The sequence below is a fragment of the Triticum urartu genome, chromosome 3 (assembly GCF_003073215.2).
Source record: "Triticum urartu cultivar G1812 chromosome 3, Tu2.1, whole genome shotgun sequence".
Lineage (NCBI taxonomy): Eukaryota > Viridiplantae > Streptophyta > Magnoliopsida > Poales > Poaceae > Triticum > Triticum urartu.
Window position 1 is genome coordinate 649219836 of NC_053024.1, and position 72089 is coordinate 649291924.

A 72089-nucleotide genomic window follows, 5' to 3' on the forward strand; every position below is an offset into this window, starting at 1 on the left:
GTGTTGAACTGAATCATGAGATGGAGGATGTACAATCCATCCTTCTTGCTTGGTTTTGGGACTTGGATGCAGGAGAAGTTAGTTTTATGCGCGAAACCCATCTTCTTGTTCCTTTGTTTCCTGATCTGCATGTGGCCACCTCTAAAGCTGAAGCCTTGGAGAGCATCATCTAGAATATTCATTATGTGGGTGTAGTCTTTTTTCTCGTAGTCTCTGGAAGGGTCAAAATACACGACGTGGGAGACTTGCGGATAAAGAACGATAAGGACGGCGCGCTCATTGCTGCGGGGAAAAGACACCTCAAATTATTCCCCATAGAGAGAGAAGGAATGATTGAAATGTATGAAAGGGTTGTTCGAAACTGACTTACTTTGGATGATAAGGCACGAGGACAATTTCCCGGTCCTTATTCTGTACCATGAAGTTTTGGAGGTAGTCCCTAGCAGTTTCACGCTCAAAGTCGCCGAGACTCAAGAAAGACTCGTGCATGTAGTACGGATCCGCCACACAGATTTGCGAGACTTCTTCACTGTTCATGACAGAGCTCATATGTAGCGCAAAAAGGCGGACGATTGTAAAATCGAGCCGCCTTGTCAGAAACATCTCAAAGATATGGTCAAACCGCAGGAAGAACACCTCCGCGGGCCGTGTCTCGACGTAGCACTTCCCCTCAGGCACACGAGCCACGTATGTCGGATATCCTGGATCCTTTGAGGCTAGTAGGCTTTTCTCAGTCGACAGCACATGGTCGTGCAGTCTCCTGAGATCCCCTGATAGTGCCTCCAGCGGTTTTGGCGGTAGCATCGGCTCGCCCGTGAGATGGAACATGGCCGCACCTTTCACGGGTACACGCTCTTCAAAATGCATCGTTTGGTTGCTATGTGCTCTGGCTTGTTTGGAGGCAGCTATCTTCCCCGATCTCTTTCTCTCCTTTTTCTTGGGCACACCTTCTAGACCCTTCCTTAACCCCTGCCCCAGTGTTCCCGGGCTAAGTACTGTATAACCCTCGCGCTGGGATAGTTGAGCCTGTGTTGAGGCGGCATCTTCAGGCGTGTCCTGTGAGGATTTCATGAAGAGAGACTTTTGCAATCCCTGCTACGACCTTCCTGCCCGGGCATATCATCCATATCCTCATTAGCAAGCTGATAGCCCGATTCGTCATATGGTTGACTCATCAATTCTATGTCACAGTCATATGCGTTTGTATTGAGGAAATCCATAGGGTCGAACTCCGTCTCATCATCCATTCTCTGTTCTACATGACAAATTATATCAGCCAGCACTATTGCACCCCCTTCATCATGTCATCCGCCGCTCTCACCCGGCACTACAGGAGCTGGTAATTGCGTAGGCGGGGTGGTGGTCTCCGCACATGCTGGTTGATGTGTGGTTATTGGTGTGCTCTCGGCCGGCTCCAGACGAATAAGATTCTTCGGCCATAGCAGCACCCAACCCTTGCAGCTTCCAATCCGCGGCGGGGTCTCGTCGTCCGCTCCCACATGCTGTACTGGAGGAGGCAAATCCTCGTGCCCCGATTTCACACTGGACAAGCTAACCCTGAAGTGCCCAGCAGGGATCGGCTGGTTGTGGAACGTGGGTTGCAAGGGGTCCATTATCATCCCCTTTCCCACGTCCACCTTCTGGCCTTTGATCAAGTAGAGTATGGTGCACGGGGTTTCTTTCGCCTGCAAACACATATGTCTGTGGCGTAAAACATCCGAAAGGCAACAAAAATGGAATATTATATATATATATGTTGGTGCGACATGTAATTACCGTGACGGCGTCGAGCTCAACCAAAGACGAAGGCCCACCAAGCGCGCCAGAGACTGAGGACGGGCTGCTATGAGCGGGAGCGGCCGTGAGAGGAGGCCCAGTTGCGTGAGCAAGTGATGGTGCGATGGTGTTGTTGTTCATGGAGTTGCTCCCGACGAAACTGGGCAACGGGAAATCATGTACCGTCTTGTCTGGATTTTCCTTCGTCCAGTTGATGATAACTGGAACCAAGTTAGTAGCAAAATCATTTCTGCAGGCAGTTACAGCTGCATTGACTGCCTGTTGTAGCAACTCATATTTGTCCTCGGCTACTTTTTTTCCGTCCTCAGCTGCTTTTTTTTCGACCGCAAGCTTCACCTTCGCGTCGATGTCCGCCTGACTAAACTTCTTTTTCTGCTTCTTGGCCTCCGGGCCCTCGTTGTAAAACACCTTCCACGTGGCGCCATCTCCAGCGCCGTGCACACGATCATATTGCGGCCGCTGGCCCAAAGGGAGTCCCTTAAGTTCGTTCAAGGCCCGGTTGAGAGGGGTGTCCCACTTGGGCCTCATCGGAGAAGTAGGGTTTTCGGCTGCAAGCTGGTGTTGCTTCTCCAATAGTCTAATCAATTTCCTCGTGATCTTGTTCGTGTAAAACACCTTTTTCTCCTTGTCCCACTTGTAGCGGGCCCTGATGAAGTCATGCTCCAAGGGGTTGGTGAACTTCACGAAGGGGTCTGGGAGACCCGCGGCTTCATGTTCCGCGTCCTCCTTATCCCATATGGGCCTTTTACCGAGGTAGCCACAGCTTTCGAGGCGATGCTTCCCCGTGTTCCTTTGCTGAAGGCTCTTGAATTTCGCAGCCTTAGCCTTGGCGTCCTCGGTAGCGCAAGTGTCCTTGAACTTTTCGAACTCCTCTTCCGTAAGTGTTGGATTTTCCTCCAGAATCTTGGACAGGGGTTCCTCAGCCTCAATAGCTCGTTTCACCCTCGATTTCCAGGAGGCCAAATCATTGCTGAACATGCCCATGGCGTGATTGTTAATATTTTTCATCTTCAGATCATCCCACGGTTGTTCTATGTTATCATCCCGATCAGGGAACTTGAATCTCTTGTGCAACTTCGTTAGGAGCAACTGCGTCAAATGTTCTTTACTCCTTAAGTCATCGTCATTGATGCTCGCGCATTCCCATAGGATACATCCTACTTGGTTCCCATAGCACTTGCGAGGTTCTTCCGGCTCTAACGGCTCAAACTTGCCAGGTGCCATCTTTGTGATCACAAGTCGTCCAATCCCTAGTTTGTTAGGTTTTCGTATCCTCTACTTCTTATGCCTCTTTTCGGTACCGACATCGGCGCCGGTATCTTCCCCGGCGGTACCTTCCCCACCGGTCTCGGCGCCGCCATCGGTGCCGGCACCGTCGGTGTCGGTGTTGGCGTCAGTACTATCATCGAGGCGGACCTGCAAACCTTGTTTAGCAGTCAAAAAGTCGAGGTAGTCTTGTTCACCCTCATAATCCATCTCGTCTGCATCTTGGTCAGAAGGCCCAGTTTCTTCGTTGTTCGACATGTTTCCTATGATTAAGTGTCCTCATTTATTTCTAAAAGTATGAATAAATGAAAATGAGATAAAAAAGAAATCTATGTGCCAGCACTCGATATGCCAACTATGTAGCACAAATCATGCCTTTATTCACGGGAAATTTCGGCATGACCTTTGCTAAAAAATGGACATATCGAGCGCCTGAAATTCACCGGAATGGAAATGAATCAACATTCCAGCGTAACATAGGCAACTCGGATCATTTACCAAAACATGACATGTCCAAAACATGACATATCCACATATCACATGTCCAGTTCAAATTTGCATATAAATTCGGAAAATTTTGAAACCTATCTAAATTCATAACTAAATAGATAACCTAATTAACATAACTAAAACCTAAGTAAATTAACCCTAGCTAGCAGAGAGAGAGAGAGGGGGGGTGGTTTACAGAGGGTGCAGGGCGAGGAGGCAGGCCCGACGACGGCCGAGGTTGGGAGGGGAGGAAGTAGAGGAGGGAGGCGAGGGCCGACGGGTCGGGGGCGAGCGTGCCTGGGTCGGGGGCGGCGGGGTCGGGGGCGAGCGCGCCGGGGTCGGGGGCGAGCGTGCCGGGGTCGGGGGCGAGCGCGCCGAGGTCGGGGGCAGGCGCGGCGGTGCGACGGGGCCGGGGAAGAGAGAGTGGGGATTTGGGGGAAAAGAGGCGGGATGAAGCAGGGAGAGGGAGAATTTTGGGTTAAGTGGACGTAGCAGTAGCGCGTTTACACGAAACGCGCTACTACTATTACTAGCAGCTATAGCGATTTTCTGCAAAAACCGCTACTGCTACCTTGACTAGGTGTAGCTCTTTTTCACTAAAGCGCTACTGCTATAACCAGTTTCCCTTTTTTCTTTTCCTCAGCATAATAGGAACATATATATTACATCATTGGACCCTTGCATAATAATGGATAAGTGTGTATACAAAATAGGAACATATATATATTACATCATTGGACCCATGCATAATAATGGCTAATTAAGTGTGTATACAAAATAGGAACATATATTTCCATTTTGCAAAAGCATGAAATATTAATCACACCTCTATCTCGAGATCAAGCACACGGTGGAGATGATGATGTAGGGAGGTCAAAAGTGCACAAAGCTCTTCTTGACAAAGAAAGATCTAGTTAGGGGGCAAATAGGTCACTTAACTAAATGCTACATCTACCTAGCTAGCTAATTTGGGAGGAGACAACTTCAACTAGTGGAGGGGGGAGGAAAAAGAGAAAGGAGATGAATTAATGGAGGTGGTGTAGTTATAGCTAGGAGTAATGAAGAGAGAGAAAGGTAGGTAGAAGAGGGAGAGTAATGGGGGGAGAAGTATTGAGGAAGAAGAAGAGTGAGAGAGGGAGGATGTGGGAGGTAGGGGAAAGGGAGGAGAGGAGATGGGGAGGGGAGGTGGAAAAGGTGGTGGGTGCTGCGTCTTAGCAGTAGCGCGGGAGAGAAAGCGCGCTGCTGCTAAGAGCGTAGCAACAGCGCGCTTTCCTATCACGCGCTACTGCTAAACGGGCCAACCCTGTGCACAATTTCAAAATTAGCAGTAGCGAGGTGACAAAAAAGCGCGCTGCTACTATGGCATTAGCAGCAGCGCGCTCCATGGCGCCGTGCTACTGGTAAACTTATGTCGTTGTGTACTGTCGGTGGATTTTTGTAGCAGCGCGGTTTAAGCGTCACGCGCTACTGCTAAGTTTGCACCAGTAGCGAGCTTTCCGTAGCCACGCTGCTACTACTTAGCAGTAGCGCCTGTTTTTATGCCGCGCTGCTGCTAAGATTCTGTGTATAAGGTTTTCCCTAATAGTGAATATAAGTGATATGATATGGCCATCATCATCTTGTACTTATGATCTCCATCTCCGAAGTACCGTCATGATCACCATCGTCACCGGTGCGACACCTTGATCTCCATCGTAGCATCGTTGTCGTCTCGCCAATCTTATGCTTCCACGACTATCCCTACCGCTTAGTGATAAAGTAAAGCATTATAGCGTGATTGTATTGCATACAATAAAGCGACAACCATATGGCTCCTGCCAGTTGCCGATAACTCGGTTACAAAACATGATCATCTCATACAATAAAATTTAGCATCATGTCTTGACCATATCACATCACAACATGCCCAGCAAAAACAACTTAGACGTCCTCTACTTTGTTGTTGCAAGTTTTACGTGGCTGCTACGGGCTTAGCAAGAACTGTTCTTACCTACACATCAAAACCACAACGATAGTTTGTCAAGTTGGTGTTGTTTTAACCTTCGCAAGGACCGGGCGTAGCCACACTTGGTTCAACTAAAGTTGGAGAAACTGACACCCGCCAACCACCTATGTGCAAAGCACGTCGGGAGAACCAGTCTTGCGTAAGCGTACGCGTAATGTCGGTCCGAGCCGCTTCATCTAACAATACCGCCGAACCAAAGTATGACATGCTGGTAAGCAGTATGACTTATATCGCCCACAACTCACTTGTGTTCTACTCGTGCATAACATCAACGCATAAAACCTAGGCTCGGATGCCACTGTTGGGGAACGTAGTAATTTCGAAAAATTTCCTACGCACACGCAAGATCATGGTGATGCATAGCAACGAGAGGGGAGAGTGTTGTCTACGTACCCTCGTAGACCGGCAATGGAAGCGTTGACACAACATAGAGGAAGTAGTCATACGTCTTCCCGATCCGACCGATCCAAGTACCGAACGTACGACACCTCCGAGTTCTGCACACGTTCAACTCGGTGACGTCCCTCGAGCTCCGATCCAGCAAAGTGTTGAGGGAGAGTTTCGTCAGCACGACAGCGTGATGACGGTGATGATGTTCTACCGACGCAGGGCTTCGCCTAAGCACCGCTACGATATGACCGAGGTGGAATATGGTGGAAGGGGGCACCGCACACGGCTAAGGAACGATCACGAAGATCAATTTGTGTGTCATGGGGTGTCCCCTTGCCCCCGTATATATAGGAGGGAGAGGGGGAGGTGCGGCCGGCCCAAGGGGTGCGCCTGGAGGAGTCCTACTCCCACCGGGAGTAGGAGTCCCCCCTCTTGCCTTGTTGGAAAAAGGAAGGGAGAAGGGAGAAAGAGGAAAGGGGGGCGCCCCCCCTCCTTGTCCTATTCGGACTAGGGGGAGGGGGCACGCGGCCTGCCCTGGCCGGCCCTCCTCTTCTCCCTCAGGGCCCATGTAGGCCCAATAACCCCCGGGGGGGTTCCGGTAACCCCCCGGTACTCCAGTAAAATCCCGATTTCACCCGAAACATTTCCGATATCCAAATATAGGCTTCCAATATATCAATCTTTATGTCTTGACCATTTCGAGACTCCTCGTCATGTCCGTGATCACATCCGGGACACCGAACAACCTTCGATACATCAAAACACAAAAACCCTAATTACGATCGTCACCGAACTTTAAGCGTGCGAACCCTACGGGTTCGAGAACTATGTAGACATGACCGAGACACGTCTCCGGTCAATAACCAATAGCGGAACCTGGATGCTCATATTGGCTCCTACATATTCTACGAAGATCTTTATCGGTCAGACCGCATAACAATATACGTTGTTCCCTTTGTCATCGGTATGTTACTTGCCCGAGATTCGATCGTCGGTATCTCAATACCTAGTTCAATCTCGTTACCGACAAGTCTCTTTACTCGTTCCGTAATACATCATCCCGCAACTAACTTATTAGTTGTGATGCTTGCAAGGCTTGAGTGATGTGCATTACCGAGTGGGCCCATAGATACCTCTTCGACAATCGGAGTGACAAATCCTAATCTCGAAATACGCCAACCCAACAAATACCTTCGGAGACACCTGTAGAGCACCTTTATAATCACCCAGTTACGTTGTGACGTTTGGTAGCACACAAAGTGTTCCTCCGGTAAACGGGAGTTGCATAATCTCATAGTCATAGGAACATATATAAGTTATGAAGAAAGCAATAGCAACAAACTAAACGATCAAGTGCTAAGCTAATGGAATGTGTCAAGTCAATCACATCATTATCCTAATGATGTGATCCCGTTAACCAAATAACAACTCATGTCTATGGTTAGGAAACATAACCATCTTTGATCAACGAGCTAGTCAAGTAGAGGCATACTAGTGACACTCTGTTTGTCTATGTATTCACACATGTATTATGTTTCCGGTTAATACAATTCTAGCATGAATAATAAACATTTATCATGATATAAGGAAATAAATAATAACTTTATTATTGCCTCTAGGGCATATTTCCTTCACGCTGGTCCTAGGGGCATTAGCACGACGACTTCCACAGTCTACTACAACAAGGTTTGTCTGGCTCTAGAGAAGGAGGGGCGATGACGGCGGCGTGCCTTCGGCTTGCTCCAGTGCTTGTAGTCGTCGCTAGGTGGTCCACGAATCTGGGTGTGATTTTTATTACCTCTGGTGTTCTTTTGTACTACCATGATTGGAGACAAATAAATTTGAAGTTTCTCACGCAAAAGAAAAACATGAAGAAATTCTCATAAAAAAATAAAAACCCAAACAGGTAGCAAAGGGAAAAAAAGGAGCGAGGGACACACCCAAGGCACTGGCACGCCACGGTCTCCTCCCCGCACGAGCACATCCAGCGCCACGACCGCCGTCGCCCCTACGGGCTACGGCCCTACCGCCCTCGTCGTTCCTGGTGGCCGTCCGGTCCGGTTTGGATTCGGCAGCGACTTGATCTCAGCGTTTTCGGGAAGGTTCCGCGTAGCGGAAAATAAAATCCTCACCGCTCGCCGTTCTCGCCTCGCCCACCCCGCACTCCTAAGCCCTAGGCCGCCGCCGCCGCCGCCGCCGCCGCCGCCTATCGTGCCGACGGGCCACCCTCCACCTTCCTCTACGTCTCTCCCTAGGTCGCCGCCCTATTCTCTCCCCGGACGCAGCCCGATAAAATCTCTGCTCGACCCTAGGCGGCGGCCAGCGAGGCGACGGCGCCGCCCCTCCTTCCACGCGACTCTGCGCCCTCGCCAGCCTCGGTCCTAGTTAGAAACCAGGATACAACCGACGTGGGCGTATCCAACTCGACGTGCTTCCGTGCTCATTGGCGGCGAAACCCCGGAGGGGGGGGGGGGGGGAGCAAATCGCCGGCGGCGATGGCGGCGGCTGGGGAGGAGGCGGAGTGCTCCGCCGCCGCCGAAGAGCGGCCGCGCGAGCCCTTCGCCCGCGGCGGCCCGGTGTTCATCCCCTACATGGTGGGCCCTGTCTGCACCGTCCCCGAGTTCATCTCCTCCACGCTCCGCGAGGTTCAGGTGCCAGCCCCCCCTCTCCCCAAACCCTAGCTCTTCGATTCGCCCTAGAGTTTTGGTCTAATGGCATCTCGTTTCCGTTTTATGTCCAGTCCCTGCGTGACGAATTGGGCGACCCCGGGGACGAGTTCGATGACGAGCTATGGTAATCCCCAGATTTCATCATTCTGTGTCGGACACAAATCCTCCGCAGTCTGCTTAGTGTGTACTTCCATATTAATGATTTGACATTGCAATCTGTACTTTGTGTGTGTGTGTGTGTGTTTTGCAGCGTTGATGACCTGAGGGTGCTCTCTGAGGAGGAGCTTGTGGAGCGCGCTCTCCGGGAGGCTATGGAGGTGACCTCTCTACTGCTAATCCACTTGCTCTATTCCCTTTGGTGTCATTGGTATCTTGGTGATGCGAGTTTTTTACCCATGCATTTGTAGGAGGGCTGGGACTGTGGCGCTCCAGCACAATCAGCAGATCAGAGTTCTGGCGCTCCATCACAGCCATTGGATCAAAGGTTAGATGGGGGGTAAGCAGTCTGCTTTGGTTGATGCTTGGTTGCTGTATTTTTTGGTGTGGTTGATTTCTTATCTTGTATGATGGCTTAGGCAAGTTGGATTAAATTCAACATGAGCAGAGGATGCTTGGAAAATGTTGGCATGGTGGTTACTAGTTAGCTTCCATGCCAATCAAAAAAATTAGCAAGGTAGGCTTTCCCAAGGTGTCTGCTGTAGTATGTTTTACATGTCATGACATGCAAGTCAGAACTCGTAGCAAGAGCACCTGAGAATTAGTGTTGTAGTGACACTTTTGTGAACTTATGCTACCCCTAGCTGCATTTTTGACATTTGATAATTCGCTTTGTTTTGCCTTATATGGCTGATATGATCTGATGTGTTCTTTTGGTCTAGCACATGCAGAATGTCAGCGAGTTCCACCCCTGGAAATGAGACTGTCACCTCAAGCGCATCAGCTGAAACACAAAGTTCAGTATCAGCTCCCGGTGATATGGCAATTGGACTGCATGAACCACAAGGCAGCAATGGGAAAACAAGAGGTGGAAAGAGGAAAACCAGAGAGAGGAATGGAAACAATGGTGCCCTCACCTCAGATTCAACAGCTGAAAGAGAGACATCTGGATCACCTGTTGAGTTGGCGATTGTACCACATGAATCAGAAGGGAGCAAGGGGAAACCCAGAGGCAGAAAGGGTAAAAATGTAACCTCTTCAACTCCATCAATTGAAAGTGAAACACCTGTATTGCCTAGTGAGGATATGTCAGTTGTTCCTCATGATCCAGAAGGTACAGATGGTCAAACAGAACGTAAAAAGTGTAAAAAGAGAGGCAGGCATTTTGATCGGGAAGTTCGAGCGCATATTTTACAGGTATGACACCATTTGTTTCCTACGTGCTTTGTTAAATGCATTTTTTTTATAAATCTGTCTTGTGTAGTCAGTGTAGTTGCTTTATGCCTTTGTTGCATCATTTCAGTTGGAGCATGTCCTCCTAGATTACTTTAGGTTTCTGGCTAAGAACCAATGATATACAGGGTTTGGCCATTTTGACAATATGATCAGCTGGTTAATAGAGACTTCTGCTGGCGCTGCCAGTTGGTAAGTTTGAAGAATATAAAGCAAGTCTGCGATAGTTGAAAAAGAAACTAGTTCAATTATCCAAACATTTCATATTTACCTATTCTACTAGAATAGATTGAATTCTGCAAAATATATTATAGAACCAGGCTTTAATGAGGATTGCCCAGGTTTCAGTGATATACATGTACATTGTAAAACATTTCCTGAATATTAGTTAGTGGTAGCCTGTGTATTCTCTCGTCATTTAAGTGCATTTATAAATGCATCCGTTTTAGCACCTACAAATATTGATCGTTGTTTTGCATCATATTTTTTCATGGTATTATCATAATCAGGGGAGTTATCTTAGTAAAGCAGAGAAGATGTCAGAGATCATGGTAAAGCAAGAAGATGACAAACGTGCAGCAAGGCTGCACTCATTCAGGTAACGTGGTTAAACTTTGTTTGCCTATATTTAGGCACCATGGATTTTCTTTGTGGCTTTTATTGAATCTTGGTGGGGTGGTATTATTCAAGCCATCACATAGAGATTCTGCCTGCACAATGGTAGATGTAATAACAGTTTGATACTAACTTAACTTTCTGGCATCCTCAATCTCTTACTTATAGAAAGACTTTAGTTTCTAAGATATGTTTTTGTTCAAACATAGCTGCAGAATTTTACGAAGTAGTATTCAGAACCAGATGTACTCAGTTCATTTTTGTTCTGACTCAGATTGAACTCAGAATTCTCGAAGCCTTGGAAACTGCTAAAGAACCTCAATTAAACATAATTAACGGTCTATTATACTCCATATGATTCACATATTTCCTCACCGTGATGTGCGCGCAGACAAAAAACCATTTAATTGAGTTGAAAATAGACTATGCCAATCCTAATCAAAGCACTGAAAGAAACTAATCGCTCCACATCACGCTACCATGCTGCCCACACTTCCTCCACCAACATCAATCCAGGCATGCGTGCTTGGCGTTTACCAGTTCCCCAACCAGCTTGCTCCCTGAGAAAGCCTTCCTGAGATTAAAAGGAAAAGGTTTGAAGGTTGATCTCTGGGAGACAGCTTTGATAGCAAGCTTTCGGATCGAACCGATATGCTACTGGTTCCTGTTCCAGTTTCAAATAAGATGGTTTCTCCTCAGAAAACTTTTGACATTAGTTAAGAGTAGTGTCCCCTCACCGAGTGCTTCTTGAGCATTTTGGTTGCACTTCCGCTGGTTTATTTGTAGGTAAATTGTGGTGCTGTGTTCAGGCAAATTTGGAGGCAATATTTTTGTATAATACACCAAATAGATTTTTATAACCTCTAAACAAACATAAAAGCAGCATTGTCAGCTGCAGTTGCGTAAGGTTGGTTTCACTTCAGCCATTTTAGAATGCATAGATTCAACCGTTCGTATGCAAGTGTGCGGGAGTCGTACTAATAATAGAGCATATAGATGGAGTAGATGAAATGTGACTTCGTAACAGGAACTAGCATAGAGCCTCGTATGTGGAGACGTGGAATGCTAGGAGTGCATCAAATGTGAGTTTTGCCTGGAACAAGGTTTCTTTCAGTACCGTGAAGCTTGGGAAAACAGAAATCAGCATATATTATTTGGGTCACCAGGGAGAAAACGTCGCTAATGCATCATATATTGAAACAGGTGTCCTGAGGCTGGGGACATTGAAGCTTGCCCTTAGCCCCTTAGTCTTTGTGTCAAGTTGGACCTAGCTCCTTTGGATTTAGATCCTGATGGCCATGTCATCATTTACTATTACTCCCCCCGTTCCAGAATATAAGGTGTATTGGTTTCCATGCAAGTCAACCATTTAAAAGTTTGACCAAGATTATAGAACAAAATAGGAACATCTGCAATACCTTATAGATAAAATATGAAACTATCTTTCATGATCGATCAAATGATATAAATTTGATATTGATATATTTTTCTAAAAACTTGGTTAAACATGCACTCGTTTGACATTTAAAAAAACAAATACACCTTATATAAAGGAACAGAGGGAGTATTAATTAATTACTGAATAACTGCTCAAGAGAAACTAAATAATTTTGTCCTTAATTATCTTATGTTATCCAATTAAGACCATAATATAGATGCTTTTGTTTGATCTGCTCTGTTCTTTACAATATTATTATTTGAGTGCAGTGGTGATTCTGTGATGTCCAAAGGCTCTAAGGCATCGGCGGAGAAAATTGACTTGGCAAAATCTCTTAAATACAACAGTGCCCACAGTGCCCCCTGGAAGGTATGGTTTTATCACTTGCAACATGCAAACATTTCTTTATGGAAGTTCTTTTTGTTTTCAGAAATTTTCTCTTCTCACCGTTTTTTTTGTGTTCCAGAACAAAGCTTCGAAATCTGACGAACACATGCCTATAGTTTATCCAGAAGCAATTCTTTGTGTCGAAATTTATGAGTGCAGGCATGGCTCTGTGAAAGTAATTTCTTGGAACTTTCGTTACATGCTCTTATCTTTATGTTGAAATATGCGTAGATTAAGTTTTGTTCTGATCTCTTTGCCTCGTGCAGAATCAGGAATTTCTTGTGTTGGGGAGCCAGCTCCTCACAGATCTGAAGGACAATATTTACTGTTCGACTAATAAGTTGATGGAGTTGAACAAGCTACACAATCATTCTGGCTATTTTCTTATTGAGGTTTTGCTTTCTTTTAATTCTTTTGCAAATCTATGATGACACACTATTGCAGAAGTGCCACGGGTTCGCTAATCTCCACTCTTTTATCAGGACACGTTCTACAATGACACTAGACATTATTCTGCCGTTGATTACAGTAAGCCTATACTTGACTGGCTTGACAATTCCAGTGATGAGGTGGCGGAGAAGTGGGACGCCATTAGTTCTGGCGTGTTGAAGAAACGACAAAAGGACTTATTGAAGGGCTTGCATATTTCAAATGTGCCCGAGTTTAAATCTGCAAACATGCAAAGTACCTACTTTTCAGACCTGCACTTCCGGCTTGGTGCTGGGTACCTCTACTGCCACCAGGTTCCACTCTTATTCTCTTCATCGTATCTAACCAGTCCCTTAGTTGTTGAGAAAAAGATTTGGTGTCTAGAATCTAAGAACAGATAACTTAGAACTGCCATACTGTGTGACGCTTAATATTCAATTTGCGTGCGCAGAAAAAATTGTATATCATCTTGTTTTATATTAAAGAAAGAACCGATATCATTTCCCTCATGTCTCTGGCCTGCACATTTTCAGGGGAACTGCAAGCACACGTTTGTGATTAGAGACATGAGGCTGATCCACCCGGAGGACACGCAGAACCAAGCGGAGTACCCTCTCATGACGTTCCAAATGCAGAGGCGTTTCCAGAAGTGTTCAGTGTGCCAGATCTACCTCGCCACGAAGATGACGGTGGACGATAAATGGGCTCCCAATAATCCCTGCTATTTCTGCAAGCAGTGCTACTACCTCCTCCACTACAAGGAGGACGACTCGCTGTTATACCATCATACCGTGTATGATTACTTCCAAGACTAGAAGGTTTCTTTTCTTCTCCATACCAAAAGCCATGAAGGCCTGGCTTTTACCGCTGGTTCTCTCTTTGTGTACAGTATATTCAATTTTGAAGGTTTTATAGGGAATTTATTTTTGAAAGGTTTGATGTGTATTCTTTGGCTGCATACGTTTTTGAATTTTGAAAGTCACCGGGTGTGTAAATATATGAACCGCCTTTTCCAAATTATACTCTATATTGCTCATTGATTGCTAAGGCTGCGGGAGCTTGTGGCACTAGTGTCGATTCGACTAGGAAGAAACTATCTCATGCCAATTAGATATGTGTTTCTTGCTTATCATGGCTTCAAAATAACTAAAGACTAATCCACAAAAAACAACAACTTCAGGCTTACCAGGAAAAAATATAACTTCAATCTTGGGTAGAACTTAGAGCATAATTGGTTTGATGCCAAAAGTTGGCATGCCAAATTTTGGCAAGTGCCAAATATAGGCTAGAGATTGGTTGCTTGCCAATTTTCATTGCCAATCTCATAAAAAGTTATCAAATGTTGGCAACTTCTGATTTTGCCAAATGTTGGCTCCAAATATTGGCAATGCCAAATGTTGGTAGCAAACTAATCATGCTTTTAGAAAGCAAAGACTGGAGCAACAATAAATGGAAGTAGTTTGCAAAAAAAAAATGGTAATAGAGTAGTTTGTTTTCATCCTAGCAGGCAAGCCACCTTTTCTTTTTAAACGTGTGGGCGTTTGCATCTCGCTCACACACATGGATCAACGTCTGTATGTGTTTGCACGAATCTTGGCATGTTTTGCCAGATTTTTTATGCCAGGTAGGACTGGGCTGGTGTGTGGGCATCCATCCGGTCGCCTACACGTCTGTTTCATCACGGGGTGGGTGGGTGAGGAGGAGGGAGGCTAAAAACATGTAAAAGAATTACTACTATTGTTGCAAGATACTGGTGGGGAGGAGATGAAAATAAAAGGAGGATGTATTGAAAAAATGGCAAGATATAGCTATTCCAAAATGTGAAGGGGGAATGGGTTTTAGAGATTTTGGTCTCTTTAATCAAGCTATGCTGGCTAAGCAAGGATGGAGACTAGTGACTAATCCTGACTCGCTTTGTGCTAAGGTTCTCAAGGGACGATACTTTCACGACTGATTTTATGTCTGCAGCAAATAAGAGGAACTCCTCACATACATGGAAAGCCATATTACATGGCAGAGAGGTGTTGAAACTGGGCTAGTTAAACGCATCGGAGACGGAGCAAGTATAAAAATTTGAGAGGATCCATGGATTGTTTCTAATCATGGCTACCGGTCTATCCTTCGGCTATCAGGCTCTACTGCTACTAAGGTGGAAGAGCTCATCGATCAGGAGAATGGCACCTGGAATATGGAAGTATTGGAGTCAAACTTCGTGACGCCGGATATTCAGGCAATATGTGCAATGCCGATCGGCAACTTGGGAAATGATGTATGGGCTTGGGAGAAGGAGAAACATGGCAGTTTCATTGTTCGTTCGGCCTATAAAACGCTAAGCAATTGGGTACGACAGTCAGACGCTCCATCTACGTCAGTAGCTGCCGGAAGTTCTTTCTGGAAAAAAGTTGTGGAAAATAGCTGTACCGCCTAAAGTAAAGAATCTCTGGTGGCGAGTCAGAAAGGAATTTGTTCCCTGTAGGTTTGTTCTGTTGAGAAGGCACATAGAGAAATTGCCTTTTTGTGAATTGTGTGGGGACGAGGAGACTATCATCCATGCTCTATTTTCAGTGTACCTGGGCAAGGCTCTTTGGAAAGAAATGAAAGAGTTCGCGCACATTAAAATTCTAGAGCTACACCCGCAAAGATATTGAAGGTATTGCTAGGCTCTGATCAATTCACATGTAATGTCCTTTGTGGTTGCTGGGCGGTTTGGTCGGAGAGAAATGATAGGACCCATGGGAAGAAGGAAAGATCAGTGCAAGCTTCTGTTTGTTGGGCACTGGATAATGTTGTTGATCTAACAACCATAGGCAAAGAAGTTAAACCTTCGGAAAAGTTGAAGACATTTCAATGGGTACCTCCAGATAGGGGAATCCTTAAGATCAATGTTGATGCCGTGTTCTTTGACTATACTGGTGGCGGTAGCACAGGTCTGGTGATCAGAGATGCGAATGGCATGCTTATAAGAGCTCAGGCTCAATGGTATCGTGTTGCATCCGGTGCTCAAATGATGGAATTGTTGGCTATCCGGGATGGAATCCAAATATCAAAAGATCTAGGTCACACCAGGATCTGTATAGAGAGTGATGCTAAGGAGATGGTGAAAATGTGCAATTCTGATTTCTCATAGAGATCGGCCTTTACTGCCGTTTGCCATGAGACCAAAGAGCTAATTGGAGGTTTTATTAGATGTGAGCTTACTTTTGTACATAGGGAAGCCAATGAAGCGGCTCACCGATGCGCAAATCAGGCCACAGAGGAGAGAAGGAGATGTCTATGGATTAATTATATGCCAACTTTCCTAGCTGATTGTATCCGGTTTGATGTAGTTCCCTTTTTTGAGTAATATAAGCTCTTGATTGGAAAAAAAACTCTCTCTTTACCCGAACATGTTATTTTGTCATGTCTTTTTGTAGTGCTACATGGCAACTGCCTAGTGTTAGTAGGTAGCAACTCCTAAAGTTTTCAAATCATGGCAACTTTAGTAGACCAGACCATACATGGCAACATCTGCAGTTGTCCAAAAATGGCATCTGGCACTTGACCTGAGATGACAACTTCAATTGAGCAACCATGGCAACTGTAGTTGTCAGACATGGCAACTGTAGTTCAACAACATGACAACTTCAGTTAAACGAACATGGAAGAGAGTCCAGACCATGGCAACTGCGAGGACGCATGGTGACTGTCACGCAGGGCGTACGGGACCGTGAGGTAGGAGGCCGGACGCACGGGCGTGTGGGCGTTATCTATTTTTCCCACACGTAGGCGTGTGGAAGGGACCGCGAGGCAAAAGACCGGACGTGTGGGCATTACTTATTTTACGCACATGTAGACATGTGGACTGGTTTGAAGGAAATATAACCTAGAGGCAATAATAAATTTGTTATTTATATTTTCTTATATCATGATAAATGTTTATTATTCATGCTAGAATTGTATTAACCGGGAACTTAGTACATGTGTGAATACATAGACAAACAGAGTGTCCCTAGTATGCCTCTACTTGACTAGCTCGTTAATCAAAGATGGTTAAGTTTCCTAGCCATGGACATGTGTTGTCATTTGATGAACGGGATCACATCATTAGAGAATGATGTGATGGACAAGACCCATCCGTTAGCTTAGCATAATGATCGTTCAGTTTTATTGCTACTGTTTTCTTCATGACTTATACATGTTCCTCGGACTATGCGATTATGCAACTCCCGAATACCGAAGAAACACTTTGTGTGCTATCAAACGTCACAAGGTAACTGGGTGATTATAAAGATGCTCTACAGGTGTCTCCGATGGTGTTTGTTGAGTCGACATAGATCGAGATTAGGATTTGTCACTCCGTCTATCGGAGAGGTATCTCTGGGCCCTCTCGGTAATGTACATCACTATGAGCCTTGCAAGAAATGTGACTAATGGGTTAGTTGTGGGATGATTCATTACGGAACGAGTAAAGAGACTTGCCGGTAACGAGATTGAACTAGGTATCATGATACCGACGATCGAATCTCGGGCAAGTAACATACCGATGACAAAGGGAACAACGTATGTTGTTATGCGGTTTGACCGATAAAGATCATCGTAGAATATGTAGGAACCAATATGAGCATCCAGGTTTCGCTATTGGTTATTCACCGGAGACGAGTCTCGGTCATGTCTACATAGTTCTCGAACGCGTAGGGTACGCACGCTTAACATTTTGTGACGATTTGTATTATGAGCTATGTGATTTGATGACCGAAGTTTGTTCGGAGTCCCGGATGAGATTGGGTACATGACGAGGAGTCTCGAAATGGTCGAGATGTAAAGATTGATATATTGAAAGGATATATTCGGACATCGGAAAGGTTCCGAGTGATTCGGGTATTTTTTGGAGTACCGGAGAGTTACGAGAATTCGTATTGGGCCTTAATGGGCCATACGGGAAAGGAGAGAAAGGCCTCAAGGGTGGCCGCGCCCCTTCCCCATGGACTCGTCCGAATTGGACTAGGGAAAGGGGGCGTCCCCTTCATTCCTTCTCCTTCTCCCTTCCCTTTTTCCTATTCCATGTGGGAGGTGGAATCCTACTAGGACTAGGGAGTCCTAGTAGGACTCCGCACTTTGGGCGCGCCCTATGAGGGCCGGCCTCCTCCTCCCTCCGTCCTTTATATACGTGGCCAGGGGGCACCCCATAGACACACAAGTTGATCATTGATCTCTTAGCCGTGTGCGGTGCCCCCCTCCACCATAATCCACCTCGGTCATATCGTAGCGGTGCTTAGGCGAAGCCCTGTTCCGGTAGCATCATCATCACCGTCATCACACCGTCGTGCTGACGAAGCTCTCCCTCGACACTCTGCTGGATCGTGAGTTCATGGGACGTCACCGAGCCGAATGTGTGCAGATCGCGGAGGTGCCGTACTTTCGGTACTAGGATCGGTATCGTGAAGACGTACGACTACATCAACCGCATTGTCATAACGCTTCTGCTTATGGTCTACGAGGGTACGTGGACAACACTCTCCCCTCTCGTTGCTATGCATCACCATGATCTTGTGTGTGCGTAGGATTTTTTTGAAATTACTGCGTTCCCCAATAGTGGCATCCGAGCCAGGTCTATGCATAGATGTTATATGCACGAGTAGAACACAAAGGAGTTGTGGGCGTGGGTATATACATATTGCTTGCCATCACTAGTTGATTCTTGATTCGGCGGTATTGTTGGATGAAGTGGCCCAGACCGACATTACGCGTACGCTTACGCGAGACTGGTTCTACCGACGTGCTTCGCACGCAGGTGGCTGGTGGGTGTCAGTTTCTCCAACTTTAGTTGAATCGGATTCAATGAACAAGGTTCTTTCTGAAGATCAAAAAGCAATCACTATACCGCGTTGTGGTTTTTGATGCGTAGGTAAGAACAGTCCATGCTCAGCCCGTAGCAGCCACGTAAAACTTGCAACAACAAAGTAGAGGACGTCTAACTTGTTTTTGCAGGGCATGTCATGATGTGATATGGCCAAGACGTGATGAGATATAAATTGTTTTATGAGATGATCATGTTTTGTTAAAGTTATCGGCAACTGGCATGAGCCTCATGGCTGTCTCTTTGTTGCATAAGATGCAAGCGCCATATAATTGCTTTACTTTATCACTATGCGATAGCAATAGTTGCAAAATCAATAGTTGGTGAGACAACCATGTGATGACACGTTAATAAAGATCAAGATGATGGAGATCATGGTGTCATGCCGGTAACGATGGTGATCATGACGGTGCTTTGGAGATGGAGATCAAAGGCACAAGATGATGATGGCCATATCATATCACTTATATTGATTGCATGTGATGCTTATCCTTTATGCATCTTATTTTTCTTAGTTCGGCGGTAGCATTATAAGATGATCTCTCACTAAATTTCAAGGTATAAGTGTTTTCCCTGAGTATGCACCGTTGCTACAGTTCGTCGTGCCGAGACAACACGTGATGATCGGGTGTGATAAGCTCTACGTTCACATACAACGGGTGCAAGCCAGTTTTGCACACACAAAATACTTGGGTTAAACTTGACGAGCCTAGTATATGCAGATATGGCCTCGGAACACTGAGACCGAAAGGTCGAGAGTGAATCATATAGTAGATATGATCAACATAGTGATGTTCACCATTGAAACCTACTCCATCTCACGTGATGATCGGACATGGTTTAGTTGATATGGATCATGTGATCACTTAGATGATTAGAGGGATGTCTATCTAAGTGGGAGTTCTTAAGTAATATGATTAATTGAACTTTAATTTATCGTGAACTTAGTCCTGATAGTATTTGCATATCTATGTTGTAGATCAATTGCTCACATATAGCTTCCCTGTTTTATTTATGATATGTTTCTAGAGAAAACTATGTTGAAAGATGTCAGTAGCAATGATGCGGACTAGCTCCGTGATCTGAGGATTATCCTCATTGCTGCACAGAAGAATTATGTCGTTGATGCACCTCTAGGTGACGGACCTATTGCAGGAGCAGATGCAGACGTTATGAACGTTTGGCAAAGCTCGGTATGATGACTACTTGCTAGTTTAGTGCACCATGCTTTATGGCTTAGAACCGGGACTTCAAAAATGTTTTGAACGTCATGGAGCATATAAGATGTTCCAAGAGTTGAAATTGGTATTTCATACTCATGCCCATGTCAAGAGGTATAAGACCTCTGACAGTACTTTGCCTTGCAAGATGGAGGAGAATAGCTCAACCAGTGAGAATGTGCTCAGATTGTCTGGGTACTACAATTGCTTGAATCATGTGGGAGTTAATCTTCCAGATAAGATAGTAATTGACAAAATTTCTCTAGTCACTATCACCAAGTTACTAGAACTTCGTGATGAACTATAATATGCAAGGGATGACGAAAAATAGTTCCCGAGCTCTTCGCGATGCTAAAATCGGCGAAGGTAGAAATTAAGAAAAGCATCAAGTGTTGATGGTTGACAAGACCACTAGTTTCAAGTAAAAGGGCAAGGGAAAGAAAGCAAACCTCAAGAAGAATGGCAAGCAAAAGTTGCCACTCCCATGAAGAAGCCCAAAACTAGACCCAAGCCTGAAACTAAGTGCTTCTACTGCAAAGGAAATGGTCACTGAAAGCAGAACTGCCCTAAATACTTGGCGGATAAGAAGGATGACAAAGTGAACAAAAGTATATATGATATACATGTTATTGATGTGTACTTTACTAGTGTTCATAGTAACCCCTAGGTATTTGATACCGATTCAGTTGCTATGATTAGTAACTCGAAACAGGAGTTACAAAATGAACAGAGACTAGTTGAGGGAAAAGTGACGATGTGTGTTGGAAGAGATTCTAAGGTTGATAAGATCACCATCGCACACTCCCTTTACCTTCGGGATTAGTGTTGAACCAAAAATAAATGTTAGTTGATGTTTGCGTTGAGCATAAATATGATTGGATCATGTTTATTGCAATACAATTATTCATTTAAGTCAAAGAATAATTGTTGTTCTATTTACATGAATAAAACCTTCTATGGTCATACACTCAATATAAATGGTTTATTGAATCTCGATCGTAGTGATACACATATTCATAATATTGAATCCAAAAGATGCAAAGTTAATAATGATAGTGCAACTTAAATGTGGCACTGCCGTTTAGGTCTTATTGGTGTAAAGCGCATGAAGAAACTCCATGCTGATGGACTTTTGGAATCACTTGATTATGAATCACTTGATGCTTGCGAACCATTCCTCATGGGCAAGATGACTAAGACTCAGTTCTTCGGAACAATGGAGTGAGCAAACAAACTTGTTGGAAATAATACATACTGATGTGTGCGGTCTAATGAGTGTTGAGCCTCGCGGCGGGTATCGTTATTTTCCGACCTTCACATATGATTTGAGCAGATATGTGTATATCTACTTGATGAAACATAAGTCTGAAACATTTGAAAAGTTCAAAGAATTTCAGAGTGAAGTGGAAAATCATCGTAACAAGAAAATAAAGTTTCTATGATCTGATCGCGGAAACAAATATTTGAGTTACGAGTTTGGTCTTCATTTGAAACAATGTGGAATAGTTTCGCAACTCACGCCACCTGGAACACCACAATGTAATGGTGTGTCCGAACGTCATAACCGTACTTTATTAGATATGGTGCAATCTATGATGTCTCTTACCGAATTACCACTATCGTTTTGGGGTTATGCATTAGAGACAGCTGCATTCACGTTAAATAGGGCACTATCTAAAAATCCGTTGAGACGACACCGTATGAACTGTGGTTTAGCAAGAAACCTAAGTTGTCGTTTTTTAAAGTTTGGGTTGCGATGCTTACGTGCAAAAGTTTCAAACCGATATGCTCGAACCCAAATCGGAGTAGTGCGTCTTCATAGGATACCCCAAAGAAACTATTGGGTACACCTTCTATCACAGATCCGAAGGCAAGATATTTTGTTGCTAAGAATGGATCCTTTCTAGAGAAGGAGTTTCTCTCGAAGGAAGTGAGTGGGAGGAAAGTAGAACTTGATGAGGTAATTGTACCTTCTCCCTTATTGGAAAGTAGTTCATCACTGAAATCAGTTCCAGTGATTCCTACACCAGTAAGTGAGGAAGCTAATGATGATGATCATGAAACTTCTGATCAAGTTACTACCGAACCTCGTAGGTCAACTAGAGTAAGATCCGCACCTGAGTGGTACGGTAATCCTGTTTTGGAAGTCATGTTACTTGACCATGACGAACCTACGAACTATGAGGAAGCGATGATGAGCCCAGATTCCGCAAAATGGCTTGAGGCCATGAAATCTGAGATGGGATCCATGTATGAAAACAAAGTGTGGACTTTGGTTGACTTGCCCGATGATTGGCAAGCCATAGAGAATAAAAGGATCTTCAAGAAGAAGACTGACGCTAACGGTAATATTACTGTCTACAAAGCTCGAATTGCCGCAAAACGTTTTCGACAAGATCAAGGTGTTGACTACGATGAGATTTTCTCACTCGTATCGATGCTTAAAAGTCTATCCGAATCATGTTAGCAGTTGCCGCATTTTATGAAATCTGGCAAATGGATGTCAAAACTACATTCCTTAATGGATTTCTTAAAGAAGAGTTGTATATGATGCAACCAGAAGGTTTTGTCGATCCTAAAGGTGCTACCAAAGTGAGCAAGCTCCATCGATCTATCTATGGACTGGTGCAAGCATCTCGGAGTTGGAATATATGCTTTGATAAAGTGATCAAAGCATATGGTTTTATACAGACTTGCGGTGAAGCCTGTATTTACAAGAAAGTGAGTGGGAGCACTACATCATTTCTGATAAGTATATGTGAATGACATATTGTTGATCGGAAATAATGTATAATTTTTTGGAAGGCATAAAGGAGTGTTTGAAAGGAGTTTTTCAAAGAAATACCTCGGTGAAGCTACTCACATATTGAGCATCAAGATCTATAGAGATAGATCAAGACGCTTGATATATTTTCAATGAGTACATGCCTTGACAAGATTTTGAAGTAGTTTAAAATGGAACAGTCAAAGAAGGAGTTCTTGCATGTGTTGCAAGGTGTGACGTTGAGTAAAGACTCAAAACCCGACCACAGCCGAAAATAGAAAGAGAATGAAAAGTCATTCCCTATGCCTCAGTCATAGGTTCTATAAAGTATGCTATGCTGTGTACCAGACCTATTGTGTACCTCACCATAAGTTTGGCAAGAGGGTACAATAGTGATCCAGGAGTGGATCACTGGTCAGCGGTCAAAAATATCCTTAGTGGAATAAGGAAATGTTTCTCAGTTATGGAGGTGACAAAGAGTTCATCATAAAGAGTTACGTCGATGCAAGCATTGACACCGATCTGGATGACTCTAAGTCTCGATCTAGATACATATTGAAAGTGGGAACAATTAGTTAGAGTACCTCCCTGCAAAGCATTGTAGACATAGAAAATTTGCAAAATACATACAGCTCTGAATGTGGCAGACCCGTTGACTAAATTTCTCTCACAAGCAAAACATGATCACTCTTTGGGTGTTAATCACATAGTGATGTGAACTAGATTATTGACTCTAGTAAACCCCTTGGGTGTTAGTCACATGGAGATGTGAACTAATCACATAAAGATGTGAACTATTGGTGTTAAATCACATGACAATGTGAACTAGATTATTGACTCTAGTGCAAGTGGGAGACTAAAGGAAATATTCCCTAGAGGCAATAATAAAGTTGTTATTTATATTTCCTTATATCATGATAAATGTTTATTATTCATGCTAGAATTGTATTAACCGGAAACTTAGTACATGTGTGAATACATAGACAAACAGAGTGTCCCTAGTATGCCTCTACTTGACTAGCTCATTAATCAAAGATGGTTAAGTTTCCTAGCCATGGACATGTGTTGTCATTTGATGAACGGGATCACATCATTAGAGAATGATGTGATGGACAAGACCCATCCGTTAGCTTAGCATAATGATCGTTCAGTTTTATTGCTACTGCTTTCTTCATGACTTATACATGTTCCTCTGACTATGAGATTATGCAACTCCCGAATACCAGAGGAACACCTTGTGTGCTATCAAACGTCACAACGTAACTGGGTGATTATAAAGATGCTCTATAGGTGTCTCCGATGGTGTTTGTTGAGTTGGCATAGATCGAGATTAGGATTTGTCACTCCGTCTATCGGAGAGGTATCTCTAGGCCCTCTCGGTAATGTACATCACTATGAGCCTTGCAAGCAGTGTGACTAATGAGTTAGTTGCGGGATGATGCATTACGGAACGAGTAAAGAGACTTGCCGGTAACGAGATTGAACTAGGTATGATGATACCGATGATCGAATCTCGGGCAAGTAACGTACCGATGACAAAGGGAACAACGTATGTTGTTATGCGGTTTGACCGATAAAGATCTTCGTAGAATATGTCGGAACCAATATGAGCATCCAGGTTCCGCTATTGGTTATTGACCGTAGATGAGTCTCGGTCATGTCTACATAGTTCTCGAACCCGTAGGGTCCGCACGCTTAACGTTCTGTGACGATTTGTATTATGAGTTATGTGATTTGATGACCAAAGTTTGTTCGGAGTCCTGGATGAGATCGGGGACATGACGAGGAGTCTCGAAATGGTCGAGACGTAAAGATCGATTTATTGGAAGGCTATATTCGGACATCGGAAAGGTTCCGAGTGATTCGGGTAATTTTGGGAGTACCGGAGAGTTACGGGAATTCGTATTGGGCCTTAATGGGCCATACGGGAAAGGAGAGAAAGGCCTCAAGGGTGGCCGCGCCCCTTCCCCATGGACTCGTCCGAATTGGACTAGGGAAAGGGGGTGCCCCCTTCCTTCCTTCTCCTTCTCCCTTCCCTTTTTCCTATTCCATGTGGGAGGTGGAATCCTACTAGGACTAGGGAGTCCTAGTAGGACTCCACACTTTGGGCGCGCCCTATGAGGGCCGGCCTCCTCCTCCCTCCATCCTTTATATACGTGGCCAGGGGACACCCCATAGACACACAAGTTGATCATTGATGTCTTAGCCGTGTGCGGTGCCCCTCTCCACCATTATCCACCTCGGTAATATCATAGCGGTGCTTAGACGAAGCCTTGTTCTGGTAGCATCATCATCACCGTCATCACGCCGTCGTGCTGACGAAGCTATCCCTCGACACTCTGCTGGATCGTGAGTTCGTGGGACGTCACCAAGCCGAACGTGTGTAACTCGCGGAGATGCCGTACTTTCGGTACTAGGATCGGTCGATCGTGAAGATGTACGACTACATCAACCGCGTTGTCATAACGCTTCCGCTTACGGTCTACGAGGGTACATGGACAACACTCTCCCCTCTCATTTCTATGCATCACCATGATCTTGCGTGTGCGTAGGAATTTTTTTGAAATTACTGCGTTCCCCAACATGGTTCTCTTAAATACCACACGAAACGTGTGGCCAGACCCCTTAACGCCCACATGTGGGCGTTATCGGGACCCTTTCTTTTTTGAGGGGCAGATCTTTTTTTAGAATCACATCGTGCTTTATTGCATAAGATGAGATCAACGTTTACAGAAATACATAAATGTTCCAGAGGGGAATCTAACTTTTTTTAGGGGGCTGATCTACGCCGGCGCGCCGGGCCAATGATTTAGCCGGCCGCGCTCAAGCCATCAGATCTAATTACGTTGGACCGTCAGATCTAGGTAAAAACGGTTCGTCCCAGCCCCCTTCTTCCTCTCGCAGCACCCTTGTCTTCCTCCCCCGCATCTCGCGCATGCACCCTCCTGCATCTCGCGCAGCTCGGCGGGGCGGGGGCCGCACTCTCCTCCTACCCGCCTCCCTCCAGGTCGCAGCACCGCTCCTCCCCTCCGCTCCTTGCTAGTTCTTGTCGTCGGGATTCGCGGGAACCCCACACTAGCATCTTGTTTTCGTGCTCGCTGTTCGCGCTTGAAAATGGATGTAGCAAAAACTTTGCCGGTAGTAGAAAAATCCAACTATGGTTGCAGCAAAATCATCATCGCCGCCGTCGCGAGGTCATAGCTCTGACTTGATGGAGGTAGGAAAAAACTTCGCCGGTAGTACCAAAAAAACAACTACGGTTACAGCAAAACTTGTCATCGCTGGTGCCCCATGACCATCCTCTGTTTGTATAAAAAATGAAGCCGGTTGTAGCAAACAACGGAGCCGGTTGCAGCTTTCGGCGTCGTCCATGGCTTCACGAAACCCTATTTCCACCGCCACAACCTTGTGTACCCGTGAGATCCCATCTTGTGGCCTTTTCCGGTGCTCCGCTGGAGGAGGAATCGATCACGGAGGGCTTCTACATCAACACCATAGCCTCTCTGATGATGTGTGAGTAGTTTACCACAGACCTTCGGGTCCATATTTATTAGCTAGATGGCTTCTTCTCTCTCTTTGGATCTCAATACAAAGTTCTCCTCGATCTTCTTGGAGATCTATTCGATGTAATTCTTTTTGCGGTGTGTTTGTCGAGATCCGATGAATTGTGGGTTTATGATCAAGATTATCTATGAACAATATTTGATTCTTCTTTGAATTCTTTTATGCATGATTTAATATCTTTGTAAGTCTCTTCGAATTATCAGTTTGGTTTGGTCTACTAGATTGATCTTTCTTGCAATGGGAGAAGTGCTTAGCTTTGGGTTCAATCTTGCGGTGTCCTTTCCCAGTGACAGCAGGGGCAGCAAGGCACGTATTGTATTGTTGCCATCGAGGATAAAAAGATGGGGTTTATATCATATTGCTTGAGTTTATCCCTCTACATCATGTCATCTTGCCTAATGCGTTACTCTGTTCTTATGAACTTAATACTCTAGATGCATGCTGGATAGCGGTCGATGTGTGGAGTAATAATAGTAGATGCATAATCGTTTCGGTCTACTTGTCGCAGACGTGATTCCTATATACACGATCATGCCTAGATATTCTCATAACTATGCGCTTTTCTATCAATTGCTCGACAGTAATTTGTTTACCCACCGTAGAATTTGTTATCTTGAGAGAAACCACTAGTGAAACCTATGCCCCCCGGGTCTATCTTCTATCATATTATTTTCATATCAACTTGCTATTTCTATCGTTGTTTATTTTGCAATCTTTATTTTCCAATTTATACCATAAAATACCAAAAAAATTTATCTTATTATCTCTATCAGATCTCACTTTCGTAAGTGACCGTGAAGGGATTGACAACCCCTTTATCGCGTTGGTTGCGAGGTTCTTGTTTGTTTATGCAGGTACTAGGCGACTTGCGTGTTATCTCCTACTGGATTGATACCTTGGTTCTCAAAAACTGAGGGAAATACTTACGCTGCTTTGCTGCATCACCCTTTCCTCTTAAAAAAAAACCAACGCATGGTCAAGAGGTAGCACCAATCCAGCCGCTTTCAGCAAAAAAAACTAAGCAGAGTAGCGTGCTCCCTGAAAAGGAGATGGAGGTGTGGAGGAGGAACATGGAGAGGGAAGGGGGAGGCTTGCCGCGGTGGATCTCATCGGGGGCACGCGCATGGCGAAGGGTGTCGCGAGCGCGGCCGAAGACATGTGTGCTGGTGCGGGCGGGGGCTGGCGCCTGTGATGCGGGTGCCTCGACGTCCTCGTTGCGGGGAAGAAGAAGATGGGGAAAATAACGATGGAAGCAGTGCTCTCGTCGCCTTGTTTTTTTTCTAAGAGGTGCTCCCATCGCGAGTCGCACGATCAATACCGATCGCAGGGCCCGCGCGCGTCCGGCGGAACGTTTCCGCCGGCGCGCCGTCTGGAAACGTTTTCCCTTTTTTTAGGGAAGGAGCGGAATCTAACTAAACTTTTTTTTTGAGGATGGGAATCTAACCAAACATATGTTTTTCTTTTGAGGCAAACCAAACATACGTTAGTCTATGTGTAAGGCATAGAAGCCCATGGTTCAGCCCACCATGACGTGCCTATCGAAGATCCAACTGAAGCGGGCCGGCCTGAGCTCGCTACGGGCCGCCCTCTGGTGTGCCAGCTCCTCCATCCTCCGGATCTTGGGCGGCAGCCCGCACACGTATTCCTGCGCGCGGCGGCCTTCTCCAGAGAGTCCGGCGAGCTCTGCCACCCGCCACCTGCGCACGAAGTGCTCCACCAGATCGCCGTAGTCCCTCGCCGTGTACACGCCGGCACTCTGCGCCACGGCGGAGAACCGCTCGAACAGGCTGTTCTCGCCACTGGCGGCGTCGTGGCCGTCGGACATGAGCAGCCCCGGCATGGTGACCTTGCCGCGCATGACGTGCGCCAGCGCGCGCACCATGCCGTCGGGGTCCACCTCGAAGAGCTTGGCGCAGACCCTGGTGTAGCCCGCCTCGTGCCTCTTCTCGTCGGCGGCAATCACGCCGCAGATCTTGGCGAGCGCCTGGTCGCCGTGCTGCCCGGCGAGCCTCGCCGTGTGCACGTGGGAGACGAAGGTCGCGCGCTCCTGGAACGCGCCGTAGATCACGCTGTGGTACGGGCTCTTGGGCACCAGCATCTCCTTCATAGCAAAACAACATATATAATGTTTTAATTAACCAGTGCACAAGTTTGTAGTGCACTGAGTACGTACGGTGCAACTGTGTTTATGCGCGTACGTACCATGCCGTTGCGGAGGAGGTGGTGGACGGTGGTCTCGACCTGGCGCATGTCGACGCGGCCGGAGAGGTAGAGTTAGCGGTTGAGGTCGCCGTGGTGGTTCTCCTCGGCCGTCCAGCCGCGGATCCACTGCGCCCAGGGGAGGCTGCTGGCGCCGGTGTCGTCCGCGATGCCCTCCGTGCGGTTCCCCATGCTCTGGTACGACGGCAGCGCCTCCTCCGTCACCATGTTGCCCACCAGGCAGACCAGGACCTCGTCGGGCACGCCGGCGGCTCCCGCGCGCAGCGTGGCAACGCCGTCCATGAAGGCGGACAGAGCCTCCTCCTCCGACGCGCCGGGTGTCGCGGCGGAGAACGGTAGGAAGTCGTGCGGCTGCCACGAGGACTCCACCGGGTTGAGCAGCGGGAGCATGTTCGCCGCCACCCAGCCGTTCAGCGACCGCACGATCTCCATGTCGATGCTTCTCGGCGGAGCCTCCACCGCCGCGGCCCATCTCGTCGCCAAACTGGCCGCAGCAAAGCTAATTAGTTAGCGGAGCTGCATGCATATAGCTCGGAAGTTGCACACTTGCATTGCGTATACCTGCTGCACCTAGGATTTGCAGGACAGAGGATCCATCCGAGGCGCGTGGCTCTCCCCGAGCCCGCGTCGCTCTTGTTGGAGAAGAAGCAGAGGTTGGCCGACGTGCCCACTGCTAGCCCCAGCTTCGCCATCGATCACCAAACACTCGTGTTGTTGCTGAATGTAGGAATGAATCTCAGCTTGCACACACGGTGCACATCTATATAGGCGAGTCGGAAGGATAGAATGCACCGGCAAAACTACGATGGGAACCAACCAGGAAGGGGAGGGGAGCCATATGGAACAGCCAACGGAATGAATGCGCCGCAGAGCGACGACATTAATGGCGCACATGCACGTTTGACAGAGTGACAGTACGTACTGGAGTAGATTCGGTGCAAGTGTTGATCCCGGAGAAACGTTTCCAACGGACCCCTGCCATGTCTGTGAGTCCATGCTCACGTTTAAGTCTTGATTGACATGCAAAAGAAATGAACAGCCACACTCTGAGAGCATTAAACGTTTCCAACCCACCCCTGCCATGTCTGCGAGTCCATGCTCACGTTTAGCTCCTTGACTGACATGCAAAAGAAAGGGATAGACTAGGGGTCGGTCGACCGAAAACTGATTTTGAGTCGGGCCATTCGGTTTCAGCCATCGGATGCAGAACCAACGGTCAGATGGCTTTCTTCAACCTCCATTCTCCCCTTCTTCCCTAGAACACCACCAGTGGCAGGCCTAGAATCTCAGCACTGGGGGTGCCACAATTCAAGTTTTTCTAAAATTTACACTACATATAGTATAATTTGGTCTAAACATCCTTGTAACCTCTACAAACAGTCTTAAAATAACATTAGTCTTACATAGATAAAATTATTTTGCAGATTGGTACAGGGTGCCATGACACCCGTGGCACGCCCCTAGATCCGCCACTGAACATCACACGTACCATCAGTTGAACCGCCAGTCCCTGTCACCCGTTCCCGACGATGTTCCCACGTGAGCCTTGCCACCCCCCCTCTCCTCATCGCCACACATCGCCGTGCTGGCACCAGCCCCATGCAATCCCTTTAAACTGGCGAAGCACCGGATTTTTTAGGCGAGCCCTGCACTCCCCACCCTGAACCGTCAAGCTTCATACTCGCCTCCACAGGCAGCCACCCGCTCCCGCTTATTCTGGCCGAGGCCTTGCCGTCGTCTTGAGCCTTGCTTCACTTACCCCGCCGCCACCGTCGGCGGCCTCAGTAATCCGCGCGACTGTTGCTTCCCTCCTGAAAGAATCGACTAACCTAAATTTCCAATTTAGGTGACTGAAGTTCCGCTAAACTGCAAAAGAGATGAACAACCACACTCTACCAGCAATTAATGTTTTTTTGCGGAACTCAAACTTGAATTACTCAATAATAGTGTTCGTACACTCGCTGGTTGCAATCTCCAGCAATTCCGGAGGCCCTGACCGTAGCCATGTCATGGTCCTATTTTATAGTCTTGCAAAACTCGCTAAACAATCACTAGCTCCATTCTAGGAACAAGGTACATGAGTAATACTACATAATCTAAGTCCTGAAGGTACTTTATTTCCTTAACGATGGAAGCATAAACTGATATGTCCTCCTCCTTGCTTTGTACCATTGAAATCGCAACTGAAGAACGTTGGGGAACGCAGTATTTAAAAAAAATTCCTACGATCACGCAAGATCTATCTAGGAGATGCATAGCAATGAGAGGGGTGAGTGTGTCTACATACCCTTGTAGATTGAAAGTGGAAGCGTTTAGTAACGCGGTTGATGTAGTCGAACGTCTTCGCGATCCAAGTACCAAACACACGGCACCTCCGCGATCAGCATACGTTCAGCTCGATGATGTCCCTTGAACTCTTGATCCAGTTGAGGCCGAGGGAGAGTTCCGTTAGCACGACAGTGTGATGACGGTGATGATGAAGTTACCGGCGCAGGGCTTCACCTAAGCACTACGACGATATGACCGAGGTGTATAACTGTGGAGGGGGGCACCGCACACGGCTAAGAGAAGACTTGGTGTGCCTTTGGGGTGCCCCCTCCCACGTATATAAGGGGGGAGGAGAGGTGGCCCGCCCTAGGGGGGACGCCATGGGGGGGAGTCCTACTTGGACTCCCGGTCCAAGTAGGATTCGCCCCCCCTTTCCTAGTCCAAGTAGGAGTAGAAGGGAAGGAGGAAGAGAAGAGAAGGAAGGAGGGAGGCGCCACCCCCTCTCCTTGTCCAATTCGGACTGGGCAAGGGGGGGGGGTGGCGCCACCTCTGGCCGGCCCTCTCTCTTCTCCACTAAGGCCCATGGTGGCCCATTAACCTCCGGGGGGGGGGGGGTCCGGTAACCCCCGGTACTCTGAAATTTATCTGAAACGACCCGAACCATTCCAGTGTCCGAATGTAGCCTTCCAATATATGAATCTTTATGTCTCGACCATTTCGAGACTCCTCGTCATGTCCGTGATCTCATCCGGGACTCCGAACAAACTTCGGTTCATCAAAACACGAAACTCATAATACAAATCGTCATCAAACGTTAAGCGTGCGGACCCTACGCGTTCGAGAACTATGTAGACATGACCGAGACATATCTCCGGTCAATAACCAATAGCGAAACCTGGATGCTCATATTGTCTCCTACATATTCTATGAAGATCTTTATCGGTCAAACCGCATAACAACATACGTTATTCCCTTTGTCATCGGTATGTTACTGGCCCGAGATTCGATCGTCGGTATCATCATACCTAGTTCAATATCATCACTGGCAAGTCTCTTTACTCGTTCTGTAATGCATCATACCGTGACTAACTCATTAGTCACATTGCTTGCAAGGCTCATAGTGATGTGCATTACCGAGAGGGCCCAGAGATACCTCTCCGATACACGGAGCGACAAATCCTAATCTCGATCTATGCCAACTCAACAAACACCATCAGAGACACCTGTAGAGCATCTTTATAATCACCCAGTTACGTTGTGACGTTTGATAGCACACAAGGTGTTCCTCCGGTATTCGGGAGTTGCATAATCTCATAGTCTGAGGAACATGTATAAGTCATGAAGAAAGCAATAGCAGAAAAACTAAACAATCATTATGCTAAGCTAACAGTTGGGTCTTGTCAATCGCATCATGCTCTAATGATGTGATCCCATTCATCAAATGACAACACATGTCTATGGCCAGGAAACTTAACCATCTTTGATTAACAAGCTAGTCAAGTAGAGGCATACTAGGGACACTCTGTTTGTCTGTGTATTCACACATGCACTAAGTTTCCGGTTAATACAATTCTAGAATGAATAATAAACATTTATCATGATATAAGGAAATATAAATAACAACTTTATTATTGCCTCTAGGGCATATTTCCTTCAGTCTCCCACTTGCACTAGAGTCAATAATCTAGATTACATAGTAATGATTCTAACACCCATGGAGTCTTGGTGCTGATTATGTTTTGCTCGTGAGAGAGGCTTAGTCAACGGGTCACAACATTTAGATCCGTATGTATCTTGCAAATCTCTATGTCTCCCTCCTTGACTTGATCGCGGATGGAATTGAAGCGTCTCTTGATGTGCTTGGTTCTCTTGTGAAATCTGGATTCTTTTGCCAAGGCAATTGCACCAGTATTGTCACAAAAGATTTTCATTGGACCCGATGCACTAGGTATTACACCTAGATTGGATATGAACTCCTTCATCCAGACTCCTTCATTTGCTGCTTCCGAAGCAGCTATGTACTCCGCTTCACACGTAGATCCCGCCACGATGTTTTGCTTGGAACTGCACCAACTGGCAGCTCCACCATTTAATATAAGTATGTGTCCGGTTTGCGACTTAGAGTCATCCGGATCAGTGTCAAAGCTTGCATCGACGTAACCGTTTACGATGAGCTCTTTATCACCTCCATGAATGAGAAACATATCCTTAGTCCTTTTCAGGTATTTCAGGATGTTTCTTGACCGATGTCCAGTGATCCACTCATGGATTACTTTGGTACCTCCCTGCTAAACTAATAGAAATGCACACATCAGGTCTTTTACACAACATTTCATACATGATAGAACCTATGGTTGAGGCATAGGGAATGACTTTCATTTTCACTCTATCTTCTGCAGTGGTCGGGCATTGAGTCTGACTCAACTTCACACCTTGTAACACAGGCAAGAACCCTTTCTTTGACTGATCCATTTTGAACTTCTTCAAAACTTTATCAAGGAATGTGCTTTGTGAAAGTCCAATTAAGCTACTTGATCTATCTCTATAGATCTTGATGCCCAATATATAAGCAGCTTCACCGAGGTCTTTCATTGAAAAATTCTTATTCAATTATCCTTTATGCCATTCAGAAATTCAGTATCATTTTGGATCAACAATATGTCATCCACATATAATATCAGAAATGCTACAGAGCTCCCACTCACTTTCTTGTAAATACATGCTTCTCCAAAAGTCTGTATAAAACCATATGCTTTGATCACACTATCAAAGCGTATATTCCAACTCTGAGAGGTTTGCACCAGTCCATAAATGGATCGCTGGAGCTTGCACACTTTGCTAGCACCTTTTGGATTGACAAAACCTTCTGGTTGCATCATATACAACTCTTCTTTAAGATATCCATTAAGGAATGCAGTTTTGACATCCATTTTCCAAATTTCATAACCATAAAAAGCGGCAATTGCTAACATGATTTGGACAGACCTAAGCATTGCTACGGGCGAGAAGGTCTCATCGTAGTCAACTCCTTGAACTTGTCGAAAACCTTTTGCAACAAGTCGAGCTTTGTAGACAGTAACATTACCATCATCATTAGTCTTCTTCTTGAAGATCCATTTATTCTCTATTGCTTGCCGATCAACGGGCAAGTCAACCAAAGTCCATACTTTGTTCTCATACATGGATCCCATCTCAGATTTCATGGCCTCAAGCCATTTTGCGGAATCTGGGCTCATCATCCCTTCCTCATAGTTCGTAGGTTCGTCATGGTCAAGTAACATGACCACCAGAACAGGATTACCGTACCACTCTGGTGCGGATCTTACTCTGGTTGACCTACTTATAACCCACAAGTATAGGGGATCGCAACAGTTTTCGAGGGTTGAATATTGAACCCAAATTTATTGATTCGACACAAGGGGAGCCGAAGAATATTCTCAAGTATTAGCAGTTGAGTTGTCAATTCAACCACACCTGGAAACTTAATATCTGCAGCAAAGTATTTAGTAGCAAACTAATATGATAGTAGTGGTAACGGTGGCAAAAGGTAACGGTAGCAAAGGTAATATTTTTGGGTTTTATAGTGATGGTAACAGTAGCAACGGGAAAGTAAATAAGCGAAGAACAATATATGGAAAGCTCGTAGGCATTGGATCGATGATGGAGAATTATGCCGGATGCGATCGATCACGTAACAGGCATAACCTAGGGTGACACAGAACTAGCTCCAGTTCATCAATGTAATGTAGGCATGTATTCCGAATATAGTCATACATGCTTATGGAAAGAACTTGCATGACATCTTTTGTCCTACCCTCCCGTAGCAGCAAGGTCCTAATGGAAACTAAGGGATATTAAGGCCTCGTTTTAATAGAGTACCGGACCAAAGCATTAACACATAGTGAATACATGAACTCCTCAAACTACGGTCATCACCGGGAGTGGTCCCGATTATTGTCACTTCGGGGTTGCCGGATCATAACACATAGTAGGTGACTATAGATTTGCAAGATAGGATCAAGAACTCACATATATTCATGAAATCATAATAGTTTGAGATCTTAAATCATGGCACTTGGGCCCTAGTGACAAGCATTAAGCATAGCAAAGTCATAGCAACATCAATCTCAGAACATAGTGGATACTAGGGATCAAACCCTAACAAAACTAACTCAATTACATGATAAATCTCATCCAACCCATCATCGTCCAGCAAGCCTACGATGGAATTACTCACACAGGCGGTGAGCATCATGAAATTGGCGATGGAGGAAGGTTGATGATGACGATGGCGACGGATTCCCCTCTCTGGAGCCCCGAACGGACTCCAGATCAGCCCTCCCGAGAGAGTTTAGGGCTTGGCGGCGGCTCCGTATCGTAAAACGTGATGAATCCTTCTCCCTGGTTTTTTCTCACCAAAAGTTTGAGGTCGATGGAGCGTCAGGGGGCCCACGACGCAGGGGGCGCGCCCAAGGGTAGGGCGCGCCCCCACCCTCGTGGACATGTGGAGGCCCCCAGACGTGGATTCTTCTTGCAGTATTTTGTATATATTCCAAAATAATTCTCCTTTGATTTTCAGGTCATTCCGAGAACTTTTATTTCTGCACAAAAATAACACCATGGCAATTCTGTTGAAAACAGCGTCAGCCGGGTTAGTTCCATTCAAATCATGCAAGTTAGAGTCCAAAACAAGGGCAAAAGTGTTTGGAAAAGTAGATACGACAGAGACGTATCTACTCCCCCAAGATTAAACCTTTGCTTGTCCTCAAGCAATTCAGTTGATAAACTAAAGTGATAAAGAAAAACTTTTACAAACTCTGTTTGCTCTTGTTGTTGTAAATATGTAAAGCCAGCATTCAAGTTTTCAGCAAAGGTTATGAACTAACCATATTCACAATAACATTTAGGTCTAATGTTTACTCATATCAATGACATAATCAACTAGCGAGAAATAATAATAAATCTCAGATGACAACACTTTCTCAAAATAATCATGATATGATATGACAAGAAGGTATCTCGCTAGCCCTTTCGGAGACCGCAAATCATAAATGCAGAGCACCTTTAAAGATCAAGGACTGACTAGACATTGTAATTCATGGTAAAAGAGATCCAGTCAAGTCATACTCAATGTAAACTAACAGTAATGAATGCAAATGACAGCGGTACTCTCCAACTGGTGCTTTTTAATAAGAGGATGATGACTCAACATAAAAGTAAATAGATAGGCCCTTCGCAGAGGGAAGCAGGGATTTGTAGAGGTGCCAGAGTTCGGTTTTGAAATAGATATGAATAATATTTTGAGCGGTATACTTTCATTGTCAACATAACAACCGAGAGATCTCGATATCTTCCATGCTAGACACATTATAGGCGGTTCCCAAACAGAATGGTAAAGTTTATACTCCCCCTCCACCAACAAGCATCAATCAATGGCTTGCTCGAAACAACGAGTGCCTCCAACTAACAAGAGTCCCGGGGGAGTTTTGTTTGTAGTTATTTTGATTTGATTTGCATAAAGCATGGGACTGGGCATCCCGATGACCAACCATGTTCTCGTGAGTGAGTGGAGTCCACTCCTCTTGAGAATAACCCGCCTAGCATGGAAGATACAGACAACCCTAGTTGATACATGAGCTATTCGAGTATACAAACAAGATGTTTATTTGAAGGTTTAGAGTTTGGCACATACAAATTTACTTGGAACGACAGGTAGATACCGTATATAGGTAGGTATGGTGGACTCATATGGAAAAACTTTGGGGTTTATGGAGTTGGATGCACAAGCAGAATTCCCGCTTAGTACAGGTGAAGGCTAGAAAAAGACTGGGGAGCGACCAGCTAGAGAGCAACAATAGTCATGAACATGCATTAAAATTAATCAACACCGAATGCAAGCATGAGTAGGATATAATGCACCATGAACATAAATATCGTAGAGGCTATGTTGATTTTGTTTCAACTACATGCGTGAACATGTGCCAAGTCAAGCCACTCGCATCGTTCAAAAGAAGATACCACCCTATCATACCACATCACAACCATTTTAATAGCATGTTGGCACGCAAGGTAAACCATTATAAGCTCCTAGCTAATTAAGCATGGCATAAGCAACTACAATATCTAATTGTCATTGCAAACATGTTTATTCATAATAGGCTGAATCAGGAACGATGAACTAATCATGTTTACAAAAACAAGAGAGGTCGAGTTCATACCAGCTTTTGTCATCTCAATAAGTTCATCATATATCGTCATTATTGCCTTTCACTTGCACGACCGAATAGTGTGGATAATAATAATAATAGTGCACATGCATTGGACTAAGTTGGAATCAGCAAGCATTCAATTCAAGAGAGAAGACAAGGCAATATAGGGCTCTTTGTTAAATCAACAATAATGCATATAAGAGTCACTCAACATTTTCATTATGGTCTTCTCCTCTCGACCCCCAAAGAACAAGAAAAGAAATAAAACTATTTACACGAGAAAGCTCCCAGCAAGAAAAAGAAGAACGAGAAATCTTTTTGGGTTTTCTTTTTAATTACCACTACTACAGGCATGGAAAGTAAACTAGCTAAAAAGCTACAACTAATTTTTTTTCTTAAGGTTTATGAAACACACAATAAGAAAGCATTAAAAAGGGAAAATAACCTAGCATGGATGATACAATGAAAAAGTATGAGCACCGACAACTAGCATGAGTGTGTGAACATAAATGTAATGTCGGTGAGAAATACGTACTCCCCCAATCTTAGGCTTTTGGCCTAAGTTGGTCTATGGCCACGGCTGGCCTGGCGGATATCCAAAGTAATAGTTGGTGTCGGTGTCAAAACCGTCGGATCTCGGGTAGGGGGTCCCGAACTGTGCGTCAAGGCCGGATGGTAACAGGAGACAAGGGACACGATGTTTTTTACCCAGGTTCGGGCCCTCTCGATGGAGGTAATACCCTACTCCTGCTTGATTAATATTGATGATATGGGTAGTACAAGAGTAGATCTACCACGAGATCAAGGAGGCTAAACCCTAGAAGCTAGCCTATGGTATGATTGTTGTATATATTGTATCTTGTCTATCGACTAGCCCGGCCTCGGTTTATATAATGCACCAGAGGCCTAGGATAACAAGAGTCCTAGCCGAATACGCCGGTGGGGTGGATTCCTTGTCTTGATCGCCAAGTCTTGTGGAATCTTCCTTGTATGCGGCAGCTGTCCGAACTGGCCCATGAGTATGCGGCCATGGGGGTCCTCGGCCCAATCTAATAGATCGGGAGACGACGTGGTGAGTACCCCCTAGTCCAGGACACCGTCAGTAGCCCCCTGAACCGGTCTTCAAGTTAGGGACGCTCCTCGATTCTTCCGAACTGTTCTTCATCTTCGGTTGCCGGTCTTGAAAACTGGTTCAACAAATCTTCTTTATCTTCGATCTTGAGGATCGCCGAAATGCATTCGACGAGTTTACCCGTCGGGTATCCGAGGAGCCCCTTTAAGTTTCCGGCCTTTATCAATGCCTTGTTTATTTTTATGCCACACCTCGGGTTTGAAGTTGTTCCCGGGAGGCAGGGTCCTCTTGCGTCTGAGCTCTAACGCCGGATTGTATTCGAGGTATCTTTTGCAGCCGAGCACCAATGCCGGACCGCTTCCCAGCTCTAACGCCGGAATGTATCCGAGCTCCAATGCCGGACTATGTATCCGAGCTCCAACGCCAGACCATGTATCCGAGCTCCAACGCCGGACTATATCCGAGGTGTCATATCACCTTGGCTCAAAAAAGTTTGAAGGAGTTTAGCCGAGCTTAACGCCGGAAATGCCCTCTACGGAGCCAGCCACTAGCGCCCGAGCTTTATGCCGGACTGCTTCCGAGGTGGTGCACCACCCCGAATGTGGGCCGATTTTTGTGAATATTTTTTGTTGGTGCAATTTATTCTCTGCCGAGATATATAGCCAGTAGCCCTCAAGGTGTGTATCGGTCTAAAACCCGAGATGCACCTGAAGGATGACGTAAGACCGCTGATCCTAGTAGCCACTGAGACTCAGGTTGATTTGCAAAATCGGCCTGAGGATCAAGTCCAAGCTCGGCAGAATACTTTGGGTCACTAAAAGCGGCGTGCTCAGTCCTCGAGACTCAGGTTGGGTGCGGCCGACCAACCTGAGGATCAAAATCTCCTCGGAAACTATATTGCTCATAAAATTTTCTGCATTGGACAAGCAATGCAGTAGCCCCCGAGACTCTGGTCGGGTGGCAACACCAGATCAGGGGATCGATGTGCCCCTTTAATATTTGTAAATAATAAGCCCGAAGCCCAGTAGCCCCCGAGCCTTAATGCGGGCACGGGTGGCCGAATTAAGGATCAATATCCATAGTAAAATCAAAAATTATGTGTAATGACTCTATGTATCCAAGTACTTTACGTCATTAATGCTCGGATCCGCATTGTACAAAACTTTGTTGACCGACCATCGGCTTCCACCTCCTTGGCCAGTAGCCGAGGAGTGTTTGTTCTACTTTATAAAGCCTTTATGAGGGCAAAGATTTACAACAAACAAGGCAATCTGGCCATACAGTTTTATAAACAAAGGTACGTAGAGAGTTATATTACTGTTTAACAGAAGAAATGTCTTCCAAAGAAAATGGTCCCGCTATCGGTTCCTTTCTTTGGGTTGTCATGCTAAGCATGATCATTAAACCTCAGCTCTAATGTAAGAGCAAAATATCGAGGATTTAGTTTGGGAGGCCAGTTAATAGCCCCCGGTAGTGTTTGGCGACAGTCGGGGTCAAGCCGTAAACACTTCGGCCAATGTTATGAACGGCCCGTCATTTAACATAGTCATCGGATCGCTGACCAGTTTACGCTTATTGTGACAGTCAGTTTTCGGCTTTCTCCACTGAGGTGCTTAACCATGTGAGCTGGAAGCACAATCGCAGTGGTTCTCCCTTTGCATGCTTAGCCGAACAAAACGGAACGTAGGAAGCAAGTGCAGGAGCCAGGCAACCCAACTATTGACCGAAGACACAATTCGAAACCGATGCATATATAGCAATATCTGAGAATGTTTTTGCCGAATCCCTAAAAGGTGTCCGGCGTTGTACTGCGAGACTAATGCTGGAAAAGCACAAATAGTTTTAAAGTGCCAAAAAGCTTGGAAAACCAAGAAACGTCAGTAAAAACATGATGTCCGAACAATATCAAGTGTTCGGTGCCAATCCGAAAATTGGTCTTAGGAAAAGGAAGTGCTTCTGTCGTGCTTTAACATGATACATCCTATCTCAAGACTTCGAGCGGGTCAGCCTACGACTTCAACCTCCTATCCCGAGGGCAGAGTACTTCTCATCAGGCCAGTTTAGCAAACTAAACTCTAGCGGCTTTGAGAGAGAAATTAGGCTCTCCGGCTAGTGACCACACACTCGTGTCGAAAAAAGGAGTGATAAATAATAATAATGAAACTTTGCAACGACTAAGAAGAAGAACACTTATTATAAGACGGCTCAAATAAACTTAAGAGCCCCCAAGTGACTTGGGTAGGAGAATGATTGCATGTACCGAAGTACTTATATCATATCTATGTTCAACCGGACTTTAAACGCGTCTTAACCGACCGTCGGCTTCTCCCTCTTCGGTCAAGGACCGAAAAGTGTTATGTACTCCATCGGTCGAGAATATCAACGGTGTTTCCAATAACCAGGCAATCAGGCCATAAGGCTGTAACAGACAAAGCACGCTCAGGGAACTTATGCTATATTACCGTGAAGTGTAAGAAGCATCTTCGAAGAAAATAGTACCCCCACCGATACCTTTCTTCGGTGCTCATTGTTATTATGAGACTTGTGCAATAGATTTTTTGTACTCATGAGTTCTGTTGTGTGCCGACCGTCATTGAATAACTATAAGAGCGCTAGCTTTCGGCTTCACCCAGTCCAAGGTCCGGCTCGGGTGACCCGATCGTGACAATCGTAGAGGTGCTCCCTTTACTCCCTAGCCGAACAATCGGGAACGTAGGGGTAAACACAGGAGCGAGGCAACCCATCTTGCAAATCGCTTAAGTCAATGTGGTGCATATTGTGGCGTAATACACGAACAAGGAATGAAGCCGTACAAGTATAATCATATGCAACAGGAAAAGCTTCATAAAGGAAGCCCCCAAGTAAACGGGGTATTTGAATTTATGCGTCACAAACAAAGTTTGGACAAGGAAAGAATTTTACAAGCAACTTTTTTCCAAAAAAGTATAATGCTTGGTCGAGCCGAACACAAGTTAAAAATTTAAAACTTTGAGCATGAAGGCAACTTAGCTGGTTAATGTGTTCGGTATTGATGACGCGGTCCGAGCTTGATGCGGGACAAGGTGCCATCCCCCAAGCCGGTCCCGAGGTGGCGGAGCAAAGAGCTCGGCACTCCGAAGTGGTGACATAGCACGGTCAATGCAGGCCGGCAGAGTGGTGCCGAAGTCCCCGGCATGGGGTAATGAAGTGTTGACGAAGCCCCCCGTCCAGCCGAGGTGACGCCAAAGGATATAGTCCGGCTGGATCATTTTCCTGTGCCACATAAAATAGTGCAAACCGGAGATAATAGTAATAATGATAATTAAAAAAATGTTGCATAATAAATAATTTATGCAAAGTGAGTAATACAAGAAATATGGCCCGGCGCCGAAGTTAATGTCGATGCAGGGTGTCGGCGTGATGCGGTAAAGGCGTGGCAAAGCCTGAATTCACAGGTCGGTCCTAGTTCTGGATGCGGCATTCGCCGGACTATGTACGGAGACTGACCAGACCACCATGCGACCGTCGTTAATGCGGCCACCATTTGATAGACATGTGTACATATGATGGACAAACAAGAGTAATAATTCCTTGGAAAAAATTGAACCCAAACAAGCAAAAAATACTAGGATTAATAGCACCTGGTTTATTTGTTGTAGCAATCCGAAGGAAGGTGATTCCCAAAATTGGGACTCGATCCGCACACTCATTACCGGAGTAGGTTGATGAAAAGATGGCGAAGCCTCGATGTCAGCCGATGAGTCAAAGTAGGTCGGCGTGATGGACACCAGCTTGAAGAAGCAATAGTGCGGCCCTGCCGATGCAGGTCGTGACGTGGTCGATGCCGGCTTGATGAAGCGACCATGCGGTAATGCCGGTATGCCCGCTCCGTGTAATCCGTGGGGCGGCGATGTTGGTGATGATTTATCCTTCGCGATGCCGGGCTCTTGTTCGGCTTGCCGAGATGATGATCCGAAGAAGTTGAGCTCGGCTCAACAAAGTGACGCCGTGTCTAGCGCAGGTCGGCAGCCGTGGAGTAATATTGCCGGACTGGTTTGACACCAGCATGATGTTGAAGATCATGTTCAAAAGATCTTACAGTTAATGGGATGTGTTCGGGAAAACACAATACCCCATACAAAACTTCCTTCAAAAGGGATGTCCAAAATCCTGTTCATAAAAAAGATGAACTCGGGTCGGATTCGTTTTCGCGCAGAAAACAGATCCGAAAAGTGATGCGCTAATCGGAAGGTTCCCAGAGTTTGGACGGTCGGATCGAGCCGAAATTTTGAGAGGTGGTAGATATAGGAATTCCGCAGCGATCAACGGTTGGATCTTCCAAAGGACGTCCGAGCTAGAAGCTGGACACCATGACCTAAACTCATCCAAATTCCCGTCCAGATTTGACAGGGCTTCGGTATATCGTGGATTGCCTGAGATTCCTCCATCGGAACTCGATGAAATTTTCCAGGGTTGTTGTAGACTCAATTCCGCATAATTCCACCGAAGCGATCGTTAAAGCGATGCTCGAGCAGGCGGTGGCGGCGGATACGCGTTCGCTGTTTGGAAAAACAGCACGGTCGCTTGAGGGCAATGTTGACGTTGAGCCCCCGAGCTCCATAGATGATTCCTCCATGATCTTGATAGAGATCGGAGTTGATGTTTGATGAAGGCCCTCGTCCGGACATGGTGATCCGAACACGGGGCGCAATTCTTGGTCGAACCAAGGTGACCAGTCGAGCTGGTGACGAAGATGCCGAAGTCGCAGTTGATCTGCAGGAGAGCCATCGATCCTTTTGTCGATCACACAGTGGAACTCTCAATGAAAGCACCAATGTCGGTGTCAAAACCGGCGGATCTCGGATAGGGGGTCCCGAACTGTGCGTCAAGACCGGATGGTAACAGGAGACAAGGGACACGATGTTTGTTACCCAGGTTCGGGCCCTCTCGATGGAGGTAATACCCTACTCCTGCTTGATTAATATTGATGATATGGGTAGTACAAGAGTAGATCTACCACGAGATCAAGGAGGCTAAACCCTAGAAGCTAGCCTATGGTATGATTGTTGTATATATTGTATCTTGTCTATCGACTAGCCCGACCTCGGTTTATATAATGCACCAGAGGCCTAGGATAACAAGAGTCCTAGCCGAATACGCCGGTGGGGTGAAGTCCTTGTCTTGATCGCCAAGTCTTGTGGAATCTTCCTTGTATGCGGCAGCTGTCCGAACTGGCCCATGAGTATGCGGCCATGGGGGTCCTCGGCCCAATCTAATAGATCGAGAGACGACGTGGTGAGTACCCCCTAGTCCAGGACACCGTCAGTTGGGGTCGTACTGAGATGCAGCGGCAATTGCCTGATGAGCTGCAGCTTGGAGGCGATCTGTCTCCGCCCTCCTCTCGTACTCGGTCGCCTCCTCCCTGGTTATAACATATGTCCCTTTTGCCTGGAAGTCAAAGAAAGTAGGAGCAGGGAGACCGACGTGATAGGTGCGTCGTCTGTCAAAGATTAGTCGGTACTGGAGGAACTGACCATTCCTCTCAACAAACTGATGACGGACCATAGCATCATAATCTAGATAAGAAGGGGGCAACTCAATATCATCTCCACGTATGGGTATCTCAAGAAAGTTAGCTATACAAGCTGCATAAATTCCACCAAAGAAATCTCCATGAATACGATTATTATGCAACCTACGTGCAACTATAGCCCCCAAGTTATAATGTTTATCTCCTAATACAGCACTCCTGAGAACACTGAGATCAGGGACACACATGTGACATGCTTCATCCTGACCATTGATGCACCTACCTATGAAGAGAGCAAAATAATGTGTAGCAGGAAAATGAATGCTCCCTATGGTAGCTTGTGTTATATCTCTAGACTCTTCCACAATTATACTAGAAAGAAAATCTCTAAATTCAGATTTGTGAGGTTCACTAACATCACCCCACTGAGGGAGTTTACAAGCAGTGTTAAAATCTTCTAAGTCCATGGTATAAGATTTATCATAAAGATCAAATAGGAAAGTTTGAGAATTGCGTGATGATGAGAATTTAAACCTTCTCACAAATGAATCAGTTAAATAGAGGTATTGACAACACTTATCTGCCTCGAAGCTCTCCAGATTAGCATTACGCACATATGCATCAAATTCCTCTTTAATTCCTGCTTGGATCATGAAATCTTCTGACGGCCATTCACAAGGCCGCACTTGAGCGTCTCTTGGCGGTTCCTCGTCCGCATCGCGTATTGCGGGCCTGGGTCCTTGCTTCCTTGAAGAACCACCTTGGTACATTTTCCTAAACATATTTCTTCCTCTGAAAAATTTCTGAAATTTTTAGTGACTTCAAAATAAAAGTGAACCAAACTCAACAATATTGCTAGCAACTACTCCTACAAGTGCCTAGAGGCAATATCATGCATTAAAACTACTTTTGACCACATAAATTTGACATGCAAGCTCAAGAACATGGTCAGCTAAGCAGCAAAAATTTGCAATGAATAAAGCACTAGAATAAAAACTAATTGGACCATTGGAGGGGTCACATACCAAGGAACAATCCCCCAAAGTAGTTTTGTGAATGGAGCTTTGAGCAAGGAGATAAAAAATGGCAGCAGAATGAGCTTGGACTCGGGTTTGAGCTGGTTAGTGATTTTTTTGGTAGGAAGAAGGAGTGTGTGGTAGCTGGAATAAGTGGAGGGGGGCCACCATGGGCCCACGAGGCAGGGGGCGCGCCCAGGGGGTGGGCGCGCCCTGGACCCTCGTGGCTAGGTGCTTGCTCCCCCTACTGTGTTCTCAGTGCCAATATATTCTCAAATATTCTATAAAAGATCATATTCAAATTTTAGGACATTTGGAGAACTTTTATTTTTGGGGTATTTTTTATTGCATGGATAATTCAGAAAACAGACAGAATATACTATTTTTACTTTATTTAATATAAATAATAGAAAGTAAAATAAGGGTACAGAAAGTTGTGCCTTCTAACTTCATCCATCTCATGCTCATCAAAAGGAATCCACTAACAAGGTTGATCAAGTCTTGTTAACAAACTCATTCCCAGTAACATGGAACCGGAGAAATTTCGAATAACACTAGGTTACCTCAATGGGGATATGCATGGCCCCAACAATAAGAATATCATATTTCTTCTTGACAGTAGGAAGAGGAAATTCAAAACCTCCAATAGTAATTGTTGAAATTTTCCCAATAGAATTGATACTGTGGACCTGAGGTTGTTTCCTCTGAAAGTGTACTGTATGCTCATTACCATTAACATGAAAAGTGACATTGCCTTTGGTGCAATCAATAACAGCCCCTGCAGTATTCAAAAAGGGTCTTCCAAGAATAATAGACATACTATCGTCCTCGGGAATATCAAGAATAACAAAGTCCATTAAAATAGTAACGTTTGCAACCACAACAGGCACATCCTCACAAATACCGACAGGTATAGTAGTTGATTTATCAGCCATTTGCAAAGATATTTCAAGAGGTGTTAACTTATTCAAATCAAGTCTATGATAAAGAGAGAGGCATAACACTAACACCGGCTCCAAGATCACATAAAGCAGTTTTAACATAGTTTCTTTTAATGGAGCATGGTATAGTTGGTGCTAGTGGATCTCCAAGTTTCTTTGATATTCCACCCTTAAAAGTATAATTAGCAAGCATGGTGGAAATTTCAGCTTCCGGTATCTTTCTCTTATTAGTAAAAATTTCTTTCATATATTTAGCATAAGGATTCATTTTAAGCATATCAGTCAAACGCATACGCAAAAAGATAGGTCTAATCATTTCAGCAAAGCACTCAAAATCCTCATCATCCTTTTTCTTGGATGGTTTAGGAGGAAAAGGCATGGGTTTCTGAACCCATGGTTCTCTTTCTTTACCGTGCTTCCTAGCAACAAAGTCTCTCTTATCATAACATTGATTCTTTGATTGTGGGTTATCAAGATCAACAGCAGGTTCAATCTCTACATCATTGTCATTACTAGGTTGAGCATCAACATGAACATCATCCTTAACATTATCAATAGGTTCATGTTCATTACCAGATTGTGTTTCAGCATCAGAAATAGAAATATCATTGGGATTCTCAGGTGTGTCAATAATAGGTTCACTAGAAGCATGCAAAGTCCTATCATTTTTCTTTTTCTTCCTTTTAGAAGGACTAGGTGCATCTATAGTAGTTCTCTGAGAATCTTGCTCAATCCTCTTAGGGTGGCCCTCAGGATACAAAGGCTCCTGAGTCATTTTACCACCTCTAGTCATAACTCTAACAACATTATCATTCTTATTGTTTAATTCATTGAGCTAATCATTCTGAGGTTTAAGTACTTGTTCTACTTGAGTGGTAACCATAGAAGCATGTTTACTAATAAGTTTAAGTTCACCTTTAACATTAGCCATATAATCACTCAAGTGTTCAATCATATAAGAATTATGTTTCAATTGTCTACCAACATAAGCAATGAAATCTTCTTACTTAACCATAAAGTTATCAAATTCATCCAAACATTGGCTAGCAAACTTAGTAGGAGGGATTTCAACTTTATCATATCTATGAGAGAATTTACCTTTACTACCTGTGTCGGGTTATCAAGACCATGTGTTTATTCAACAGGGGGTAAATTAAGACCATGTATTTCTTCAACCGGAGGTAAATTCTTAACATCTTCAGCTTTAATACCTTTTTCTTTCATAGATTTCTTTGCCTCTTGCATATCTTCAGGACTGAGAAATAGAATACCCCTTTTCTTCGGAGTTGGCTTAGGAGTTGGTTCAGGAAGTGTCCAATTATTTTCATTAGTCAACATATTATTCAATAGAATTTCAGCTTCATCAACAGTTCTTTCCCTGAAAACACAACCAGCACAACTATCCAGGTAATCTCTGGAAGCATCAGTTAGTCCATTATAAAAGATATCAAGTATTTCATTTTTCTTGAGAGGATGATCAGGCAAATCATTAAGTAATTGGAGAAGCCTCCCCCAAGCTTGTGGGAGACTCTCTTCTTCAATTTGCACAAAATTATATATTCCCCCTAAAGCGGCTTGTTTCTTATGAGCGGGGAAATATTTAGCAGAGAAGTAGTAAATCATATCCTGGGGACTACGCACACAACCAGGATCAAGAGAATTAAACCATATCTTAGTATCACCCTTTAATGAGAACGGAAATAATTTAAGGATATAATAGTAGTGAGTTTTCTCATCATTAGTAAACAGGGTAGCTATATCATTTAATTTAGTAAGATGAGCCACAATAGTTTCAGATTCATAGCCATAGAAAGGATCAGATTCAACCAAAGTAATTATCTTAGGATAAACAGAGAAATCATAATCCTTATCTGTAATAAAGATAGGTGAAGTAGCATAAGCAGGACCATATTTCATTCTAGCATTCAGAGATTTTTGTTTCAGCTTAGCTAATAATTTCTTAAGATCACTTCTATCATTGCAAGCAAGAAAGTCTCTAGCAGTTTCCTCATCCATAACATAACCCTCAGGAACAACAGGTAATTCATATCTAGGGGGAGAATCTTCATCAGCACTTTCATCAATATTATCAGTTTCAATAATTTCATTCTCTCTAGCCCTAGCAAGTTGTTCATTAAGAAATTCACCAAGTGGCACAGTGGTATCAACCATAGAAGTATTTTCATCATAAGTATCATGCATAGCAGAAGTGGCATCATCAATAACATGCGACATATCAGAATGAATAGCAGGTGTAGGTGTCACAAGTTTACTCAAAACAGAAGGTGAATCAAGTGCAGAGCTAGATGGCAGTTCCTTACCTCCCCTTGTAGTTGAGGGATAAATCTTGGTTCTTGGATCTTTCAAGTTCTTCATAATGATAAGAAAATATAAATCCCAAGTGACTCAAAGAATAGATCTATGCTCCCCAACAACGGCGCCAGAAAATGGTCTTGATAACCCACAAGTATAGGGAATCGCAACAGTTTTCGAGGGTAGAGTATTCAACCCAAATTTATTGATTCGACACAAGGGGAGCCAAAGAATATTCTCAAGTATTAGCAGCTGAGTTGTCAATTCAACAACACTTGGATACCTTAATATCTGCAGCAAAGTATTTAGTAGCAAAGTAATATGATAGTGGTGGTAACGGTGGCAAAAGGTAACGGTAGAAAAGGTAATATTTTTGGGTTTTATAGTGATGGTAACAGTAGCAGCGGGAAAGTAAATAAGCGAAGAACAATATATGGAAAGCTCATAGGCATTGGATCGGTGATGGAGAATTATGCCGGATGCGATCGATCACGTAACAGTCATAACCTAGGGTGACACAGAACTAGCTCCAGTTCATCAATGTAATGTAGGCATGTATTCCGAATATAGTCATACGTGCTTATGGCAAGAACTTGCATGGCATCTTTTGTCCTACCCACCCATGGCAGCGGGGTCCTAATGGAAACTAAGGGATATTAAGGCCTCCTTTTAATAGAGTACCGGACCAAAGCATTAACACATAGTGAATACATGAACTCCTCAAACTATGGTCATCACCGGGAGTGGTCACGATTATTGTCACTTTGGGGTTGCCGGATCGTAACACATAGTAGGTGACTATAGACTTGCAAGATAGGATCAAGAACTCACATATATTCATGAAAACATAATAGGTTCAGATCTGAAATCATGGCACTCGGGCCCTAGTGACAAGCATTAAGCATAGCAAAGTCATAGCAACATCAATCTCAGAACATAGTGGATACTAGGGATCAAACCCTAACAAAACTAAATCGATTACATGATAAATCTCATCCAACCCATCACCGTCCAGCAAGCCTAAGATGGAATTACTCACACACGGCGGTGAGCATCATGAAATTGGCGATGGAGGAAGGTTGATGATGACGATGGCGACGGATTCCTCTCTCCGGAGCCCCGAACGGACTCCAGATGAGCCCTCTCGAGAGAGTTTAGGGCTTGGCGGCGGCTCCGTATCATAAAACGCGATGAATCCTTCTCCCTGGTTTTTTCTCCCCGAAAGTGAATATATGGAGTCAAGGTTGAGGTCTGTGGAGCATCAGGGGGCCCACGAGGCAGGGGGCACACCCAGGGGGGTAGGGCGCGCCCCCACCTACGTGGACAGGTGGAGGCCCCCCTGACGTGGATTCTTCTTCCAGTATTTTTTATATATTCCAAAATAATTCTCCATTGATTTTCAGGTCATTCTGAGAACTTTTATTTCTGCACAAAAATAACACCATGGCAATTCTGCTGAAAACAGCGTCAGTCCGGGTTAGTTCCATTCAAATCATGCAAGTTAGAGTCCAAAACAAGGGCAAAAGTGTTTGGAAAAGTAGATACGATGGAGACATATCACCTACAAGGTTCGGTAGTAACTTGATTAGAAGTTTCATGATCATCATCATTAGCTTCCTCACTAATTGGTGTAGGAATCACTGGAACTAATTTATGTGATGAACTACTTTCCAATAAGGGAGAAGGTACAATTACCTCATTAAGTTCTACTTTCCTCCCACTCATTCTTTCGAGAGAAACTCCTTCTCTAGAAAGGATCCATTCTTAGCAACGAATATCTTGCCTTTGGATCTGTGATAGAAGGTGTACCCAACAGTCTCCTTTGGGTATCCTATGAAGAGACATTTCTCCGATTTGGGTTCGAGCTTACCAGGTTGAAGCTTTTTCACATAAGCATTGCAACCCCAAACTTTAAGAAACGACAACTTGGGTTTCTTGCCAAACCACAGTTCATATGATGTCGTCTCAACGGATTTCGATGGTGCCCCATTTAACGTGAATGCAGCCGTCTCTAAAGCATAACCCCAAAATGATAGCGGTAAATCAGTAAGAGGCATCATAGATCGCACCATATCTAATAAAGTGTGGTTACGACGTTCGAACACACCATTACGCTATGGTGTTCCAGGTGGCGTGAGTTGCGAAACTATTCCACATTGTTTCAAATGAAGACCAAACTCATAACTCAAATATTCACCTCCACGATCAGATCTTAGAAACTTTATTTTCTTGTTACGATGATTTTCCACTTCACTCTCAAATTCTTTGAACTTTTCAAATGTTTCAGACTTATGTTTCATTAAGTAGATATACCCATATCTACTCAAATCATCTGTGAAGGTCGGAAAATGACAATACCCGCCGCGAGCATCAACACTCATCGGACCGCATACATCAGTATGTATTATTTCCAATAAGTCTGTTGCTCGCTCCATTGTTCCGGAGAACGGAGTCTTAGTCATCTTGCCCATGAGGCATGGTTCGCAAGCATCAAGTGATTCCAAAAAGCCCATCAGCATGGAGTTTCTTCATGCGCTTTACACCAATATGACCTAAACGGCAGTGCCACAAATAAGTTGCACTATCATTATTAAACTTGTATCTTTTGGCTTCAATACTATGAATATGTGTATCACTACTATCGAGATTCAACAAAAGTAGACCACTCATCAAGGGTGCATGACTGTCGGTGTCAAAACCGGCGGATCTCGGGTAGGGGGTCCTGAACTGCGCGTCTAAGGCGGATGGTAACAGGAGGCAGGGGACACGATGTTTACCCAGGTTTGGGCCCTTTGGAGGTAATACCCTACGTCCTGCTTGATTGTTCTTGATGATATGAGTATTACAAGAGTTGATCTACCACGAGATAAGAGAGGCTAAACCCTAGAAGCTAGCCTATGGTATGATTGTCTGTTGTCCTACGGACTAAAACCCTCCGGTTTATATAGACACCGGAGGGGGCTAGGGTTACACAAGGTCGGTTACAAAGGAGGAGATATACATATCCGTATTTCCTAGCTTGCCTTCCACGCCAAGTAGAGTCCCATCCGGACACGGGACGAAGTCTTCAATCTCGTATCTTCATAGTCCATCAGTCCGTCCAAAGGATATAGTCTGGCTGTCCGGAGACCCCCTAATCCAGGACTCCCTCAGTAGCCCCCGAACCAGGCTTCAATGACGATGAGTCCGGCGCGCAGTATTGTCTTCGGCATTGCAAGGCGGGTTCTTCTCCAAATCTTGAATATCTATTAAGTAGTGTCTGGCTCCCATAAATGTTGGACTTCTTGGCTTCTGTGCCCAATAAGGGCCATCTTCCACGCGTCGAGCGAATGCGAGGAGCCAGGGCATTTTTACATTCGCCCCCCTAGCCAGGTAAATAAATTGTCTATTAAAGGGATGTGGATTCTTAGATCCAATCCACACCATCCTCCCACGGCGAGAATCCATCGGAGCGTGCTCAGAAAAAATCCATTCCAACATGGCCGACCACCACAGCTCCTCCTCCCACCCCCGTAGCCCTAAGCCCGGTGATTGGGAGAGGTGTTCCGTCCCACTCAGAGATTTCTCCCTCCAGCGTATATGGTCCCCGTCCGAGCCGGGCTCGCCACTTATATTGGCGGGGAGCATGCGGAGAGCTTCTCCATCCCCTCTAAGGGGGAGCGGGTATGCCTTGTCCCTTACTTACTAAGGGGACTCGGATTTCCAATTCATCCATTCCTCCACGGGCTCCTAGAGTTTTACAGCCTCCAACTGCATAATTTCACCCCTGCTTCCATACTACACATCGCCGGTTACGTTGCCCTTTGTGAGCTGTTTCTGGGCTGCGAGGCTCATTTCGAGCTGTGGAAGAGGTTATTTTGCCTTGTGCCCCGCACATAGAAGGGGTCACTCTATCAGGTGGGCGGAGCCGAAATATGGCGCATCGCCGAGGCCGGATACCTATCCGGCACTCCGAAGAAGACGTCCGAGGACTGGCCTTCGGAGTGGTTTTATATGGAGGACGTCCCCCTTCAAGACCCTGTTCGGCGGGGTCTTCCTGAGTTCAACAATGCTCCTTTGAAGAAACGCCAAAGCTGGCGCCCACTGAGCCCCCAGGAGGAAGACAATGGAGAAGTCCTTTACCTGATGAACCGGATTAAAGCGCTGGCTCAATCAGGTTTGACAATAATCGAGGTTATGTCAATTTGGATAATGCGGGGAGTGCAGCCACTTCAATATCGAGGGCACCCCCTGTGGTGTTTTAACGGGGAAGATGATGCCACCCGTTGCGGGTGTAAGGGACCGGACTCCGCTGCTGCTTTAGCAAAAATTCTGTCCGAGTTGTTCAAGGGAGAGGAAGAGGAGTTCCTCCGCATCAAGCCACGGGATGGATTCTCCATGTACAACCCTCCAAGTTGGGTGAGTTGTACCTCTTTACTCCCGTTCTTCCCGCATTCTTCGTCGTAGGTACTCACCTTGCCATTTTACAGCAGGAACTGCGAAAAGCCATAAGGGAGGTCAACAACCCATCTTCACAACCAGAGGACCCTGGCCGGGCCCTCGGTCCCGGACTCAAAGACGCCATGGTGGCCATAACAGCCGACTATCCCAAACTGCTCCCTGTGTCGCATGTAAGAAAAACCAAAATCCCAACTCCAAAAATAGGATCCCCTTTTAGACCCTTCACCTACCGTACACATATGGTGTTTTACAGGGAAGGCATTCGGGACGCCGTGTCGAACCCGCCGCAACTCGCCAACAAGAGGCACCGAAGCCGGGTAGGCCAAAAAGGAAGGCGGTCAGGACGGAGACGCCGGCGCAGAGGTATGACACAAAACCTCGCTCCGTGGTTGTCGTCTTTCTCAAAATGTTATGACGTGCATGTTTCTTTAATAGAAAAAACGCTCGCCGGACTATATCCGGAGAGGCTGCCAATCATGCCTCCACCAGTCGGGCTCCAGGGACGGACATAGAGGCAGAAACCAACATGGGGTAGACGTCGGATGCTCCTCCTATAGAGGATGCAGATGGACTATCCACTACAAATTCAGAAGTGGAGAGCGCCATGAATCACAGGCGTCGCCGGGCCGTACTCTATGACGCTTGTTTCTCGCCAGAGGCATTTGATGCCTTCAATTCCAGAGACGCGTACATCCGTGCTACTCAAAATGGTCTAGCCAGAGCCACGGACCAGTATGTAAGGGATATACGGGTAAGCAAATCTGATGATTATATGTATCAGTAGCCCCTGAGACTTGAAACAGTTGACGCAACTGATTTAAGGATCATTATTTGCACAGGTTCTTACGGAGCAGAATTCCCAATTGTCTCAAGAGCTGGACGAGTGCAAGGCCCAGCTGGAAGCCGCTGTTGCCGCATTGAAGGAGTCCAAAAAGGGTCCCCCTGGTAACACTTTTGTCTATTGCAAAGAATATGGGTACCAGGTAGTATGCGACATGTATGCACACCTAACAATAGATGTTGCAGGTGGCCCCGGAGTGAATCCGGAGGCCGTGGAGGCGGATACGACACGTGATGATCGACAGTGAAATGCTGGCGAGCGCGTGCTGACGCGAGTTAGGCAGGAGAAAAATGATCTCCAAGACGCCAATATCCGGCTGGGCGTGGAACTGAAGGATGTCTGAGCCCAGCTTGTGGACTCCGTGAAGGAGAATAGACGGCTTCGGCGCGACATTTTTAGTAAGTGCTTGAATGACCTTTTTAAAGGAGTTCGGCAAAGAAGCCTGCTAACAGCGTTGTGTCTACAGGTATGCTGACGGGTCGTCCCGCGGAGAAGATGCCCGGATCTTCGGGTGATCTTCTACCAGAGCTCTCACAACTGCACGAACAAGTTCGGCAGGTGATGCAGGGTATTGCCCAAGCCTTGTGGCCATCCGCGTCCCCTCTAGGAGGCATGGGGGAGCTTATAGAGAAGCTCAAGGGAGCGCGGCGACGCTTCCGATTATGGAAGATATCAGCCTGCCGACAAGGTGCAAGGGAAGCCTGGGCTATGGCGAAGACACGATATACCAAGGCTGACCCAAACCACATGGCCGAGGTCGGACCTGTGGGGCCCGATGGGAAAGAGATCCCCGTCAATTTAGTGTATGATCAAGTAGAATTAGCCACAAAGTATTCCCAATAGGATTGTAGGCTAGACAGCCTGTTGGATGGTATAGAGGAAGAATTTAATCAGTCTTAGTGACTGTGTACTTCAAGTGACATATGTAATGTCCCTAGCCGGATTGTAAATCATTTGTCATGGCGGACCTTTTCGCTTCGACCTCTGGACCCGATAGTCCGGAGTGTATCCGAATACCCACTCGGTTATGTAAAAACTGGGGTATGCATGGAAACCAGGCGTAGGGGTCATAAGTGCTTGAACAGACAAGTACCCAACTAGCTATGTTATATTACATGGATAGTAAGAAACATCTTCCAAGGAGAATAGTTCCGTTAAGAGTTCCTTTCCCTGGGTACGCATGCCCTAATGTGCATGCCTGAACTGTGAGACACAGGCTAAAAACATCTGGGGGCGTGCAGTAAATTAAATGAAAGTTGTCTTTTATTCACCGACCGAATATTCCCTTAAGAACGCTAGCTTTCGGCTTCACCCAGTCCGAGGTACACATCCGGCTGACCCGGCAGTAATAATCACAGAGGTGCTCCCCTTATGCCCTAGCTGAATTAACAGGAACGTAGGGCGTAAATACAAGAGCCAGGCAACCTAGCTTGGCCAAAACTTAAGTCATATCGGTGCATATAATGGCGAAAAAAGGTACATGAGGAAGAATAACACATGTGCGGGGCATAAAGCCCGGAAGGATAATTAGATTAAGCTTCTGTATAAGAAGCCCCTAGGTATATTGAGCGCGGTTAGCGCGTCAAGATTGTGTAACCAAGACACAAGTTTAGCCCTTTAGGGCCTTGAAGAGAAAAAAAGAGAAAGAAAGAGAGAAAAACAGATGTGCGAAAAATTGATGGAGGTAAGGAGACGAACATAGAGTCCGACGCTAGGCGTAGAATCTTCGGAGTCTGGCTGCGTTCCATGGGTTGGGCTCGAGTCGGTTATCCAATGCATCCCGCAGACGGTACGCTCCGCCAGTCAGAACCTGGTCAATAATGAAGGGACCTTCCCATTTGGGCTTGAGCTTGTTCTTTTTCTTCTCCGGTAGGCGTAAAACTAGTTCGCCAATGGTATAGGTTTTGGCCCGCACTTCTCTGCTTTGATACCTTCGAGCATGTTGCTAATAGAATGCGAAACGGGCCTTTGCCACGTCGCGCTCCTCCTCCAGGGCATCCAAACTGTCCTGCCGATCGAGCTCGGCCTCTCTTTCTTCTACATGCGCACTCGAGGTGAGTCATGAATTATGTCGCAAGGCAACACGGCCTCAGCGCCGTACACCATAAAAACGGTGTGTATCCGGTAGTGCGATTCGGCGTGGTCCGCAGCCCCCATAGTACGGAGTCAAGCTCCTCTACCCAATGAGTGTCTGATTCCTTTAAGGATCGCACTAATCTGGGTTTAATGCCGCTCATGATAAGACCATTTGCTCGTTTGACTTGACCGTTAGTTTGCGGATGATAGACAGAAGCATGATCGAGCTTGATGCCCATGTTGCTGCACAAAAATTTCACCTCGTCGGCTGTAAAGTTCGTGCCGTTGTCAGTGATGATGCTGTGGGGGACGCCATAACGGTGTACAACCCCGGATATGAAGTCTATCACTGGTCCAGATTCGGCCGTTTTGACAGGTTTGGCTTCTATCCATTTGGTGAATTTATCCACCATGACTAGTAAGTATTTTTTCTTATGGGTTCCCCCTTTAAGGGGTCCGACCATATCAAGCCCCCAGACCGTAAAGGGCCAAGTAATGGGGATTGTTTGGAGGGCGGTAGGTGGCATGTGGCTTTGGTTTGCAAAAAGCTGGCAACCGACACAATGTTGTACCAGATGATGTGCATCTGCCCGGGCCGTCGGCCAATAAAAACCTGTACAGAAGGCCTTGCTCACAAGGGCCCGGCCTGCGGCGTGGTGGCCACCGAGTCTGGCATGGATTTCTGCCAAAAGCTTCCGCCCTTCCTCTTCGGAGATGCACCTTTGAAGGACTCCGGTTGTGCTTTTCTTATAAAGCTCTCCCTCGTGGACCTTGTAGGCTTTAGATCGCCGCACTATGCAGCGTGCCTCATTTTTGGTCCTCGGGTAGTTCCTGCCTAGTTAGGTAGGCCAGGAATGGTTCTGTCCACGGGGCGATGACGGCCATTATCACGTGGGCTGAAGGTGTTATTTCGGTGGCAGAGTCTCCAATTGTGTCAGAGTGTTCGGTATCTGGGGTTGTGGCCGGGTCCGGACTATTTTTGCCGGTGTCCCCTTCCCATACCACGGATGGTTTAAACAGTCTTTCCAGGAAGATGTTCGGTGGGACAGGGTCGCGTTTAGCGCCGATACGGGCGAGGATGTCCGCCGCCTCGTTGTTTTCCCGAGCCACATGCTGGAATTCAAGCCCTTCGAACCGAGCTGACATTTTGAGGACGGCGTTGCGATATGCCGCCATTTTCAGATCCTTGGCATCAAAGTCTCCATTTATTTGGGATATTGCGAGGTTCGAGTCCCCATGCACCTCTAGGCATTGGATGCCCATGGAGACTGCCATCCGGAGACCGTGTAATAGGGCCTTGTATTCGGTTGCGTTGTTGGAGTTTGTGTATAGTATTTGGAGTACATATTGCACTGTATCTTCGGTGGGGGACGTCAGGACGACGCCAGCCCCCAAAACCGCCAGCATTTTAGAGCCATCGAAGTGCATGATCCAATTGGAGTATGCGCCGTACTCTTTAGGGAGTTCGGCTTCCGTCCATTCGGCAACGAAATCGGCCAATACTTGTGACTTAATGGCTCGCCGTGGTTTGTATGTTATGTCGAACGGGAGGAGCTCGATGGCCCATTTGGCAATCCGGCCCATGGCATCGCGGTTGTTTATTATGTCATCGAGTGGTACTTCGGAGGCCACCGTGATTGAACACTCTTGGAAGTAGTCTCGTAATTTTCGGGATGCCATGAATACCACGTATGCTATCTTTTGATAATGTGGGTACCGTGATTTGCATGGAGTGAGGACGGTGGATACATAATATACCGGCTTTTGAAGTGGAATTTATGTCCGTCCATCTCTCGTTCGACGACGAGCACTGCGCTTACAACTTGATGAGTTGCCGCTATATATAATAGCATTGGTTCGCCAACAGTTGGCGCGGTCAAGATTGGGTTGGTGGCCAGGATGGCTTTTATTTCTTCTAGTCCGGCCGTGGCTGCGTCCGTCCACTCGAAGTGTTTGGTGCGCCGAAGAAGGAGATAAAGGGGGAGTGACTTTTCTCCTAATCGGGAGATAAAGCGGCTTAAAGCCGCCACACATCCAGTTAATTTCTGGATTTGCTTGAGGTCAGTTGGGATAGCCAACTGCGACAGAGCTCGGATTTTAGCCGGATTTTCTTCAATTCCTCTACTGGAGACGATGAAGCCCAGGAGCTTTTCGGCTGGAACACCGAAAACACATTTTTCCGGATTAAGCTTAATGTCATATGTTCGGAGATTGGTGGACATGAGCCTCAAGTCATCTATTAAAGAGTCGACGTGTCTGGTTTTAATGACCACATCATCTACATATGCCTCCACAGTCTTACCGATCTGCTTTTCTAGACATGTCTGGATCATGCGCTGATATGTTGCGCCGGCGTTTTTGAGCCCGAAGGGCATTGTGTTAAAACAGAAGGGGCTGTATCATGTGATAAATGCCGTTGCGGCTTGATCAGACTCCGCCATCTTAATCTGGTGGTAACCGGAGTATGCATCGAGGAAGCACAATGATTCGTGTCCTGTGGTAGCGTTGATGATTTGATCGATGCGAGGGAGTGGGAAGGGATCCTTTGGGCAAGCCTTATTAAGGTCTTTGAATTCGACGCGTAGGCGCCAGGATTTGTCCTTCTTTGGTACCATCACCAGGTTTTCTAGCCAGTCTGGATGTTTTATTTCTTTAATAAATCCGGCCTCCAGTAGCTTGACTAGCTCCTCTCCCATGGCTTGTCGCTTTGGTTCAGAGAAACGCCGAAGAGTTTGCTTGACCGACTTGAATCCTTTTAGAATATTAAGGCTATGCTCGGCCAATCTGCGTGGGATTCCTGGCATGTCTGAAGGATGCCAGGCGAATATATCCCAATTCTCGCGCAGAAACTCCCGTAGTACGGCGTCTACAGCGGGGTTTAACTGTGCCACGATGGATGCTGTTTTTGTGGGGTCCGTTGGATGGACTTGGAATTTGACTATTTCGTCCGCTGGTTTAAAGGAGGTGGACTTGGATATTTTTTCTAGTATCACGTCGTCCCTGTCCACCGTGGAGCGCAGCGCGGTTAACTCCTCCGCCACAAGGGCTTTGGATAATGCCTCGAGGGCTAGTGCAGCTGTTTTGTCTTCCGCGCGGAGTGCTATGTCTGGATCACTAACTAGAGTGATGATTCCCTTGGGTCCGGGCATTTTGAGCTTCATGTACCCGTAATGGGGTATGGCTTGAAAAATCATGAATGCCTCCCGCCCTAGAAGGGCGTGGTATCCGCTACTGAACGGGGCCACTTGGAATGTAATTTCTTCGGACCTGTAATTCTCCGGAGTGTCGAATACCACATCAAGTGTGATTTTCCCAGCGCAACATGCCTCCCGACTAGGGATGATTCCTCAGAAGGTCGTACTGCTTTGCTTAATACGGTTGCTGTCTATTTCCATTTTTTGGAGAGTTTCCTCATAAATGAGGTTTAATCCGCTGCCGCCGTCCATGAGCACCTTAGTGAGACGAAAGCCGTCCAATTGGACTGAGGACCAAAGTGGCTGGTGCTCGGGCTATTCGGAATTTAGGTTTGTCACTGGCATTGAAGGTAATAGCCGTGTCGCTCCATGGATTTATTGCTGCCACATGCAGACTTCGGCAAGGCTGCGGAGTGCTCGCTTGCGCCTGTTATTTGAGGCGAAGGTCTCGAAGACCGTTAATACTGTATTGTTATCCGTGGGAAGGTGCTCTGAGGTATTTTGGGTGAGGAGATCCTCACCACTTTTGGCCACCTGCCGGAGTACCCAACATGCTCTAAGGCTGTGTGTTGATATGGTATCCGCTGTACTATGGATTTTGCAGGGCCCGTTAAGCCATCCTTCCAATACGGTTCCATGCCTTGTAGTGGGCTTTTGCTTCTTTGTAATTGAGTCGGGTGACTTATGAGAGTGCACCCTTTTAGTCCGGACTGGGGGTTTTGTCAGAGCCGGATTATCCCAAAATTGCGTTTGGGTTTTCCAGGCACTTTCCATCGCATAGTATTTCCGTACTATGGCCGCCAAGTCAGCGAAGTGTGCTATGTCACGGCGACTTATGGCATTGATGACTCCCTTGTCCGTGCAATTGTTGCAAAAGAGTGAAATTGCGTCTTCCTCGTGACAGTCCTTGACCTTGTTCATTACAAGGAGGAATCTGGCCCAATAGCGATGTACTGTGTCTTGGGGCACTTGTCTAATGTGAAAAATATCGTTTGTATCTGGGTGGGTGGGTGGATTTAAGTCCGGACCTTGACCCAATCTGTGATCCCAGGGTAGGGGAGTTTCCGATCTTGGAAGTTCGGGCTCCGGGATGTTGCCCTGTGGGTTCGGTATGCGGCCTGATTCTGGATTCAGGGTTAGGGAGGTGTCCTCCCGTGAGCGAGTATCCGGCTCGGGGGGCTCGGGAATCCGGACATAGTTCGTCCTCAGGATAGAGGGAGAATCGCCGCATTGCTCCTCCACCACCGCTATCTGATGGGTGACCGGTGGAGAGTTAATCTCCCTTTGGTCGGGTTTAAGCCCGATCCGATCGTAGTCCGTAGTGACTCCCAGAGCGGCGATGCGATCCAAGAGCTCGTTCAAAGAGGAGAGCTCCATTGGATCCATCTGCTCGGCGAATTTCGAGCCGATGTGGAGGCTATTTTCGATGACCCGAGAAGTCATCGTCAGCACCGCGGCCGAGCGGGCGGTCATGACGAAGCCGCCTAGTCGGAGAGTTTCGCCTACAGCCAGGGCTCCCCCAGAGGTGATGTTGTCCTTGACAACGAGACGAGCCATCCTCCTTATGATGACGACACAGTGGAACTCTCATGAAAGCACCAATGTCGGTGTCAAAACCGGCAGATCTCGGGTAGGGGGTCCCGAACTGTGCGTCTAAGGCGGATGGTAACAGGAGGCAGGGGACATGATGTTTACCCAGGTTCGGGCCCTCTTGATGGATGTAAGACCCTACGTCCTTCTTGATTGTTCTTGATGATATGAGTATTACAAGAGTTGATCTACCACGAGATCAGAGAGGCTAAACCCTAGAAGCTAGCCTATGGTATGATTGTCTATTGTCCTACAGACTAGAACCCTCCGGTTTATATAGACACCGGAGGGGGCTAGGGTTACACAAGGTCGGTTACAAAGGAGGAGATATACATATCCGTATTGCCTAGCTTGCCTTCCACGCCAAGTAGAGTCCCATCCGGACACGGGACGAAGTCTTCAATCTCATATCTTCATAGTCCATCAGTCCGGCCAAAGGATATAGTCCGGCTGTCCGGAGACCCCCTAATCCAGGACTCCCTCAATGACCATAAAATATATTACTCATATAAATAGAACAACCATTATTCTCTGATTTAAATGAATAACCATCTCGCATCAAACAAGATCTAGATATAATGTTCATGGTTAACGCTGGCACCAAATAACAATTATCCAGGTCTAAAACTAATCCCAATGGTAGATGTAGAGGTAGCGTGTCGATGGCGATCACATCGACTTTGGAACCATTTCCCACGCGCATCGTCACCTCATCCTTAGCCAATCTTCGTTTAATCCGTAGCCCCTGTTTCGAGTTGCAAATATGAGCAACCAAACCAGTATCAAATACCCAGGCGCTACTACGAGCATTAGTAAGGTACACATCAATAACATGTCTATCAAATATACCTTTCACTTTGCCATCCTTCTTATCCGCCAAATACTTGGGGCAGTTCCGCTTCCAGTGACCAGTCCCTTTGCAGTAGAAGCACTCAGTCTCAGGCTTATGTCCAGACTTGGGCTTCTTCACTTGAGCAACAACTTGCTTGCCGTTCTTCTTGAAGTTCCCCTTCTTCCCTTTCCCCTTCTTCTCGAAACTAGTGGTCTTGTTGACCATCAACACTTGATGCTCCTTCTTGATTTCTACCTTCGCAGCTTTTAGCATTGCGAAGAGCTCGGGAATTGTATTATCCATCCCTTGCATATTATAGTTCATCATGAAGCTTTTGTAGCTTGGTCGCAGTGATTGAAGAACTCTGTCAATGACACTATCATTAGGAAGATTAACTCCCAATTGAGTCAAGTGGTTGTGGTACCCAGACATCTGAGTATATGTTCACTGACAGAACTATTCTCCTCTAGTTTGCAGCCGTAGAACTTATTGGAGACTTCATATCTCGCAATCCGGGCATTTGCTTGAAATATTAACTTCAACTCCTGGAACATCTCATATGCTCCATGACGTTCAAAACGTCGTTGAAGTCCCGATTCTAAGCCGTAAAGCCTGGCACACTGAACTATCGAGTAGTCATCAGCTTTGCTCTGCCAGACATTCATAACATCTGGAGTTGCTCCTGCAGCGGGCTTTGCACCTAGCGGTGCTTTCAGGACATAATTCTTCTGCGCAGCAATGAGGATAATTCTCAAGTTACAGACCTAGTCCGTGTAGTTGCTACCATCATCTTTCAACTTATCTTTCCCTAGGAACGCATTAAAATTCAAAGGAACAATAGCATGGGCCATTTATCTACAACAACATAGACATGCAAAATACTATCACATACTAAGTTCATGATAAATTAAAGTTCAATTAGTCATATTACTTAAGAACTCCCACTTAGATAGACATCCCTTTAGTCATCTAAATGATCACGTGATCCATATCAACTAAACCATGTCCGATCATCACGTGAGATGGAGAAGTTTTCAATGGTGAACATCACTATGTTGATCATATCTACTATATGATTTAGGCTTGACCTTTCGGTCTTAGTGTTCCAAGGCTATACCTGCATATGCTAGGCTCGTCAAGTTTAACCTGAGTATTCTGCTTGTGTAAAACTGGCTTGCACCCGTTGTATGTGAACGTAGAGCTTATCACACCCGATCATCACGTGGTGTCTCGGCACGATGAACTGTAGCAACGGTGCATACTCAAGGAGAACATTTGTACCTTGAAATTTAGTGAGAGATCATCTTATAATGCTACCGCCGTACTAAGCAAAATAAGATGCATAAAATATAAACATCACATACAATCAAAATAAGTTATATGGTATGGCCATCATCATCTTGTGCCTTTGATCTCCATCTCCAAAGCATCGTCATGATCACCATCGTCACCGGCTTGACACCTTGATCTCCATCGTAGCATCATTGTCGTCTCGCCAACTATTTCTTCTCCGACTATCGCTACTGCTTAGTGATAAAGTAAATCAATTACATGGCGATTGCATTTCATAGAATAAAGCGACAACCATATGGCTGGAGAAACAGACACCCGCTAGCCACCTGTGTGCGAAGCACGTCGGTAGAACCAGTCTCATGAGCGCGGTCATGTAATGTCGGTCCGGGCCGCTTCATCCAACAATACCGCCGAATCAAAGGAAGACGTTGCTGGTAAGCAGTATGGCTGTTATCGCCCACAACTCATTGTGTTCTACTCGTGCATATAAGATCTACGCATAGACCTGGCTCTGATGCCACTGTTGGGGAACGTGGTATTTCAAAAAAATTCCTACGATCACGCAAGATATATCTAGGAGATGCATAGCAATGAGAGGGGAGAGTGTGTCTATGTACCCTTGTAGACCGAAAGCGGAAGCGTTCAGTAACGCGGTTGATGTAGTCGAACGTCTTCGCGATCCAACCGATCCAAGTACCGAACGTACGACACCTCCGCGATCAGCACACGTTCATCTCATGACGTCCATCGAACTGTTGATCCATTTGAGGACGAGGGAGAGTTCCGTCAGCACGACGGCGTGATGACGGTGATGATGAAGTAACCGGCGCAGGGCTTTGCCTAAGCACTACGACGATATGACCGAGGTGTGTAGCTGTGGAGGGGGGCACCGCACACGGCTAAGAGAAGACTTGATATTCCTTTGGGGTGCCCCTCCCATGTATATAAAGGGGGGAGGAGAGGTGGCTAGCCCTAGGGGGCGCGCCATGGGAGAAGAAGGGTTCGGTCCAAGTAGGATTCGGTCCCACCCTTTCCTAGTCCAAGTAGGAGAAGAAGGGAAGGAGGAAGAGAAGAGAAGGAAGGAGGTGGGCGCCGCCCCTCCCCTTGTCCAATTCGGACTGGGCAAGGGGGGCGCCACCTCATGCCGACCCTCTCTCTTCCCCACTAAGGCCCATGGTGGCCCATTAACCTCCCGCCGGGGGGGGTTCGGTAACCCCCGGTACTCCGAAACTTATCCGAAACTATTGAACCATTTGGTGTCCGAATGTAGCCTTCCAATATATGAATCTTTTATCTTGACCATTTCGAGACTCCTCGTCATGTCCGTGATCTCATCCGGGACTCCGAACAAACTTCGGTTCATCAAAACACGAAACTCATAATACAAATCATCATCGAACGTTAAGCGTGCGGACCCTACGGGTTCGAGAACTATGTATACATGCCCGAAACATATCTCCGATCAATGACCAATAGCGGAACCTGGATGCTCATATTGGCTCCTACATATTCTACGAAGATCTTTATCGATCAAACCGCATAACATCATATGTTGTTTCCTTTGTCATCGGTATGTTACTTGCCCGAGATTCGATCATCGGTATCATCATACCTAGTTCAATCTCGTCACCGGCATGTCTCTTTACTTGTTCCGTAATGCATCATCCCATGACTAACTCATTAGTCACATTGCTTGCAAGGCTCATAGTTATGTGCATTACCGAGAGGACCCAGAGATACCTCTCCGATACACGGTGTGACAAATCATAATCTCGATCTATGCCAACTCAACAAACATCATCGGAGACACCTGTAGAGCATCTTTGTAATCACCCAGTTACGTTGTGACGTTTGATAGCACACAAGGTATTCCTCCGATATTCGGGAGTTGCATAATATCATAGTCTGAGGAACATGTATAAGTCATGAAGAAAGCAGTAGCAGAAAAACTAAACGATCATTATGCTAAGCTAACGGATGGGTCTTGTCCATCACATCATTCTCTAATGATGTGATCTCGTTCATCAAATGACAACACATGTCTATGGTCAGGAAACTTAACCATCTTTGATTAACGAGCTAGTCAAGTAGAGGCATACTAGGGACACTCTGTTTGTCTATATATTCACACATGTACTAAGTTTTCGGCTAATACAATTCTAGCATGAATAATAAAAATTTATCATGATATAAGGAAATATAAATAACAACTTTATTATTGCTTCTAAGGTATATTTCCTTCAAAGAATCCATCTCGACGATGATCGGTAGCTCACTTATGCATGGCTATAAAAGATTGGGTCTACAAACGTTCACAATCCTACACTAGACAGATATAACTGAGAGAAAATGAGAGAGAGAGAGAGACATTACGGTGCATGGGATGTTTCTCATATGGCTGATGGATCGCGCACAAATTGTACAGCAAAGATGCCTCCCTCCAACACTTTCTTTTTTGTGTGGGGCGGTAGGCGGACATTACCCAGAAAGATACTTATGCACATGATTGGTGTTTCTTGGCCTTGTTTCTCTTTATGAAATGTAAGCACTCATAAGCAGTCATAATGTTATTAGTAATGAGTCTCCCTGGCACAAATGCTGACTGCTCATCAGAAATAATCTCAGGCAAAATAATTTTCAGACGGTTGGAGATTACTTTTGAAGCAATTTTATAGAGGACGCTGCAAAGACCGATAGGCCGGAATTGTGATAACAGAGTGGGGATTTTCACCTTTGGGATCAGCACCAAGATGGTCTCATTGATGCTTTTTGCTGACTCCTTCCCCTCCATAATGTCAAGAACTGCTTTGGTAACATCATCCCCACAAATCTACCAATGTCGCTGAAAGAAATGGGCCGGAAAACCATCCGGACCCGGTGACTTAGTAGGGAACATTTGGAAGAGTACTGTTTTTACTTCCTTTTGAGTGTAAGGAGCATTCAACATGTCATTCATCTCCTGGGTTATTTTGAATGGTGCTTTATTGCATAAGATCAACGTTTACAGGAAATACATAAATGCTCCGGAGGGGAATCTAACCAAACATATGCGTAGCCTACGTAAGGCAAAGAAGCCCATGCTTCAGCCCACCATGACGTGCCTATCGAAGATCCAACTGAAGCGGGCCGGCCTGAGCTCGCTACGGGCCGCCCTTTGGTGTGCCAGCTCCTCCATCCTCCGGATCTTGGGCGGCAGCCCGCACACGTACTCCTGCGCCCGGCGGCCCTCTCCAGAGAGTCCGGCGAGCTCCGCCACCCGCCACCTGCGCACGAAGTGCTCCACCAGATCGCCGTAGTCCCTCGCCGTGTACACGCCGGCACTCTGCGCCACGGCGGAGAACCGCTCGAACAGGCTGTTCTCGCCACTGGCGGCGTCGCGGCCGTCGGACATGAGCAGCCCCGGCATGGTGACCTTGCCGCGCATGACGTGCGCCAGCGCGCGCACCATGCCGTCGGGGTCCAGCTCGAAGAGCTTGGCGCACACCCTGGTGTAGCCCGCCTCGTGCCTCTTCTCGTCGGCGGCAATCACGCCGCAGATCTTGGCGAGCGCCTGGTCGCCGTGCTGCCCGGCGAGCCTCGCCGTGTGCACGTGGGAGACGAAGGTCGCGCGCTCCTGGAACGCGCCGTAGATCACGCTGTGGTACGGGCTCTTGGGCACCAGCATCTCCTTCATAGCAAAACAACATATATGATGTTTTAATTAACCAGTGCACAAGTTTGTAGTGCACTGAGTACGTACGGTGCAACTGTGTTTATGCGCGTACGTACCATGCCGTTGCGGAGGAGGTGGTGGACGGTGGTCTCGACCTGGCGCATGTCGACGCGGCCGGAGAGGTAGAGGTAGCGGTTGAGGAGGTCGCCGTGGCGGTTCTCCTCGGCCGTCCAGCCGCGGATCCACTGCGCCCAGGGGAGGCTGCTGGCCCCGGTGTTGTCCGCGATGCCCTCCGTGCGGTTCCCCATGCTCTGGTACGACGGGAGCGCCTCCTCCGTCACCATGTTGCCCACCAGGCAGACCAGGACCTCGTCGGGCACGCGGGCGGCTCCCGCGCGAAGCGCAGCCACGCCGTCCATGAAGGCGGACAGAGCCTCCTCCTCCGACGCGCCGGGCGTCGCGGCGGAGCACGGCATGAAGTCGTGCGGCTGCCACGAGGACTCCACCGGGTTGAGCAGCGGGAGCATGTTCTCCGCCACCCAGCCGTTCAGCGACTGCACGATCTCCGCCTGCTCCCGCGGCACCGGCGCGCACCCCATGTCGATGCTCCTCGGCGGGGCCTCCACCGCCGCGGCCGCGGTCCATCTCGCCAAACTGGCCGCAGCAAACTTAATTAGTTAGTGCAGACACTACAGGAACGTTAATTAGGAGCAAAGTTACAGCTCGCGAGGTGTACACTTGGATGCACATACCTGCACCTAGGATTTGCAGGACAGAGGATCCATCCGAGGCGCGTGGCTCTCCCCGAGCCCGCGTTGCTCTTGTCGGAGAAGAAGAAGCAGGAGAACTTGGTCGACGTGCCTACTGCTAGCCCCAGCGTCGCCATCGATCACAAACACTCGTATTTTGCTGGATTTGTGAATGATTCTGTACTTACACACGGTGCCTGTCTTCTATATATAAAAGGAAATGAAAGGATAGTGGGGCTGGCATGCAACCCATGCATAGGCCCTCCGTTTCTAAATATATGTCTTTTTAAAGATTTCAAATAAACTACTACATACGGATGTATATAGACATATTTTAGAGTATATATATTCACTCATTTTATTTCATATAGAGTCACTTGTTGAAATTTTTAAAAAGACATATATTTAGGAATGGGGGGAGTACACCCCTTGTCCAATGGAGAGAGGAGAGAGAAGGGAGAGAGAGGGAAAAAATGGGCTAGTGATGGGGCCAAGACTCGTCCATAGTGTGTTTGGACTCCCCCAAACATACTACCCCCTTCATTCCAAAATATAGTGCGCCCGCGCTTTTCGAGGACCAACTTTGACCATAAATTTAACCAACGAGACCAACTGTGGTGGGAGAAAAAATTATATAATTGAAAACTTCTTTCGAATACAAATTCACTGATATAATTTTTGCTCCCGACGCAATTGGTCTTGGTAGTTAAATTTACGGTCAAAGTTGAAGCACGTGGATAGAGGAAGCTCTACATTATGGAATGAAGGGAGTACACTTTTGCCTTCGATTTGTGAAATTTTAAACCGAACAATATTCATCAACGGTACGTCATGAGCTCACTTTGGTCACCCGAGCATGACAACTCTATATGGACATTTGATGTTCCCCGTTGGATAACAAATCATACGGTCTAGATATTTAGAGGCTTTCGAGGTTCCAACGTTAAAGATGCCGTAATAATGCTCAACAGGGACCGGATATGGCAAGAACATAGGAGTATGGAACAGCCAACCCAATGAAATGAATGCGCTACGACATCAATGGCGCACATGCATGGCATTTTTTCGGCAGAGTCATCGTTCCTGAATTGCACAGTCCCAAGAGCCATGTATAGCTTATCACCATACAACGATACAAAGGCAAGTAGTATGCCTCATCACTTGATACTAGCCATAATGGGTAAAAACATATATGTATGATGTTACTATCTATATTACTGACTTACTTTCACTGTGGGTAGTCTGAGAGCGTCTATATATACTCGTATTGTTGCTATATTTAGGAATTGTTCACAACTTGCACACACGGTGACCGTATACCGGCGAAACCGCCAAAGTACGATGGAAAACAGGAAGAGGGGGCATATGGAACAGCCAACGCAATGAATGGGCCGTAGAGCTAGGGCATCAATGGCGCACATGCACCTATGACAGATCGACAGTACTAGTTTCGGCGCAAGTGTTGATCACCCCTGCCATGCCTGTGAGCATGGGCTCACGTTTAACTCCCTCATTGACATGCAAAGGAAATCAACAACCAAACTCTAAGAGCATTAAACGTTTCCAACCCACCCCTGCCATGTCTCTGACTCCATGCTCACGTTCAATATGGGCATCCCAGGTGGACCCTCAAACTTCGTCCGAACCACAGTGTTCGGATCACTCTTGTCATCCAATGAAAACATGTATGTGTCCACTTAACAGTCCTGACTACGGATTCCGGTATCCAAGAGACAAACGGCGGGGTGAGGGGCTTTGCTGGAGTCCGGACATGCACTTACCAATCACACTGGCGGAGACAGGCACATGCATGGTCTCTATCTACCTTTTCTCCTCCCAACCGAATACTTTGTGATTAGTATGGGATGGCTCCCTCCCGCCTCAGCTTCACGAAGAACGTCCGGACATATACCGGAGACATTTGCAGGCCAGCCTTGGAGATGCCCTAACTCACATAGTACTCCCATTCGTGATGGAGTACAGAAGAAATCAACAAGCACACTCTTCTTTTTGAACAACTCAACCACACTAAGGCCAACTCTAGCCCATCCCCTAAAAATAGAGGAGCAAAAAGACAGAGTAAACTTGGTGGAATATTACTCCACTAAATTTTGGCCTGATCTAGCCGAACTCCTAAATTTAGCGGAGTAAAAAGGAAATTTTCATAAGTTCAACATAGATTCGATTTAAACGAACTTCTAAATCGAAGTTCGACACATAATGTACATAAGCATCCGCCGAAACATAGTCTAGTGTGAACCTAAACATCAACTTGAACTTAAAACCAAACATAATTTACATTAAAAATCACCTAAGCATAATAATCAAACTAAAAACCTTACTCGTCGGACTTATAGAGGGCGAGCCATTGCGCCCGCAAAATCCCACCACCCATGGGGTCCATCCCTATGCCGTCATTGTCACAGTCGAGGAAAAATCCTTCGCCATTCTTCAACGTCGAAGTCGTCGTCGGCGCCGCAGTCCACCTCGTCGTCCGAGAGGACGATGACCTCCACGTCGGGGTACTAGCGACGGAGGTCCGCCATGTACTCCTCCTCGGCGGCCTCTGCCGCGATGTGCTCCCTCGCCTCCCGGTCCTTATTAGCCACCACCGCACTCACCACCCCCGGCGGCGGGTGGCCGAGCTCGTCGGGCGCCTCGCCCCACGGGAGGTTGAGGTGGGCAGCGGTGTCATGCAACCGGTCATACTCGTAGGTGGCGAGTTCGGCCGCGTGGAAGGAGTTGATCCCGTGCTTCTTGTGGGTGTCGCGACCGGTGATCTCGGCCACTCACGTCTCCCATGCTTATTGCTGGACGCCAAAGTACTTCATGTGTGGTTGCCGTGGGGTGGGGAGGTCGGGGAAGTGGGCGAGCCGGTGGTATGGGGCCACATCATCGTGACGGCGACTTGAGGACGTGCCCGCGTTGCGGATGGGCGGCACAGACCGGCGGCCACGAGATCTTGCCATTGGGAGGAGGGGACGACAGGGTGGGGGTGGGGGAGGGTCACCTGTGGCAGGGATTGGGGAGGAGGAGAGACAGAGGAGGGTGGGGATTTTTTTTACTTAGCCACTGAATAGTGGAGTAAATATAGGCGCCGAATACGTGGTGAAGGAAAAGTTATCCTCCTCTGTGGGTTTTAGGGGTTCGGCTAGATCCCGATTAGAGGAGTAAAACTGGGATTTTCACTCTTCTACCAGTTTTAGGGGATCGACAAGAGTTGTCCTAAGTAAAGAGACTTAAACCCGGTCTGACTGGGAGCCCTCACAAAGGTCCTCTGCTGCGAGTGTGTGCCATCTGGGCCCATCTTTGGCCCACTTGCCCCCAATTCGCGAGGAAAATATCAGTTGCTCTCACACTTAAATGCTTTCATGCTCCAAACTTCTGAACAGAAATTTTAAATGTTTCATAAAAGAATATTCCCTAGACATATGTCTCCAATTCCTAAACATTTCAAATCCAACTTCTAAGTATACGAAGGGAAACAAAGAAAAATTTGCATGAATAGTAGTATCACAGAAAGACAGAAGCAAAAAACAACACTATTCACATCTGATTTCTCTTTTTTGTTTCTCCGTGTATATTTCAAATATAGATTCGACATTTTAAAGGAATGTGGACACTTGTCTTGTGAACATTCACATTGTTTTGAATGTTTTGAAACATTAAAATGTGTTTTTTTGAATGATGGCAGTATGGGAACATTGGAGGCATGGGAGCACGTGATATGTTATCACACACCAATTTACACATTGGAGTGTTGCACGTGCCAGCCCAGGAATCACACTGGCATGAGCCTTAGAAAAGTTGATATCACAGCATAGACATACAACTACAATATTTTCTACAGTTCTTATGGTATAGCACATAAGAAAATAATAACTTATCAGACTATAGCAGAAGATTTTAACTGGGACACTGAGGGGTTTGGCATGAATCCATTCCAAAGGGCTCTGGCTGGACCACTGTCCCCTGCCACAATCTCGATCACTTCCTTCCGGCAGAAGGAAGATGAAATCCGTGCTTCGTATCTGGCCATGGCAGAATGCTCCGAGGAGGATAGAATCCCTGTGTAACGAGATCCGCCAGATGATGGTGGGTGGTCGTAGAAACTAACCAAACTCCCAGCACCCATGTCAGCAGTGGTTATTCTAGCAGACATATCGGTGTGGGGATTTGCAGCACCTCTCATCGAAGAACTCGTCACTCCCCGCGGGTGGCAACCATACCGCTCTCCCTCGACTCTGGCATCACTAGGGTCTTCAAATCCAAAGCTTTTATTGTTAACAATGGAGGATAAGGGCCGAGCGAGGAACAGAGAAGGAAGGAGGAGCATGACTTTGGTTAAATCTCCCTTTTGCGATTTATAAGAACGTGTGAGGAATGTCAAGCAACGACTTATTTCTTGGGGGGCTAGCCTAGAGCGGGCCGACACGTGGAACATCAACATAGAATGTGAAATAAAAAGCTTATCAAGTTGTCATAGCCTAACAGGGTCGGCGGGCTAGCTGTGGGATTTCCATAGTACGACCGGTATGGGCCAACTCACTTAACCCGAGGACCTCCATGGTCGGGCCGCCCTACTAAAACGTCTGGTTCAAATATGGTGAACATCACGTAGGCCCCTAATACCGCTCTCCCTTGAATCTACCATCACTAGGGTCTTCAGATCCAAAGCTTCTGGCCATTAACAATGGAGGATAAGGGCCATGCGAGGAATAGTGAAGGAAGAAGGAGCGTGACTTTAGTGAAATATCCCTTTTGCGATTTATAAGAACACACGGATTGTCAAGCAACGACTTATTTCTTCAGGGTTGGGCCAAGAGCGGGCCGACACGTGGAGCATCAACACAAAATGTGAAATGCAAAAGCTTATCAAGTTGGCATAGCTAAACAGGATCGGTGGCCTAGCCGTGGCCTCTTCATAGTATGGTTAGTATGGGCCAACTCACTTAACCCGAGGACCTCCATGGTTGGGTCGCCCAACTAAAACGTCTGTTTCAAATATGGCGGGCATCATGTAGGCCCCTAAGCCGTGAAGACGTGGGCCCCGAAGCCACGAAGACGCATGTCGTTTCGGTTAATTCGGCTCTAACTCCGACTCTTGAGGTAATCATTTGGGGTGCATCGGCGGAGGGAAGCCCGCCGGCTGTGGCCTGTAGGTTTTTTTAGCCTCGTATGGGGGTTTGATAACCCATAAGTATAGGTGAGGGAGTCCTGGATTAGGGGGTGTCCGGATGGCCGGACTATACCTTCAGCCGGACTCCTGGACTATGAAGATACAAGATTGAAGACTTTGTCCCGTGTCCGGAAGGGACTTTCCTTGGCGTGGAAGGCAAGCTTGGCGATACGGATATGTAGATCTCCTACCATTGTAACCGACTTTGTGTAACCCTAACCCTATCCGGTGTCTATATAAACCGGAGGGTTTTAGTCCGTAGGACAACATACAGAACAACACTCATACCATAGGCTAGCTTCTAGGGTTTAGCCTCTCCGATCTCGTGGTAGATCTACTCTTGTACTACCCATATCATCAATATTAATCAAGCAGGATGTAGGGTTTTACCTCCATCGAGAGGGCCCGAACCTGGGTAAAACTTCGTGTCCCTTGCC

The 72089-nt window shown here is 46.3% G+C and overlaps 2 protein-coding genes and 1 pseudogene across 6 annotated transcripts; 1 reads left to right on the plus strand and 2 right to left on the minus strand.

The window, feature by feature from the left end:
- Positions 1–7927: 7927 nt before the first annotated feature.
- Positions 7928–13894, plus strand: LOC125545687 (snRNA-activating protein complex subunit). Of its 5 annotated transcripts, none has more exons than XM_048709712.1 (11): positions 7928–8592; positions 8688–8740; positions 8867–8933; positions 9024–9112; positions 9495–9969; positions 10515–10603; positions 12328–12427; positions 12525–12620; positions 12712–12837; positions 12928–13188; positions 13408–13894. In XM_048709712.1, the coding sequence occupies exons 1-11, from the start codon at positions 8443–8445 to the stop codon at positions 13687–13689; spliced, it is 1788 nt and encodes a 595-aa protein (XP_048565669.1). In that variant the 5' UTR covers positions 7928–8442; the 3' UTR covers positions 13690–13894. The 5 variants fall into 5 exon arrangements, with proteins under 5 accessions (XP_048565669.1, XP_048565668.1, XP_048565670.1 ...); XM_048709711.1 differs by having other exon boundaries at positions 7930–8598; XM_048709713.1 differs by having other exon boundaries at positions 7930–8598; positions 9504–9969.
- Positions 13895–27671: 13777 nt separating this feature from the next.
- Positions 27672–29294, minus strand: LOC125548983 (annotated as a pseudogene).
- A 35742-nt stretch (positions 29295–65036) lies between these two features.
- LOC125545688 (acyl-[acyl-carrier-protein] desaturase 4, chloroplastic-like) lies at positions 65037–66638 on the minus strand. The gene is made up of 3 exons (XM_048709716.1): positions 66477–66638; positions 65841–66378; positions 65037–65739 (listed from the first exon to the last, which is right to left on the minus strand). The coding sequence occupies exons 1-3, from the start codon at positions 66608–66610 to the stop codon at positions 65155–65157; spliced, it is 1257 nt and encodes a 418-aa protein (XP_048565673.1). The 5' UTR covers positions 66611–66638; the 3' UTR covers positions 65037–65154.
- Between the last annotated feature and the right edge of the window lie 5451 nt (positions 66639–72089).

Bases quoted from the DNA above. Each gene is read 5' to 3' on its own strand.
- LOC125545687 (XM_048709711.1), top strand. From the start codon at position 8,443: ATGGCGGCGGCTGGGGAGGAGGCGGAGTGCTCCGCCGCCGCCGAAGAG. The intron at 8,741-8,866 runs GTAATCCCCAGA...TGTGTTTTGCAG, and splicing joins GAGTTCGATGACGAGCTATG to CGTTGATGACCTGAGGGTGC. The intron at 12,838-12,927 runs GTTTTGCTTTCT...CTCTTTTATCAG, and splicing joins CTGGCTATTTTCTTATTGAG to GACACGTTCTACAATGACAC.
- LOC125545688 (XM_048709716.1), bottom strand. From the start codon at position 66,610: ATGGCGACGCTGGGGCTAGCAGTAGGCACGTCGACCAAGTTCTCCTGC. The intron at 66,379-66,476 runs GTATGTGCATCC...TGCTGCGGCCAG, and splicing joins CCTGCAAATCCTAGGTGCAG to TTTGGCGAGATGGACCGCGG. The intron at 65,740-65,840 runs GTACGTACGCGC...TTTGCTATGAAG, and splicing joins ACCTCCTCCGCAACGGCATG to GAGATGCTGGTGCCCAAGAG.